This window comes from Dendrobates tinctorius, unplaced genomic scaffold (assembly GCF_039654945.1).
Source record: "Dendrobates tinctorius isolate UK_male_01 unplaced genomic scaffold, ASM3965494v1 ptg000133l, whole genome shotgun sequence".
Lineage (NCBI taxonomy): Eukaryota > Metazoa > Chordata > Amphibia > Anura > Dendrobatidae > Dendrobates > Dendrobates tinctorius.
Window position 1 is genome coordinate 44,337,321 of NW_027361801.1, and position 72,089 is coordinate 44,409,409.

Genomic DNA, 72,089 nt, shown 5'->3' on the forward strand with positions numbered 1-72,089 from the left:
AGTGCAGAATACATTAAAATGAATGGGATGCTTCTTTTAAGCGATTTTTAAGCGTTTTTGCCGGTAGAAACGCTTAAAAAAACGCAAAAAAAAAACGCTTACGTGTGCACACAGCTGTAGGGCAGTGAGAATCTGGAAATCCTTGCCTGAGGAGGTGGTGATGGCAAACTCAGTCGAGGGGTTCAAGAGAAAAGAGGAAATCCTGGCACTCACATGTGTTGATTTAATTAACTTTATTCCACATCACAGCAAATTAAATCAAAACAGCATAAAGCAAATTAAATCAACACATGTGAGTGCCGGGACTTCCTCTTTTCTTGGATGAATCATTCCTTCCACGTGCACCACGATAACGACTGGAGTGCCAACTATTTTTCATTATCATAGGGGTTCAAGAAAGTCATGGATGTCTTCCTGGAGCATAACAATATTGTATCTAAGGCCTCTTTCACACTTCCGTTTTTGACAATCAGTCAAGATCCGCCAATTTTGAAAAAAAACGGATTCGCCATCCGTTTTTTTCCCCATTGACTTTCATTATTGGCGAATCCTGACTGATTGCCGTCCATTGCATCCGTTTTTTTGAGGATCCGCCACAATGTTAGTGTCCGTCAACATCCTCAAAGATTTCTAAACGGAGCTTGCAACGTTTTTTTTGCCAGCGGATCCTCCAGACACTGAATTAACCCCAAAATCTGTCTGAAAAAAAAATCTCTCTCTCCCCCTCCCCCTCCCCTTCCTGGCCAGTGGTTCCTTTAAATTTCCTCATTTTCAGGATCCGTCTAAAAACGGATCCTGTGCCATCCGTTCACATCAGTTGACAACGGATCCGCTTGTCTGCCTTTTTGGCGGATTGTAACTGATGCAAATAACTGAAGTGTGAAAGAGGCCTAACAGTTATTAGGTTCTTTAGAAGGACGCAGATGTGGGGATTTATTCTCACGGAATACAGGCTGAACTGGATGGACAAATGTCTTTTTTCGGTCTTGCTAACTATGATACAAAGTATTTATTTCTATGTAGCTACATAGTGGGCCTCAAGAATGATTTTCTCTGGTGGGCCCAAGGTGCTCCAGTCCGACACTGGGTGCCTGTCACTATAACACTAATATTATGTATTCCAAAGCATTATAGAAGCTGCTTGAGGTCCCTTAAGAGAACAAATGTAAATTAATTCCCCCAAAAAATATTTGTAAAGGCCGGTAAAATACAGTAAACTTTTCTTTTTTGCCAAACAGTAAAGATTAAAAAAAACCTATGAGGGGATCAGTGCTTTTTTCACATGATTATAGTGAAAGCTAAAGTGAATGTGACAGCAGATACATGCTCCCCAAATCGTGAGCAGCATGTATCAGGCATCGGCTGTATGAACAATGCTAGGTATGGTTGACTCTGAAACCCTGCAGCATTTCAGAGAAAACATACTTTAAAAGTCACTGGGGAACATGGCACACTGTAGACAAGTTGGACAGGTGAGTCCCTAGTGACAGCTCCCCGCCCTCTGCACTGGACTGACAGGTCTCTGCCTATGGCTGGGGTCACACTTGTGAGCGCAATGCGAGAAACTCGCATCAATACCCAGCACTGCCACGGCACTCGGGACCCGAGTGTGCGGCTGCTTGTCTTTCTATGCAGCTGAATGCTCCGGTCCGAACCGCCAGCGGCAGTGCTGGGTATTGAGGCGGAGACTCGCATTGCGCTCGCAAGTGAGACCCCGGCCTATGTGCGTGTATAGGCACAGACCTGTCAATGAAAGGCTGTGCTCAGGGAAAATCTGCCGGGTACCCATCTGTCTAACTAGTCTCCCGTGTGGCTCGGTTTCAGAATCAAACTGTCAGCCAGTGCCTAAGACATTCTATCCCTGGATCGGGCAGCATGTATCTGGTGTCAGGTTCACCTTAAAGGGAACCTGTCATGTCCGATAACGGTATTAACCTGCAGATACAATGTGAATCTGCAGGTTTATGGCATTATGGGAAAATGACACCTGGGAATAAATTCACTTTTTCCTCACGGGAGTCGCCTACTATAAGTCATGCAGGCACTGCATAGCAATAAACCACAGAAGAACATAACGCGCGATGAGGCGCCTGTGGAGGACCGCATTAGCAGACCACCATTTATATGTAAGTGCCCAGACTTAGCTTTGTTACCACAGTAGCCATTCTTAGGCAACATAATAGTACCTATTGTGTATTGACAGCCAATACTAAGGGAATGCTAATTAGTTTATGGTTACATCTGTGAATTACAATGTGCACTATGTTTACATAATAAGTAGGTCGGTCTTTTGGCGTTGTTTACTCCTATTACATGTTTGTAGTGACCTTGAAATTGTATTTTGTATATTAACTGTTCACTTTTATATACCAGTCTATTATCAATAAAGACTTATTAACTTTAATGGCATGATATACTTGTTTATGTTCTTCTGTGGTTTATCACTATAGTGAGTTGTGCCATTTTTTCACCTATGGGTTTTTGTGCTATATACTGCATAGCTATAGCAGCAACTGCTCACATCACTGAGAGCGTAAGCTGTAAGCACATCCGACACTGACTGAAAGCCGGCTCCACACTGATCTACTGCTGATCTGGCTGTCAGTCAGTGCCTAGCTGTGCTTGTAGCCACCTCTTGCAGTGCTGTGACTAGTGACTGTAGCCACAGGGGCATGCCTCTATGACTGAAAGCCAGCAGTTCCCGGGAGGAATAAAGCTCATTTTCTCCTGGCTGCTTCACTTTATAATGCTATTAATCTGCAGATGAACCCTATATCTTCAGTTTAATAGTGTTATGTGACGTGACAAGTTCCCTTTAAGGCCGGGTTCACAACTGCGAGTGTGATGCGAGAAACTTGAGCATCAATACCCAGCAATGCCGCCGGTACTCAGGACTGGAGTATGCGGCTGCATGTAATTCTATGCAGTCGCATGCTCCGGTCCTGAGTGCCGGCGGCAGTGCCGGGTAGAGTTGAGCGAAACGGGTCGGTCATATTCAAAAGTCGGCGACTTTCGCTGAAGTCGGCCGACTGCCATCTTACTTCTGCCGATATTAGCATTAGGGAGAGGTTGCTGCTGCTGATTCAGAATAAGGGAGAGCATTAGGCAGGGAAGAAGAACCAAAAAACTGCTTCTGCTGTTAGCAATTTCCACTTACAACACAACACTTTGTGTGCAGTGACCGGGGAGGCTATATTTTTGTGCATCAGCTCTGTTGGTTATTAGGCTGCCTAATAAGGCTCCCTGATAGCTGCATTGCTGTTTGCACACTGCTGTGCAAACTGCTTTTTTTAAAAGCAAAAATACTTTTCTTCCTCTTTTCTGCACAGTTACCAAGCGTTCATGTACAGCACCATGGAATCAATGGTGCTATATAAATAATAATAATAATAATTTTTCCACCCTTTTGTGTGTGCAGCAGTCCTGCTTATTAGGCTGCCTGCGTCCATACGTGGACTGAGAGCATCATTGTCAGCGTCCTCAAATCTCTAGTGAGATCCAAATTCTCACCAATTGTCACGCTCACCTGTTGTAGCTGTCAGGAGTGGCGTGACAGGCGAGCGTCAGCGGGCCCTGAAGATGCTGAGACTACAGGGGAAGTTAACTCTTGGTGGCCAGGCAGGAGCGCAATATCTGAGATCAGGAAAACGGTCACAGGACCTGCGGGAGGGGAGAAGCGATGGAGAGGCACTCAGTATCCGCAGGACCTTCCACCATGTGACCGCTTGTCAGAGGAGGGGGCGGGGCTTACCCCCGGGACGCAGCGGTGACAGGCAGGAGATTAAGTCACACAGGGGCTGAGCAGTGGGGATAGTCAGATAAAGCAGGGGGTCATACACAAATCTAGCAACGCAGTACAGACTCAGAATGGCAGAGGATCGCCAGGTGCAGCAGAGGGTCAGACACGGGTCGGGCAACGCAGTACAGAATCAGGATGATAGAGAGCAGTCAGGGGAAGCAGAGGGTCATACACGGGTCGAGCAGTACAGTACCAAATCAGAAACCAAGAGACGTAAACCAAGTCCAGAACAGATCATACACCAAACAACGTACGAGAACAGGTGAGAGGCACTAGCGATGCAGGGTCAGGAACACTCTAGTTAGGAGTATAAACGACAGGGAGGGGTGCTCACCTAAGGCTATAAAAACCATCCCTGGCGTCAAAGAGAGGCTCTCCCTATTAACCCCTGCACCATCTGTCCAGAATCCTGAATAACTCATGACACCAATCCTATAGACACCCTCCACCTTGTCATACACCATCCAATTTCAGCCTGTTACATTGAGGTGTAATCTCTCCTGGGCCTGAGACAATAGTTCAGCGTCTTCAAATCTATAGTGAGATTCAAATGCTAACCAATCCTATAGACACCTTTCCACCTTGTCATACACCATCCAATTTCAGCCTGTTACATTGAGGTGTAGTCTCTCTTGGGCCTGAGACAATAGTTCTGCTTCCTCAAATCTATAGTGAGATTCAAATTCTCACCAATAGTTGATACACCTTCTACCTTGTTTTACAGTACCATAAAGCTGATGTTATTTTGGGTACATTTTCACAAAAATGAGGAAGTATAGTGGAAGACGCCATGGAAGTGGGCGGGGGTTGCCAGCTGGTCCCGATGGTGGTGGTGGTGTTCCATCTGTTGGTAGTGGCAAAAGCACAATAGCACCTAAGGCAGGAGGTGTTGAGCCTGCGTCATCGTCTGGCTCCACAAGGCCTCGAAGGCTCTCTTTTCTGGGAGTAGGTAAACCACTTTTAAAGCCGGAGCTTCAGTAACAAGTTTTGGCTTACATTGCTGACACAGCCTCCAGCTCTCTCGCCTCCTCTTCTGAAGTTTCAAAAAATAAAAGCAGTTGTCAGTGGAGGCTTTTGGTCAGGAACAACACCTTTCCTTGTGTCCTTCACCCCTACCAAAAGTGAAGGATGTGGCAGGCCACACTGCCGATTACTCCATGGAGCTATTTTCACATACCATGCCTGGGTTAGCAAGTCAAATCGTGAATTCCCCAGTTCAAGATGAATCTGACATGGAGTGCAGTGATGCACAGCCACTGCTAGATTTTTCTGCTGGTACATTCACTACATTGTCCTCGCAGTGAACTGAGGCAGAAACAGACCCTGATGAAACTCAGGTGCCCCTTCCCGCATACTATACCACCTTACACGGTGACACAGAGGAAGGTGCACATGAAATTGAAGAGGAGGTGATGGATGACCCAGTTGTTGACCCAGATTGGCATCCATTGGTGGGAAGAGGGTGCCGCTGCCAATAGCTTAGTAGAGGAGGATACGCAGCAGGCAACGACATCTCAACAGCTGTTATCTTGCAGGACCGTAGCAGTCCAAAAATGTGTTACAAAAACCAAAAGGGTTGCAGGACAGCTTGGCCAGACGGTCAAATTAGCACAGCGTGCAAGGTCTCAAAATGTCTTCCATAGTAGGAAGAGTGCAGTGAGGCACTTTTTTGAACAAAATCCTAATGATCAGGCAAAAGTTATCTGTAAGAAGTGCGCAAAGACCTTTAGCCGAGGGAAAAATCTGAGAAATTTGAATACCAGTTGCATGCTTAGACATTTAACCACCATGCACTTTCAAGCGCGGACGGACTACCAAACCTCACGTACCACATGTGCACCTGCTCCGAATGAAGGTAGTCAGCAACGCTACATCGCTTCCCCCACTGTAAGCCCACCGGTTAGTACACCACCAGCAGCAAATGTCGAGGTGTCGTCGCAAGGGCAAAGCAGTCATGGAATCACAATGTTATTGCTACGAAAGACTGAATCTAGGCCATCAGCAACACCACCAACACCATCACCAACCCTCTCTCAGTCCGCCATGTCCACAGCTAGTTCCACCATATGCAGCTCTCAAGTCCAGCTCACCCTACCAGAGACTCTGAGTAGGACAAGAAAGTACTCATCCTCTCATCCGCGTACACTGGCTTTGAACGCCCACATCGCCAAACTAATCTCGTTAGAGATGATGTCCTACCGGTTGGTTGAAAGCAAAGCTTTCCGCGAGCTCATGGCCTACACAGTACCACGCTATGATCTACCCAGTCGGCACTTCTTTTCACGAAAAGCCATCCCAGCCCTCCACGTGCATGTGAAAGACCGCATTGTCCATGCACTCAAGCAATCAGTGAGTGGAAAGGTGCACCTCACAACAGATGCATGGTCCAGTAGGCATGGCCAGGGCCGTTACGTGTCCATAACTGCGCACTGGGTTAATGTGGTGGATGAAGGGTCCACAGGGGACAGCGGCAGTGGGACATTGCTGCCTAGCCCACGGTATAGGAAACAGTTGGCTGTAGGCGTTCAACCCTCCTCCTCTAGAAGCGAATGCTCGTCTACAGAGCGCAGTCGCACGAGCACTCCATCCGCAGCTGCCAGTGTTGCACACGAGGTGTCCCACTATCGAACAGCTAGTGGTAAGCGTCAGCAGGCTGTGTTGAAGATGATGTGTTTGGGCGACAACAGACACACCACGGAGGTACTGGCCGACTACTTGCAGCGACAAACTGAGTCAAGGCTGGGCAGTCTACATCTTGAGGCAGGCAAGGTAGTTAATGATAACGGCCGGAATTTTGTGGCAGCCATAGCCCTTTCAAAATTCAGACACATACTTTGCCAGGCTCATACCTTGAACCTGGTGGTGCAGTGCTTCCTCAATAATTATCCGGAGTTAACACCCCTGCTCCATAAGGTGCGAAGACTGTGCTCGCACATCCGCCGGTCGCCCGTACACTCCAGTCGTATGCAGAAGCTGCAGCGATTGCTCCACCTTCCCAAGCACCGCCTAATTATCGATGTTGCAACAAAGTGGAACTCCACCCTGCACATGGTTCAGAGGCTGTGCAAACAGAGGCAGACTGTAATTCAGACTGTAATTCATTTGTGGGAGGATACACGGGCAGGCAGTTTGCAGGCAGACATGGAGTTGTCTGGTGTGCAGTGGTTGAAACTGAAAGACCTCTGTAAAGTCCTTCAGTGTTTTGAGGAATGCACACGGCTGGTAAGCGCAGACTACACCATCATAAGCATGAGCATCCCACTTATGCGTCTGCTCATGCAAACTTTGACGCACATTAAGGAGCAGGCGTCTGCAGGCAAGGAGGAAGAGGAGGAGGGAAGCCTTGATGACAGTCAGCCATTGTCTGCTCAGGGAAGTCTCGTGGACGAGGTGGAGGAAGAAGAGGAAGAGGAGGATGATGGGAATGATTATTTTGGGGAGGAGGATGCTTCTCAGGGGGCAAGAAAAAATGTTGACGCGGCAAGGTCAGGTACAGAGTTTGTGCGTGACTGGAGGGATGTTGATTTGCCAGAAAGTGCTCCTCCACCCAGCACTTGCAGTGCATCATTGACACCTGGAACATTGGCCCACATGTCTGATTATGCCTTGCAGTTCCTAAAAAGGGACCCCCGCATTGCCAAAATGATGAACAATGATGACTACTGGTTGGCCAGCATCCTGGATCCACACTATAAAGGCAAATTCCAAAACATCATGCCACAGGAGAACCTAGAGCTAATATTGGCTAACAAGCAACTCTGGTAAGCCGTTTGTTTGAGGCATTCCCAGCACACAGCGGCGGTGATGTTTTTCCAATGAGCCGTAGGGGGCAACATGGAAGAGGTGTTCGTGGTGCACACAGCCAAGTGGCGTTGGACACAGGGGTTTCATGACCATGTTGTGGACTGATTTTTCAAGTACTACTCACACGACTGGTAATACTGCATTGATCAAAAGTGACAGGAGACAGCAGTTGTCAACTATGGTAACAAACTACTTCTCGTCCCATATCCATGTTCTCCCTCACCGGTCATTCCCCTTTGACTATTGGGCCAGTAAACTTGACACCTGGCCTGAATTGGCACAATATGCCTTACAGTAGCTCGCTTGCCCTGCTGCTAGTGTGTTATCTGAACGAGTCTTCAGTGGTGCTGGATCAATCCTGACAGAAAAAAGGACCCGTCTGTCGACCCAAAATGTTGATGATCTAACCTTCATTAAAATGAACCATGCATGGGTTTCAAAGGATTTTGTCCCACCCTCCCCTGCTGACACGTAGGTTGCCAGAAAAATGGCGTTCTTTTGTCCTCCTCTTCTGCGGACTTCTCCAATTACTCCATTTGCAGCTGCTGAATGTCCAACATCAACATATGCCATTTTTTCCACCTCCCTAACTGGGCTGCCTCCCCCCACAGGGCCGGGGTCACCACCTGGCGCACGCACCCGTGCGAGTGCCGTTGCCCTGGACAGGTGGGTGGGCACACTCTTTGGCAACGGCAGTGGCACAAGGTCCCTCATAGTAGAATCAAGTGTCTCTGATGGTGGGGGTGCACACCTGCTGTCAGACACACCGGCGTACTATGAGGGGCCCTGTGCTAGTACCGCCGCCCACAAGTGGGCCCCCCTGCTTGCTCAGGGCACCAGCACTTGCAATACTTACCTCTCCCTGCTCCACCACTGTGTAGTCTGGCCTGTTAAATACTTCACTGGGACTGCCAATACAAATTTGGTGAAATGATAGATGATGCTTAAGACGTACCTATGCCCTGTCCTGCTGGGCTCTATCTTCAGATGATCAATGGCTTCCATTTGTTATGGACGTCGACTCACAATGAGATGCAGTGGTGGTTTATCATCAGCTTTCACGGTTTTCCGACTCACAGATGTGTGACATTCCTGCCCACATTTTTAAATGTGTCCTCTCATGCCAATCTAATAGAATTGCTTACGGCCTGTGGCTTGTGTCTTTTGCACTCCAAAGTTACCTGACAGATCATGATAGGCAGTGAGGACAATGTCTACATCTGTCCCTGTGATCACAATTTGATGGAGATGAGTAACGGTGATGGGTTCCACGGGACTGCGATACAGCACACCTTTCTTCACAAGAACTGTTTTCGCTGTCTCCACAGACAAAGTAATTGAGGGTCAGCATCACCTCTGAGAATTCTCCCGGGAGTTTTTACCGTGATTAGTAATTCTAAAATTTCTGCAATCAGTCGACTTTCCGTCTGTACTTGTATCCATCTTGTTTCCTCTTGCAGAGAGTCTGGACTGTCTTAATGAGACTGAAATATATGTTAAGATTGAAAAATACCCCAACAGTGTATACTGGTGTACGCTTCGAATACATAACCCTTTTTCTGCTTTTTAGATTCTTGTCTAATCCATACTGAGGCTGTGAGTGTCTTTGTCGGACTCCGGAAATATACACGCAGATTTTTAATGTTTAAACTATGCTATATATACCTGCTATCCAGTGATACTGTACCCTTTCTCAACTTTCTACAATCACGTCGAATCCATACTGGGCCTGAGACCATTTGAGTCTGCCTCCTGATATATAGACATAGGTTTTTAATGTTTAAACTATGCTATATATACCTGTTATCCGGTGATACTGTAGCCTTTCTCAACTTTGCACAATCACGTCAAATCCATACTGGGCCTGAGACCCTCTGAGTCTGCCTCCTGATATATATGCAAATAAAGTCCGTGGAGCCTCATTTAAGAGTCTCAAACACGGGACTAGCCAGATCTTCCTCCAGGGAAGGACCCAGCCAAGGAGTGGCTCCTTTCGGAAACCACCATTACCACCATATTAAGTGGCCCTTTAAGTCAATTTCCAGCTCTTTACGAGTTTAAAGATATGACAAGGGAAATACCAAGGCCAGTCCGTCTGGCCAGTCCCGTGTTTGAGACTCTTAAATGAGGCTCCACGGACTTTATTTGCATATTTGTATTTCCCTGGGAGCAATGCACCTAGGATTTCACTGATTGATTGCCTTTAACGGCTGCCGTAGTGTTTTCTTTGACTGGTCTCCCTGAGGTCAGTGATTGTTTCATGATGTTGGTCTACTAGGCATTGCTCCCACCTAGCCAGAATCCTACTCCACACTGATGAGGGGCAACACCCCGAAACAGCAGTCTGTGGATGGATACCTGGCCTTGGTATTTCCCTTGTCATATCTTTAAACTCGGAAAGAGCAGGATATTGACTTAAAGGGCCACTTAATATGGTGGTAATGGTGGTTTCCGAAAGGAGCCACTCCTTGGCTGGGTCCTTCCCTGGAGGAAGATCTGGCTTGTCCCGTGTTTGAGACTCTTAAATGAGGCTCCACGGACTTTATTTGCATATTCGAATTTTCCTGGGAGAAATGCACCTAGGATTTCACTGATTGAGCGCCTTTGCCGGCTGCCACAGTGTTTTCTTTGACTGGTCTCCCTGAGGTCAGTGATTGTTTCGTGATCCTAATATATAGACATAGGTTTTTAATGTTTAAACTATGCTATATATACCTGTTATCGGGTGATACTGTACCCTTTCTCAACTTTCTACAATCTTGTCGAATCCATACTGGGCCTGAGAACGTCTGAGTCTGCCTCCTGATTAGAGATGAGCTGTGTTCGAGTCGACCTGTTCGCCAAGTTAAAATTCCAGCTGTTTTGGGCGGTGTTCGAGCCGTTCGTCGAACTCGAACACTTTGCTTAAAATTCGGCTGTTCGAGAACGGTTCGTTCACCAAAAGCGTAACTTCATTTTCACATTAATAATGGTTTTCAATGTCAATAGACTGTTTCATGGCATAGTAGTGGTGTGTGGTAGCAAGCGGTGTAGTACACCTGTCATGGAGCTACACCGTATGTGTTTCTAATTATTTTTTACCGCATTTTGTCCAGAAAATCCTTTTGGGCCTTGTAGCACTGTCTGCTACTCAGCAGAGGAGCCCACGAGTGAACCAAGCTATGCCGCCTGTTTAAGTAAGAACTGCGTGCTACTCAGCAGAGGAGCCCAGCTGTTAAGCAAGCTACAGCATCTGTGGTTTGGACACTTAATTTTTTCATTTTTTCTGGAATGCCGGTTAGGCCTAATTCCAGAATTCCGGTTGACCTGCACTTACTGGGAAATCCTCGTTCGCGGGGAAGAATTGTAATCCCAGATCCCCATCACTAATGGGGTTCAGCGGGTTATCTGCACCTGTAAGCGACACACGCTGGACCTTTCAGTGTAGCGTGCATGCAGCCCTGGACATGTAAGGGCATGACAGACCTGTTATTGATCGATCTCGCGTGCCAGAGCCTTGCGTGTCCCTCTAGTAAGCTTGACGCGTACCGCGGGGGCATGCCGGAGTCTCATTCGTTAACGGAATTAAGCTGACAAATCGCTAGCACAACTAAAAACGGACATCCACCACCGCCCACAGAATCAACAAAGCTTGCAATCTGTCAATCTTTTCTGTAGCTGGCATGTTTGAGGTTTCCCGGGTGGAGTCGAATTAAGCCGCAGGCTCCACTCCTTGTGGTGCCCTTCTGGACATTTCTTTAAGGTTCAGCTTTGCAACCATACTTCCCCAGAAACCAAACACTTTGCCTTCATGGATGCTGTTCGGAGGTTCGTGGGAATAACGCCGTCTGATAAGCAGTTGGTCTAATTTATGGTGGGAAGTCCGACAGTATATGATAGTCTTCTATTTCAGATTTTTACTGTTTTTTGGTATTTAGCATTTTTATTCCAGCCTTTCTTGACTTCAAAAGGGCATGACATGCCTATATCTGTGTCTCCTCCTCCTCCTTTTACTCCGCCACCTCTTTTCTATATGTAGTTGCCGTTTTCCATATGTTATTTTTGTATTCTGAGCATTTTGTCTGCTTTGGGACACCTTTTAAGGTGTTTTGTAATTGTTTTCTATGTGTTTGTATGTGTTTGTGTTTGCCTGCCATTGTTTTCAATGGTGTTCGACGTTGTTCGTCGAACATTCAACAAACATTCGACGAACTTGCCTTGTGTTCGACGAACCAAAATGAACTGGAACACTAGCGGGGTGGCTCAACACTACTCCTGAATATATAGACATACATTTTTAATGTTTAAACTATGCTATATATACACCTGGTATCTGGTGATACTGTACCCTTTCTGCCAGGAAGTCCTCCTCCACCCACCACTTTAAAGCGGGAGTCACACATAGCAATCTCGCTAGCGATATCACTGCTGAGTCACAACTTTTGTGACGTAACAGCGATCTCACCAGCGAGATCTCTATGTGTGACAGCGATCAGCGAGCGGCCCCCCTGCCGGTATCGCTGATCGCTGTAAGAAACCTCTGGACATTTTTTTGGTCGCCTGTCTCCCGCTGGCCAGCACGCATCGCTGCGTGACAGGCGGGAGACCAGCGATCAGCTGTAAAAAATAGAATTAAAATAAAAAATATTGTTATTCTCACCTTCCGACGTCCCACGCAGCATTCCCGCCTCTCTCCGGTCCCAGTAATCCTTTGCATGAATGACCGCGAGACTTTGCGCTCCCGCGAGACCGTGACGTCTCGTGGTCATTCTCGCAAAGGATTACTGGGACTGGAGCGTGGAGAGAGGCGGGAATGCTGCGTGGGACGTCGGAAGAATAACATCCTGAGCGTGTGACAGTCTGTGGGTTACTCCTGCAATTTAGATGTACATTTAAAAATTACCCCAACACTAGTGTATACAGCTCTACGCTTGTGATACATTACCCATTTACTGCTTTTTATATTCTTGTCTAATCCATACTGAGCCTGTGTGCGTCTCTGTGTGACTGATGGTATATATAGGAAGATTGACAATCATCCTTTGACTGTACTTTATAAAGCTGTACGCTTCTGATACAGTACCATACTGTATATCTGATGTTATTTTGGGTTCATGTTCTGCAACATTTTTACATTTTTAAGTTTGGTGGAAGAGGCCGCGGACGTGGGCGTGTTGGGGGCCAGCTGGTGCTGATGGTGGTGGTGCATCTGCTGGTAGTGGCAAAAGCACAATAGCAGCTAAGGCAGGAGGTGTTGAGCCTGCGTCATGGTCTGGCTCTGGAACGCCTGTAAAGCTACCTTTTCTGGGAGTAGGTTAACCACTTTTAAAGCCGGAGTATCAGGAACTGGTTTTGGCTTACATTGCTGAAACAGACTTCAGCAAATATGCCCTCCTCTTCTGAAGTTTCAAAAAAATGCAAGCACTGAGTCATCAAGTGCTGGCTCCTGGTCAGGAAGAACCCCTTTCCTTGTGTCCTTCACCCCCACCAAAAGTGAATGATGCAGCAGGCCACACTTCACATTAGTCCATGTAGCTCTTTCTATCATACCATGCCTGGGTTATCAAGTCAAATCGTGAATTCCCCAGTCCAAGTTGAATCTGACATGGAGTGTGGGTGGCTAGCCAGGGCAGTGGGGTTAATCGGTACCGGGCCGGTGTCTCAGAGGGATGTGTCACGTTGGTGGTGATGACCTGTTCCATGGCCCTGGGCGTCCATGCAAAGGGGTGAATAACGTTTATAGGTGAATGATACGTGACGCCACCTGTGGTTTCTGATCACATTGACCCACGCTGCAGTGTCGCTTCTCTGGGACAGATGTTGTGGTGCAGCTAAGATGTAGAAGCCCTGCACAGGTAGGGCCATAGTCACAGGGCAGATGAAAGAGTTGGTAGATGGTGTGCAGTGCAGGATGTAGCAGAGCCGTGCGCCAGGCGCAGAGCTGTGCGCCAGGCGCAGGAGAAAGATGACAGACACAGTCGTGCAGTTCCTTTACCTGTACTTGGTAAGTGCCGTCCAGGACCCAGAGTATAGATGGAGAAGGAGTTGGTCAGCCTGGAAGCAAATTTGGAATTCTCTCTCTGCAGATAGGTAGTGTGGCCTCCGTTCTAGCGCTTATCTGAGGTACTCGCAGTACTTAGTTCACTGAAGTTCCCCCTGTTGACTCTCTTTTGGAACTTTCTCATATGGCAGGCAGCCATAGCCTTTTCCTTCTGGCTCACACACGTCGATGCTGGGGCCTCTGAGCCTTAGTTGGGAACAGAGCATTTACAGCTGCTACTTCCTCCGGTTTCTGCTGCAAGACCGTCGATGTCCCTACAAACTCGGAGACTGGAATCCCGACCATGCGCTCCAGCTAGGAGTGAGCCTTAACTCTGCTCATCCTCCAGCTCCCCTTCTCATGTCCCCACACTTCCCCTTCCCTTCACAGACTGGCCTAACTTACCTCCTCCCGATCACAGAAAGCAGCTCCTCAGCAGTCAGGTTCAGAGGTCTCCCTGCTGGCCTGGAGTGGGAACTGTGTTGTGTGTTGGTTTAACTGCTAGAGAGATCCTTCGTTGCTCCCAAGCATGACATCACACTCCCTAGGAGGATTGTAATACCACTGTGGCGACCGTACTCCTGGGGGCGACCGTACTCCTGCCACAAGTGCACTGATGCCCAGCCACTGCTAGATGATTCTGCTGGTACATTGACCCAGAACACTACATTCCCCTCGCACTCTACACAGCCAGAATCTGACCCTGATGAAACTCAGGTTCCCCTTCCCGCATACTATACCACCTTACACGGTGACAAAGAGGAAGGTGCAGATGAAAGTGCAGGTTCCTTGAGCAGGTGGGGGGAGCATACTCATGGGCGACAGCACTGGCACAGGGCCCCTCATAGTACCCAAAAGTGTCTCTGCAGGTGGGAGGGGAGGGCCCGGGCCCACCCGTAGTCAGACACACCGCCCGCCGTCAGACACACCGCCGTACTATGAGGGGCCCTGTGCCAGTGCCGTCGCCAACGAGTGGGCCCCCCTGCTTGCTCAGGATCACAGCACTTGCAAAGTTGAAATACTTACCTCTCCCTGCTCCACCGCCGTGACGTCTTCCGCATTTCCTGACAGTGACATTCTGGTCAGAGAGCACGATGACATCACATCTGTACGCCCTCTGCCTAAACAGTCCAAGTGCAGAGAGATGGAAGATGGGGACGACGAGAAGTCCAGACTAGTTCAGGGATTCCCTAGCGAGGAGACTTATTTAATTGATTTCAATGTTGGGACAGCTATTTTTGGGGAGCACTAATGTTAGGGACGGCGGAACGCACTAAATATAAAATAATAGAAAATGCGTTCGCCGCCCAGGGTCCACTGTACAGAGGTGTTAAACTGCTGCTATATAATGGCAGACGCACAATATGGCGGTATATCGCACACGGGTTGAACGTCACCCGGTGTGCACTGGGCGTACTCTGTTATATTCACAGAGTCGCCTTAAGGCATAAACATAAATGCCGAACCTGTTGACTTCACAGGTCTCAGCGGTGTGCACGCGGACGCCCACAAGTGCTGCTGACCGCAGCGCGGCAACTGACTCAGCCGCTATACGACAATGCCCAGGAGGGGTGCACTGTCGGACGCTAGCTCTGTGGAGATGAGCACTGTGGCTTGTAGCATGCCACTGACTGGCGCTGACTCTAAGGCTAAGTCCCTATCCACACACGTAATATCAGAGGGAGGGGATCTTAATGAGTCATTCGCAGGTTCATGCATCCATCATCATTCACACAGTAGCAATTAGAGACTACACTAGCGCATGGCCGAGGGGCCATGCAGACCTTTTATAGCCGTGCGGGACCTTCCAGATCTCTGGAATGAACCAAACAGATCAGGAGAAGGACCTGAGTACGTGACTCCCGATCTTCAATGGGAGATCGTCTCGTGAGCATGCCCAGTAGCATGACGAGAGGACTTAGCCACTGGAGTGGCTTGCTGCAGGGCAGCCTGCACTGCTATTGCCGACCCAGAGGTGGCAGCAACAACCAGTCCCACAGAGCTGGTCTGAGCAGAGCGCCTGTGAGGACGAGATTGCTGTGCAGGCTCCTGAGCGGTCGGAGAGGAATGGGAGACTGCAGGATGCAAAGCTCTGGATTCCTGCTGTGCAGCTGCAGGAACCCGACGCCTAACAACTATACTCTCGAGAATGATATATGAGGCCCACCATACACTGGAGCATTCCAAAGGTGGACATCAGACACTGGAGCAGCATTTACAGGGCCCATTATGCACTGGAGCATTAGAAATGGGGCCCATTATATATGGAGCATTATTTGGGCCCATAACACAGTGGAGCTTCATCCATGGGGACCAACATATACTGTAGCATTATGTGGAGCTCATCATATACTGTTTCAAACATTATATGGGACTGATGATTCTGTATGGAGAAATATATGGGCCTCATTACTCTGTATGGTGCACTATGCGGTGGCCATAATACTGTATGGAGTAATATACTGTCTGTTATTGGAGAATTTAAAATGGATATCAGTCATGAGATGTAAGAAGTGAAGTATTTTTCATTGTACTTTACCGCTAATTCTCTGCTATATCAGAGGATCGTGAATTGTGGCATGTGTTAAAAGAGCCCAGTGACACTCTTTGGCCCAGGGCCCACGAAAATCTGGAGCCAGCCCTACCCCCCCCCACAACTCTAGCCAAATAACCCCCAGTTTTCAATGCCTAACTATTATTATAAAGTAAATTAAGGTTGACAAGCTTAAGTAATAAGAATTGATGTTTTTGGCATTAAAATGGGCACTGTAGGTGTGTTTCCTGTCCTCCACTCACTGCCGACCTTGGTTCCCCATTGACTTGCATTGGGTTTCGTGTTTCAGTCGGCCTTCGATTTTTCACGATAATTGGCCGATTTCTTTCGACCCGACTTTTGAGAAAGTCGGGTTTCATGAAACCCGACTCGACACGAAAAAAGGCAAAGTCGCTCATCTCTAGTGCCGGGTATTGATGCGCGAGTCTCTCGCATCACACTCGCAAATGTGACCCCGGCCTAAGGGTTATTGTTTTTTTTTTACAATTTACTTCATTTTTGCTATTACAGTGTATCATCCACTTTTGTTTCTATATATTGTCCTAAATTGTTTAGATTTCCTCCATAGTTTTTCAGCTTGATTTTCAAGGATTAATCTTTATTTTTGTTGCTTTTTTTGTAATGTTCAAGTAATACAAAAGATAAAAAATTATGCACAAATATACATATGCAGACTACGTGTATATGAACATGCTTTCTAAACTCTAGCGACTGACTGCTATGGGCTACAAATGGTATTGATACTGTGTATTAAAGCACGGTGTGTATAAAAAGTGTGAATAAAACCATTCACATGTATTGGCAACATTTGTTTTCAATTAAAAATAGAAAGGGAATTAATACAGTGACATAATCTGAAAATGTGAATGAGCTTTCAATTTACCATTTTATGTGCCTGATTTGTAACAATGGCTGATATTATATTTAGACAGATACTCATACAAAATATTTCAGTGTCTTAACTTATCTTACACAGCTTGGTTTTTCTCAAGTACAGTCTGTAACCCTCCATGTATTTTCTATTTACATTTCTATTCATTGTCTGGGAGTGGAAAACATGTTTTGTCTGGCAGCAATCTGCAGATGAATGCTTTTCAGGCTCCTATTGTCCAGCCGCTCTGCTCCTTTTCACACCTTGAACACTTCTTCTATATGTAAGTTAGCCTACATAGCATAACAATGCATCAACCTTCCCCACTGAAATGTGTGGCTCTGCAATAGCAGAGGATATAAAGGGAAAGTAGGCTACACATAGTGAATAAGCTAATACTTGCCAATGAGGACAATGTTTTGAAAACTTTTTCTATTCAAGCTTCTAAATTCAAGCAAAATGTGAGGAAAATGGTAATTCTACAATGTATTCCTGGCTGTACAATCCTGGAAACCTGCAAAACTAGATAGACAGAGATAGCAAGATTGAGAAAGATATGATAATACATGGGATATAGCACCAGAGAATATATAGACAGTGATCAATTAGATAGATATTAGATGGATAGATAATAGATGGATGGATAGATAGATAGATAGATAGATAGATAATGGATGGATAGATAATAGATGGATAGATAGATGATAGATAGATAGATAGATAGATAGATAGATAGATATTGGATGGATAGATAGATATGAGATAGATAGATGATTTTTTGACAGTGATCAATTAGATAGATATTAGATGGATAGATAATAGATGGATGGATAGATAGATAATAGATGGATAGATAGATGATAGATAGATAGATAGATATTGGATGGATAGATAGATATGAGAGATAGATAGATAGATATATAGATAGATAGATAGATAGATGATTTTTTGCCAGACCTATAAATCAGAGGTGGAGTTGTGGATTTCAGCTTGTAGAGGGAGTTTTCCGTTCAGCAGCCACAGATTACCAGCTTGGCCCATGGACAAGGTGCCTATAAATGTATTCACTACTCTCTAACACCTATATTAGATGGGATACAGAGTTAGATACATTGATATAGATAGATGATAGGAAGATAGTTAAAAGACATAATACAGAGATTGATAATAGATTAGATGTAGAGATGGCTATAGATGTAGATAGACAGATAGATAGATAGATAGATAATATATAGATAGAAGATAGATAAATAATAGATAGATAACAGACGATAGATAGATAAATAGATAGATAATACATAGATAATAGAAGATAGATAGATAATAGATAGATAGATAATAGACAGACAGATAGATAGATAGATGATAGATAGATAATAGACAGACAGATAGATAGATAATAGATAGATAATAGAAGATAGATAGATAAATAGATAGAGAGATGATAGATAAATTAAATAGATAAATTCAGAAAAAGCTGAGGCAGCACACAATGTCCAAAGTTACAAAGTGTTCTTTAATAGCCCATCTGGTGACGGTTCGGTCCTGGGTACAGACCTTTCTCAAGCTAAGAAAGCTTCGCCGAACCGTCACCACACGGGCTATTAAAGAGCACTTTGTAACTTTGGACATGGTGTGCTGCCTCGACTTTTTCTGAATTTATTCATAAGGACTGGTATGTGCCTGTGAGGTGTCTGCACCCTATTTTTAACTGTGCTGTTTTTTCTTCACTTTTTTTTAGATAGATAGAAAGCAGCACAGATCCCTATGGATGGTGGGTGCAGGTCTCCAGGCTTTTTACCATGAAACCTTCACAATCGAGTAAAAATAAGACAGCAGTCCAGTCTTGCAGTTCTGAAGGGCTAAATAAATACATACTTTTTGTTTTCTTTACCTTAGTCTGGATTGATTCTTTTTTAGATTTCTGGTTGGGTCCACAAGTTGCAAGCGCAGTGCATTTTCTTGGCACGGTTTTCTGAAATAACATAAAAAATTGTGCCATTTTGTGACATTATTTGCAAATGGCATCAGTGGAAAAGGGCAATTAAAAAAATACATGAGAAGGGTTCTGGAATTGTTTTTGCAGAGAGTGCCTTATGTGTGGTTGTCCTAGAAATGTTTCTAGGAACAGTTTCCTTCTGTCTCGTAAAATGTCAAAGAAAAATTATATTTTTACCAGTATTTTGGAATGATGGTGTTACGGTCCTGCCCCTGTGTTTTGGAGGTCTACATGGTTCAGCACATTGCTGGCACTAGAGAATTATCTAACAGGCGGCAGTTCTGTGAACTGATATAATAACACTACTCGAAGGAAGCATAGAAAAATGGTCTTGGTGACTGCATCAGAACGGATTCCCAAATGGTTTCAAACCAGTTTTCTACACGGATTGGTGAGTTAATAATGTATAAGGTAATGGTAAAAGGTGAGTATTAGAATCCCCCTGTACAAAGCCCAGAGAAAGATGAGGCCTATTGATGACACATAAAACTCTTGCTTGTTCACATGTTCAGTATTTGGTGAGTATTTTACCTCAGTATTTGGTCAGTGGTTTACCTCAGTATTTGGTCAATATTTTACCACAGTGTTTAGTCGGTATTTTACCTCAGTGTTTGGTCGGTATTTTACCTCAGTATTTGGTCAGTATTTTACCTCAGTATCTGTAAGCCAAAACCAGGAGTGGGTGATAAATACAGAAGTGGTGACGTGTTTCTATCATACTTTTCCTCTGAGGCTATACATATACCATGTGGGACTGCTGGGCTATATATACCATGTGGGACTGCTGGGCTGTATAAATACCATGTGGGGCTGCTGGGCTATATATATATATATATATATACCATGTGGGGCTGGGCTATATACCATGTGGGGCTGCTGGGCTGTATATATACCATGTGGGGCTGCTGGGCTGTATATATACCATGTGGGGCTGCATATACCATGTGGGGCTGCTGGGCTGTATATATACCATGTGGGGCTGCTGGGCTGTATATATACCATGTGGGGCTGCATATACCATGTGGGGCTGCTGGGCTGTATATATACCATGTGGGGCTGCTGGGCTGTATATATACCATGTGGGGCTGCATATACCATGTGGGGATGCTGGGCTGTATAAATACCATGTGGGGCTGCTGGGCTGTATATACACCATATGGGGGCTGCTGGGCTGTATATACACCATGCGGGGCTGATGGGCTGTATATATACCATGTGGGGCTTCTGGGCTGTATATATACCATGTGGGGCTGCATATATACCATGTGGGGCTGCATATACCATGTGGGGCTGCTGGGCTGTATAAATACCATGTGGGGCTGCTGGGCTGTATATACACCATATGGGGGCTGCTGGGCTGTATATACACCATGCGGGGCTGCTGGGCTGTATATATACCATGTGGGGCTGCTGGGCTGTATATACACCATATGGGGGCTGCTGGGCTGTATATACACCATGCGGGGCTGCTGGGCTGTATATATACCATGCGGGGCTGCTGGGCTGTATATATACCATGTGGGGCTGCTGGGCTGTATATATACCATGTGGGGCTGCTGGGCTGTATATATACCATGTGGGGCTCCTGGGCTGTATATATACCATGTGGGGCTGCTGGGCTGTGTATACACCATGTGGGGCTGCTGGGCTGTATATATACCATGTGGGGCTGCTGGGCTGTATATATACCATGTGGGACTGCTGGGCTATATATACCATGTGGGACTGCTGGGCTGTATAAATACCATGTGGGGCTGCTGGGCTATATATATATATACCATGTGGGGCTGGGCTATATACCATGTGGGGCTGCTGGGCTGTATATACCATGTGGGGCTGCTGGGCTGTATATATACCATGTGGGGCTGCTGGGCTGTATATATACCATGTGGGGCTGCATATACCATGTGGGGCTGCTGGGCTGTATATATACCATGTGGGGCTGCATATACCATGTGGGGCTGCTGGGCTGTATATATACCATGTGGGGCTGCTGGGCTGTATATATACCATGTGGGGCTGCATATACCATGTGGGGCTGCTGGGCTGTATAAATACCATGTGGAGCTGCTGGGCTGTATATACACCATATGGGGGCTGCTGGGCTGTATATACACCATGCGGGGCTGCTGGGCTGTATATATACCATGTGGGGCTGCTGGGCTGTATATATACCATGTGGGGCTGCATATATACCATGTGGGGCTGCATATACCATGTGGGGCTGCTGGGCTGTATAAATACCATGTGGGGCTGCTGGGCTGTATATACACCATATGGGGGCTGCTGGGCTGTATATACACCATGCGGGGCTGCTGGGCTGTATATACACCATATGGGGGCTGCTGGGCTGTATATACACCATGCGGGGCTGCTGGGCTGTATATATACCATGTGGAGCTGCTGGGCTGTATATATACCATGTGGGGCTGCTGGGCTGTATATATACCATGTGGGACTGCTGGGCTGTATATATACCATGTGGGGCTCCTGGGCTGTGTATATACCATGTGGGGCTGCTGGGCTGTGTATACACCATGTGGGGCTGCTGGGCTGTATATATACCATGTGGGGCTGCTGTGCTGTATAAATACCATGTGGGGCTGCTGGGCTGTATATACCATGTGGGGCTGCTGGGCTGTATATATACCATGTGGGGCTGCTGGGCTGTATATATACCATGTGGGGGCTGCTGGGCTGTATATACACCATGTGGGGGCTGCTGGGCTGTATATACACCATGTGGGGCTGCTGGGCTGTATATACACCATGTGGGGCTGCTGGGCTGTATATACACCATGTGGGGCTGCTGGACTGTATATACACCATGTGGGGCTGCTGGGCTGTATATACACCATATGGGGCTGCTGGGCTGTATATACACCATGTGGGACTGCTGGGCTGTATATATACCATGTGGGGCTGCTGGGCTGTATATATACCATGTGGGGCTGCTGGGCTGTATATATACCATGTGGGGCTGCTGGGCTGTGTTTATGCCATGTGGGACTGCTGGACTGTATATATACCATGTGGGGCTGCTGGGCTGTATATATACCATGTGGGGCGGCTGGGCTGTATATATACCATGTGGGGTGGCTGGGCTGTATACTATGTGGCTGTGTTATATAAGGGGTACATTTTACATTATATTCTATGGGGGAGGCTGTGTTATATAATATGGGGAGCTGCATTATATTCTATGGGGAGGTGGGCTGTATTATATTCTATTTAGGGCTACATTATATTCTATGGGGGAGCTGTATTATATTTATCATATTCAATGGGGGAGTGAATGCATCATACTGTGAGGGGGCTGCATTATACTATATGAGGAGGCTACATTGTATTCTATGGGGGGCTGCATTATATTGTATGGTGGAGTATTGTATTCTATTATTCTATTCTATGGAGGAGGGGCTACATTATACTATATAAGGGGCTGCATTCTATTCTATGGAGGGCTGCAATATACTCTGAGAGGGCTGCCATATATTCTATGGAGGGGTTGCATTATACTATGAGGGGGGCGGCATTATATTCTATGTGGGGTTACATTATATTCTGTGGAGTGGCTGCATTATACTCTGTGGGGTAGTTGCATTATGCTTTAAGGGGTGGCTGCATTATACTATAAGAGGGGGGCTGCATTATATTCTATGGGGGGTTACATTGTATTGTATGACGAGGCTGCATTATACTCTGTGGGGTGGCTGCATTATGCTCTATGGGGTGGCTGCATTATACTGTATGTGGCTGCATTATACTGTATCGAGGACTATGGGGAATACATTATATGAAGATGTATGGGGTGCATTATACTATGAGAAGTGAATTGTACTACATGGATGACTGGAGGTGCATTATACTATATGGAGCACTATGAGGAATGTATTATACTATATGGAGGACTGAGCAGTGTATTTTACTGCTACTCCTCTTTGGTCAGACCTCATCTGGAATATTGTGTCCAGTTTTGGGCACCACATTTTAAAAAAGACATCAACAAACTGGAGCAAGTTCAGAAAAGAGCGACCAGAATGGTGACCGGTCTGCAAACCCTGTCTTTTGAGGAAAGGTTGCAGGATTTGGGAATGTTTAGTTTGCAAAAGAGAAGACTGAGAGGAGACTTAATAGCTGTCTACAAATATCTAAAGGGCTGTCACATTGTAGAAGGATCAACTTTATTCTCATTTGCACAAGGAAAGACTAGAAGCAATGGGATGAAACTGAATGGGAAGAGACACAGATTAGATATTAGAAAAAACTTTTTGACAGTTAGAGTGATCAATGAGTGGAACAGGCTGCCACGAGAAGTGGTGAGTTCTCCTTCAATGGAAGTCTTCAAACAGAGGCTGGACAGACATCTGACTGGGATGATTTAGCGAATCCTGCTTTGAGCAGGGGGTTGGACCAGATGGCCCAGGAGGTCCCTTCCAACTCTACGATTCTATGATTCTAAGGACTATGAGGTGTCTATTATACAATATGGAGGACTATGGGGGACATTATATTATATGGAGGGCTATGGGGTGTAAACTGTAGATGTGCTGCTGATAACATGATACTGTATGGTGATCTGTTAGTGATCCAATAGTGATTGTTCTGTCCCCATCATTTTTTCTCAGATGGTGGAAAGAGGCCAGGAAACAAGTGTTGAACGACTTCAATATTGTTGATCACACTCGTTTAGTGCAGTGGCGTAGCGTGAGGTGGGCGGGGGGGTGGTCCGCCCCAGGCGGCACATGTATGGGGGCGGCGCAGCAATTTCTCTCTGTGGGAGAAGTGCGGAGGCAGTGAGGCACAGTGCAGTGCAGCGGCGGGCAGGGAGCAATCACAGCAGCTCCGCTGCCTTCAAGCGGGAATAGCAGGAGCAGAGCTGCAAGGGTCCGTCCTGCTTCCTGCCCGGTGGCCGCGCTTCCTGTTTGACACAGAAGCGCCGCTGAATGACGTCATCATTCAGCGGCCCCTGCTGTGTGAGCGAGGAAGCGTGGGCGATGCTGCGGACAGGTGAGAGGAGAGAGGTGGTGTCTGTGTGTATGTCTGTCTGTGTGTATGTGTGTGTGTGTGTGTCTGTATGTATGTCTGTGTGTGTGTATGTGTGTGTGTGTGTCTGTGTGTGTGTAGGTTAGCCTGGCCCTGGAGGAGATGGGGACAGGAGAAAACTGTGATGAGGAGAGAGAAGGCCATAATGCCTGGGCCTGGGGTGATGGGAGAAGGCCATGAGGGGGTAATGGGAGAAGACAATGATGGGGTAATGGAGCAAGCAATGATGGGAGTGATGGGAGAAGGCAGTGATGGGGTGAAGGAGAAGGCAATGATGGGAGTGATGGAGCAGGCAATGATGGGGGTGATGGAGCAGACAATGATGGGAGTGATGGGGTGATGGAGCAGGCAATGATGGGAGTGATGGGGTGATGGAGAAGGCAAGGATGGGAGTGATGGGGAGAAGACAATGATGGGGTGATGGAGCAGGCAATGATGGGAGTGATGGGGAGAAGACAATGATTGGGTGATGGAGCAGGCAATGATGGGAGTGATGGGGAGAAGGCAGTGATAGGGTGAAGGAGAAGGCAATGATGGGGAGAAGGCAAGGGTGGGGGTGATGGGGAGAAGGCAATGATGGGGGTGATGGAGAGGGCAATGATGGGGTGGTGGGGGAAAAATAAATGATGATGGGGTGGTGGGGGAGAATGCAATGACGGTGGTGGTGGAAAGGGCAATAAATGGGGGTGGTGGAGGAGGAGGAAACAATGGAGGTGGTGGAATGGGCAATGATGGGAGTGGTGGGGGAGAAAGCAAAGATAGTGGTGGGGAGAAGAAAATGATGGAGGTGGTGAAGAGGGCAATGATGGGGTGGGGGAGAGGACAATAATGGGATGTGAGGGGAGGAGGACAATGAGGGGTGTTGGGGATTGGGATGGGAGGAAGGGGGACTTATAATGGCCTTAGGAACAGGAGGAGGTGGAGGAAGACATTATCGTTTATTATGTCTGACACAGTCCCTTAGTATATAGTGTACTCACTAATTCTGTATAACACAATCCTTAGTTACATAGTTTCCTCTTTTATTATGTATAACACCATCCCTTATTACGTACCATCCTCTCTAGTTATATATGATGCCGTCCTTTATTATATAGCTTCCTCTGCTGTTATGTATAGTGCTGTCTCTTACATAGTGTATTCTTGTTAATTTTGTTATTTACAGCGCCCTCTTTTATTACATAGTCCCCTCTCTTTTTAGATATAAAATGACTGCTGATCGAGGAGCCGGTGACCAAACTACCAGTCCATCAGCTCCTCCATTAGAAAGGAAGCTTTCCCATGCTCCATCAGCCATCATTGCATTATACAGCTAACAAGACAGGACGGTATGTAATAAAAAACAGGGCTCTATATAATCCAATATGTAAGGTCTGTCACATTATTAAAAATTATTATTAAAAAGCCATTAGGTCTTCATCCAGCATCATCAAGCTAATACATACATATATATAGAGAACTGCAAGAAGATGAAAGTCTAGAAGTAATAACAGCAGAGTTAGTAGCAGACTAAAAATTAGATCTTTGAGTGTAGTGTGGGCTCTTTGGATGCTTCCGGATTATCAACGACCAAAGGGGCGGCAAATTTTTCGACCGCCCGGGGCGCCACAAACAGTAGCTACGCCACTGGTTTAGTGGCCTGAACTCAGCGCATGTAAATACAACCGAAATCTTTCTGTGTGATGTGCAATATGTTAGCATTTGGGGCCCCATTTAAAACTTTGCCTAGGGCCCCACTTTGCCTAAATCCGGCCCTGGCGTCATGTATCCTCAGTAATGGTTGGCGGTGGGAGATCAATTCTCAAAGGCGTGCTAAAAAATTATCTTTAAACCAAAATGGCAAGAAAATTGTGCCTGAGTAATCTATAAAGATCTCATGAAGGAAGGGGAACGTATGAAAACTACATCATGGCAGAATTAGAAGACTTGGATACTTTTGGCTACGAATCGTATAAATTGATGATAGGGTGTACCAAATATACTGTGTCTGTTAACAGTTTTGAAATTGTGAGAAAGATCCAAATGAGGTGGCATTATTTACCCAGAAAATTATCATTACTCTGAGGGGCTGCAGATAGGACTGGATGCAACTACCTATATATGTGGTGAGACAATGTTTCCGTCTGTAACTTGTAGAAGAAAGTGTTCAAGTCTGTCTCCATTGTAATGGCAAATAGCTTCCCCAAAAAGACTAAATGTGTAAAGCTTTGTCTGAAATATGTTTATAAATTACATAGAATTAAAAAAAGCAGGACTATTATTTTAAATTAGGAGAAAATTATGAAAGATATATACAGTATATATATTAGGAGAAAAATATGGTCTCTTACTAATTATCATTGATTTCAGTGGCATTGTCTGAAAGAATAATTATGCCTTCATAATGTATCTTCAGATTTCATTGTGTCTATAATTTCGAGATCACTGAGGGTCTGGGTTCACAAATTGCTCATAGCCTCCACCTCCCGAGAGGTGCACAGTTCAGTAGACAGGGGTGCACGGCTCCTGTCTCAGCACCATGGGTTCGGATTCAGAAGTAAACATAGGCTACTATTCGTATGCTTTTTAAAGGGAATCTGACAGCTGATCTATACTGTTCGATCCACAGGCAGTAGGTATCAGACGCTGGCTGTATGATCTCAGCCAGGTACAGTATGTTTGGCTCTCAAATGCTGCAGTTTAATAGCAACCAGGGACTGAGATGCATGGGAGACTAGTCGGACAGCTTCTCCCTGCCAACTGCCCTGGAGTGACATGTCTCTCCATGTGTACATGTATAGGAAGAAACCTATCACTCAAGGGAAGCGGGCAGGGAGAAGCCGCCTGGTACCCCTCTGTCTGGCTAGTCTCCCATGAAGCTTGATCCCCAGCAGCTATAAAACTATGTTTTTCTCTGAAACACTGCTGTGTCTCAGAGTTAAATATCTACAGCCATGATCGGGCAGCATGTATCAGTGATTAGGTTACCTTTAAGGCATTTTTTCAATGATTCATCTAATTGTTCAACCTCATGACCACACCAATGTATTTTCTGGCATTTCTCCATGACTTGCTCAAAGATAAACAAATGCAATGTTCCCACTTAATTACAGAAATCATTATCACTATTTCTCTATGTGATCCGTTATTTTAGATAAAGATTAGATGTTGGAAAAAACGCATTGACAGTTAGAGTGATCAATGAGTGGAACAGGCTGCCACGAAAGGTGGTGAGTTCTCCTTCAATGGAAGTCTTCAAACATAGGCTGGACAGAAATCTGTCAGATGAAATTCTACTTTTCTGTATTGAACATACAATCGCAGGTTGCAGGGTATGTGCACATATGTTGCAGATTCTGCTGCATTACCATTTTATCCAATGTTAAACAAAAAAACGCTGTGCACGTGCTGTGGATTTTTCTGCGCAGATTTGCTGTATGTCAATTCTTTGTGCGGATTCCGCTGCGTTTTTACACCTCTTCCAATATAGGAATCTGAAGGTGTAAAAACGCAGGGGAGAGATAAATGAGATGTCATGTATTACACTCCAGCCTGACTCAACAATACCTTTTTCCAGGCCCAGCTTGTATTGCACCGCTGAGATGGATGCTGTCACCACGCTTATTCTATGCATAGTGAAACAAATCGAGATTCCAGCTCTTAATCATCCCTTTAGGCCATGTGCACACGATGCAGATTTGCAGCGTTTCCGCAGCGGATTTTACAGCGCAGAAACGTTTCATATCCGCATTGTGATGTACAGTACTTTTAAAATGAATGAAAAAAAAAAAACGCTGTGCAGACGCTGCAGATTTTTCCGCGCGGTTTTCCTGCGGTACAAAATCCGCAGCATGTTACTTCTTTTGTGCGCTTTTCTATCTCCCCTGTTACCAAATCCGCAGGGGGAAGACCGCAATGGAAAACCGCACAAAAACCGCATGAAAACCGCGTGAAAAATGGAATAAATCCGCAGGAAAAATGCAGGTCATTTGACCTGCGGTTTTCTTCCATTCTGCACGGAAAAATCTGCAGGGCTCAAAACTCCGTCTGCACTCAGCCTAAAAGTTGCCACCTCTCTGCAGTACACTGTACAGCAACGAGACCTAAATCAGATCTGCTCTTCTCTCTTGTCGGGAAATAAATTTAGAAATAGCGGGAAAGTGCTGAGCAAGCAGCCTGAGCATGTGGGAGTAATATTTCATCATATATGTCTGTGTCGTGGGATGAAATCGGGGCGCTACACAGCAAACACTATATAATGTGTAGAGTATACTCGATTAATCTTACAGATACACAGTGAACACTTTGTAAGGTAGAGTATACCTGATTAATCCTACAGATACACCTCGAGAGCAGAGAACAATAAACAATTCTTCACTTCATCTGTATTCTCCTTCTGCACTTGAGATTACAACTTGAAAAGTGCATCCGCGACAAGTGCAAAATACGGAAACCAGCTTCTTGTTGACAAATCTCAAAGCTCTGGGTGCTACAAATTGTAATGGTTTGCACTACAGGTACTGCTGTGTAACCCAGCCCATAGGTTGAGAGGATTTGCTTACGGAAATTTCTACGTGGTTTCTGCATCTCTTGGCAGAAAACACAGTCGAAATTCCGCTCGTTTTTCATGCGGATTTTTGCGTTTTTATGAGGATTTACATGCAGATTTATGTGAGGCTTTGTATGCAGATTTGTTAGCTAAATAAAGATATAATATTTAAAATAAAGTGATGTCATTTCCTTGTCCAACCTCCATTGTTGATGTGCTTCCACCAAGATGGGCTCTATTCTAGATTCTCGGCTCGCACACTCTTCCTCCTTCTGACATAATTTCCTTTAACAAATCTGCTGCGTTTTTGGCAGCAAATACACAATCCTTTTTACACTTGCGTTTTTGCTGCAGATTTGAGTGACTCGATGGAAGTCAAAGGGTGAGAAATGCTGCAGATCCGCAAGAAGAATTGACATGCTGTGGAAAATAAAACGCTGCAAATAAGGATAGAAATTTCTGCATCATGTGCATATTAATTCTACATTGTCATTGATTAACCTCGCTTTAGTCATCATTTGCATTTTTGTTGCATTTCTGTGTAGAAAAAAAGCTGCGGAAATGCTACAAATCCGCATTGTGTGCACATAGCCTTAGGGTACCGTTACACCTAGCGATGTACCAGCGATCCCGACTAGCGATATGACGCGGTCAGGATCGCTGGTGCATCGCTAAGTGGTCGCTAGTGAGCTGCCACACAGGCAAATCTCACCAGCGACATCGCTGGGGTCGGGGGTCGCTACTTACCTGTCAGACGCGGCGATCCTGCGTCCTCCCGCCCGGCTCCACGCGTCGCTCGTCAGTGCCACAGGAAGCGCCGCAGGAAGTGGCCGACGAGGAATGGTCCAGGAGCTTCTCGCGCAATCAGCGATAACCAGCGGGGGAGCCGGTCGGAGGTAAGTATCAGACATAGCGATATCGCTAGCAATATCGCTGCAACGTCACAAAATCGGTGACTTTACAGCGATATTGCTAGCGATATCGCAGTGTGTAACGGGGGCTTTAGGCCTCATTTGTGATTTTTTTTTAATGCACAAAACTGACTAATTTCCATTGGTGCGCTGGGTCAGATTTTCATCAGAGTTTGGTCATTGTCAATATTTATCCCCCCCAAAAAACTAATAGAGGTTTCTCAGGTTTCTCCTACCAAACAGTCCGTGAAAAAGGACTAGCGCATGCATGATTATTTTTGACTGACCCACAGACTTGAATTGGGGAGTTTGAGCCGTGATAAAAATCAGACATGTCTCTGTGTCATGGTACAGACCACACTGTGCGATTATAATAGGTACAAGTTCTATTCCTGAAAAACACAGATTGAACTTGTCCAAGAGAAACTGATGTCTGAATGACGTTTGGAAATACAAGAGCAAATCAAATTCCTTCTAAGGGTATGGTCACATGTCGCATTTGTGCCACATTTTTTTTCGGTATGAAAAAACAAATATGCTACTCTCGTATATGCAGCAAAATTGCTGGAGAAACACCATGTGCGAACATAGCCTGAGTGCATTTGTTAGATTTTGTTAGACCATTTTGTTAGGTCCACCCTGCATGCAATCACTCCATTCACTGCTAGTAAGCAGCCTGAATGGTACAACTCCCCACCTCTGCTGGCTCTATTTTCTGCTGCAATATATCCAAATGGTACAACTCCATACTTCTGCTTGCTGTCTGTCTTCTGCTGCTTTACCATTTTGCTGCATATTTTAATGTGCCTGCTAAAGCTTTGGTATAATTCATTTGTTGCACTGTATCTGCTTTAGATCCGTGACTGGGGCCTCTCTAGATGTTATCAGGTGGAAGGTGCTATAGCATATTGATGCAGCCTGGTCTAGTGCCTTTGATCATCTAACCACCCCCTGGTGTGCTGGTCTCAGCTGCCAAATTATCCCCAACCAGCTCCCACAATCCCTCTCTCCTGACCCTGTAGTGTGGCCTATATATGTAGTAGTTCCTAAGGGGAAGCACACAGTGTGGGGTGCAGCACGCAAGCATCCCATAAGCAAAGCATCAAGAAAACAGCAGTTATACATGGCCATTAGTCAGGGCAGGAGTCAGGTAACCCACACTTTGCTTTCCCCTTTAACCATGTGCTTTATTTCTATCCTCCTGTGCTGTCTTGCCATCCACATTCACCACCTCATCCCCCCCATCACGACTCATACACATCAGACCCTCTATACTTCCCTCTCGCATGTACAGCACCCATGCACTCCTCACCTTCCTGAGAAACCTCAGCCCATCTTGCCCAAACACATCGCAGAAAAAAAACTACTTACAATTCCAACAACTATTTGCTCTTTATCTTCCCACTCCTACTGATTTCAGGTGACATCTCCCCCAACCCTGGTCCACCATCCCCCAACCTCAACCCCTACCCTACCTCATATCGAAACCATAATAATCTTATTAATATTACTTGCACTCCCTCATCTCCATCTTTTAATTGTGCGCTCTGGAATCCACGGTCTGTTTGTAACAAGCTTCCTTTCCTGCACAACTACTTTCTGAACAACTGTCTTAGGCCGGTTTCACATTTGCGCTTTATGGCGCTGCGACGGCCTGCGCATGGCCGCCGCTAAGCCCCGCCCCCTGCCGGCTCCCTGCCCACCCCATCCGGTCATCGCCGCCTACTAGCGCACATGGACGCTTGAGATCTGCGCACCCTATCTTTAGCATAGGGTGCGCAGATCGTGCGCTGGCTGTGCGCTGGCAGGATTTTGCCGTGCGCTGCACACTTTTGAAGGTGCGCGCGTGTGCGCCGAACGCAGCATGTTGCATTTTGTCGCGCACCTTCAAAAGTGCGCAGCGCACGGCAAAATCCTGCTAGCGTACGATCTGCGCACCCTATGCTAAAGATAGGGTGCGCAGATCGCAAGCGTCCATGTGCGCTAGTAGGTGGTGATGACCGAATGGGGCGGGCAGGGAGCCGGCAGGGGGCGGGGCTTAGCGGCGGCCGTGCGCAGGCCGTCGCAGCGCCATAAAGCGCAAATGTGAAACCGGCCTTAATCTGTTGGCCCTCACTGAAACCTGGATTCTGGATTCTGACACTGTCTCTCCTGCTGCCATTTCCTATGGTGGCTTACAATTCTTTAATTCCCCGAGACACACAAACAGACATGGTGGTGGAGTCGGCATACTCCTGTGCCCGAAAATTCACTTTCCAGGTCGTTCCCCCAGTTCCATCACTCTCATTCCCTTCTTTTGAGGTCCACACCATCAGGCTCTTCTGTCCCCTCTCCCTCAGAGTAGCGGTCATATACCGGCTCCCAGGCTCACCCACCCACTTCCTCGACCACTTTTCAGCCTGGCTGCCGCACTTCATGTCCTCACAATTTCCAACCCTCATCCTGGGAGACTTCAACATCCCCATTAACAGCCCTACTTCCACAGCTGCATCCCAGCTTCTATCACTAACCACCTCTCTAGGCCTCTCGTAGCTTTCAACCTCTGAGACACAAAAGGACGGTAATACCCTTGATCTGGTCTTCATCCAGCTCTGTTCAATCTCCCACCTAAATAACTCACCGCTTCCACTCTCTGACCACAACATTCTCTCCTTCACGCTCACAAATCTTCGCCCACCCCAGCTCACTCCTACCTACCACACATTCAGAAATCTACAAGCCATTAACCCTCAGACACTTTCAGATTCCCTACACTCATCACTGTCCCCAATCTCCTCTTTTTCCTGTCCTGATCTGGCTGTTCATCACTACGACACTCTTAGAAGCACCCTTGACCAAGTAGCTCCCCTCACCCTCAGAACCTCCAAGCACAGAGTAAAACAGCCTTGGCTCACATCGCAAACTCAACTTCTCCAGCGATGCTCTAGGAGTGCTGAACACCTATGGAGAAAAACCTGCACACCAGAAGACTTCATCCACCTCAAATTTATGTTAAGAACCTATAACGCTGCCCTTCACCTCGCCAAACAGACCTACTTCACCACCCTGATCTCCTCACTAGCCAACAACCCCAAGAAACTTTTTGACACTTTTCACTCCCTCCTCAGGCCAAAAGCACAAGCTCCTATCACAGACATTTGTGCTGATGACCTGGCCTCCCACTTTACAGAAAAAATAGATAATATCCGTCAGGAAATCTGCTCCCAACCACCAAGTGTTGTGACTCCCATCCCTTCCTGCATCTCCCCTGGCTCACTTTCCACATTTGATCCCATCACAGAAGAAGACGTCTCCATACTCCTCTCTTCTTCTCGTCCGACTACATGCACTACCGACCCCATTCCCTCACATCTCCAGTCTCTCTCTCCAGTCGTCACAACTCACCTAACTACAATCTTTAATCTCTCCCTCTCCTCGGGCATTTACCCATCCTCCTTCAAACACGCCATCGTTACTCCATTACTAAAGAAACCCGCTCTCGACCCATCCTGCACAAACAACTACAGACCAGTCTCCCCTTCATCTCTATACTCTTGAAGTGCCTAGTTTACTCCCGCCTTACCAGTTACCTCTCCACTCTCTTCTAGACCCTTCACAGTCCAGCTTCCGCCCCCTACATTCGACTGAAACTGCACTCATCAAAGTGACCAATGACCTTCTGACAGCAAAACGTAATGGTGACCACTCTCTGCTCATTCTTCTCGACCTTTCTGCAGCTTTCGACACTGTTGACCATCCTCTCCTACTCTCTAGGCTCCAGTCACTAGGCATTAAGGACACTGCTCTCTCCTGGTTCTCTATCTATCTCTCTGACCGCTCCTTCAGTGTTTTGTTCCCTGGCTCCACATCATCTCCTCTTCCTCTTGCTGTCGGGGTACCTCAGGGCTCAGTCCTTGGCCCCCTTCTTCTCTCTCTCTCTACACGGCCCCAATTGGACAGACCATCAGCAGATTTGGCTTTCAGTACCATCTTTATGCTGATGACGCACAACTATATACGTCTTGTCATGGTTTACTGAGACGTCAGGTTAGGTGGTGTAAGAGTTAACATGGAAAGCCTCTCTGTGATTCCAGGGAGGGTTCTTATAGCCTCATGGTAGAGCCGTCCCCTGTCGTTTATACTCTTAGCTGAGTGTGCCTGACCCTGCTTTGTCTGTGCTTCATGCCAATCATTGTTTGTCTGTTTGGTGCTTGACTCGGTCCTGTCACAGTTAACGTCTCTTGTCTGCTGATTGTGTACCACGCTGCCGGTCCTGTGTATGACCCTTGGCTACGTTCTTGACCTTCTTTGAATATCCCTCCTGTACTTCGCCACCCGCCCCGCGTATGACCTTATTGCTTGCCTGACTAATGTTATTTTCTCTGAGCCGCTTTTATACCAGTATTACTCTCGGCGCTGTGGGAGCTCGGCTCAGTTCTCTGACGTGCGGTCACGTGATCGCAGGTCCTGCGGGCATCGGGCGCTTCACTATCGCTCCGCCCTCCCCGCAGGTCCTGGAGCTGGTCTAGCCATACCCGCGCCATACTCCTGACTCTCACCAAGGTGGGTAAGAATCCTGCACATACTTGTAGTTGGTGTCCTTGCCTCCTGGGGGGGGGGGGCAGTGCTATCTGCCCTTGACACGTCTTCCCCCGACCTTACCCCCGCTGTACAAAAGAACGCCAGTGACTGTCTGTCCGCAGTGTCCAACATCATGTCCGCTCTCTATCTGAAACTCAACCTCTCCAAAACTGAACTTCTTCTGTTCCCGCCGTCTACTAACCTCCCAAAATCTGACATTTCCCTCTCTGTGGGTGGCACCACAATAACACCCTGGCAGCAGGCGCGCTGTCTGGGTGTTATGTTTGACACCAATCTCTCCTTCACATCCCATATACAATCTCTTGCCGCTTACACCTAAAGAACATCTCTAGAATCCGCCCTTTTCTCACCATGGAAACAACAAAAACCCTCACTGTAGCATTGATCCACTCCCGCCTGGATTACTGTAACGCTCTATTGATTGGCCTCCTCGTCACTCGACTATCCCCTCTCCAGTCCATACTTAATGCAGCAGCCAGTGTCATCTATCTGACTAATCGGTACTCGGACACGTCCGCTCTTCGCCAGTCCTTACATTGGCTGCCCATTCATTATAGGATCCAATTCAAAGTACTTGTTCTCACCCACAAAGCTCTCCACAGGGCAGCACCCCCCTACATCTCCTCCTTCATTTCTGTCCATCGGCCTAACCGACCTCTGCGCTCTGCAAACAACTTTCGACTAACCTCTGCACTAATCCGTACCTCCCACTCCCGACTCCAAGACTTCTCCCGTGCTGCTCCTATCCTCTGGAATGCTCTACCCCAAGAAATCAGGACTATCTACAATTTGCATAGTTTCAGGTGCTCCCTCAAAACACATTTGTTCAGAGCAGCCTATCACGTTCACTAATCAAAGTCATTCTTTGTGTAAGTGTGCGTGTGTAGCCCATTCACTATCTCCATCTATCCCTCACTCCCTCAAGATGGCTGGACCTTCATTGTAAATACATCACTGTAAATACACACCTGTACTTTGTATCTCCCCCACCTCATTGTAGATTGGAAGCTTTCACGAGCAGGGTCGTCTTATTTTGCTTTAATTATTGTATTGTTAACGTTGTTACTTATGACTTGTGTTTTGAAACTGTTAAACTGTAAAGCGCTGCGGAATATGTTGGCACAATATAAATAAAGATTATAATAATAAAGTTAGACAATTAGGCTCTCAGGCTTTTGAAGATTTTAATTAATGAAAAAGAAAAATCTTAAAATATTTTTGGGGGATTGTGAAGGTGTAAATAAAAAAGTGCTTGTTACTTATCTAAAGCAGATCTTCTAACTGTCAGACCATATTCAGACCTCTTTCACATGTCCGTTTATTTCCAGTACCGGAGATATCCATGTACGTGTGTGTACTACTTGTGGCACACATGTGCAGCATTAGTACCACAAGGACAGTTGCCGGGGAAGAAGCGCTACAGTAAGCGCTGTTCCTCGGTGTCAGGTGCTGAAACCGGCTGTCATCATTCTCCCCTGCTCTGCCAGCGAGCAGAGGAGAATGATGCGCGTTAAAGTCCGAACGACAGCAGGTGGGGACTGTGGAATACCCCGATCATCCGCACCTACTGTCACTGTTATTAGCGGCAGCAGGTGTTGGATGATGGGGGGTAAGAGTCCCAAAAGCCTCACCTGCTGTCGTTCGAACTTTAATATAACGCTCATCATTCTCCGCTTGCTGGCAGAGTAGGCAGGAGAGAATGACAGCCGGCATCACCACCTGCCGCTGGGGAACAGCGCTTACTGTAGCGTTTATTCCCTGGTGCCGAAGCATGTCACATGGAGGACACGAATGTGTTCTCCGTGTGCTCGTGTGCGGGACGTTTTGCCGTACGTGCTGACAGCAAAAAATGGACATGTCAGCGTGCTTTGCCCACGGACACACGGTCCATGGAAACACACTGATGTGCACAGACCCATTCATTTGAATGGGTCTACGTGTGTACGTGTCTCGGGTACAGGGCCGGACTGGGACTAAAATTCAGCCCTGGCATTTGAAGTTACACAGGCCCACTAGTCACATGGTGACTATATAATATCTTTGTACACTTGTAGGTTACAAGAAGTGAGAGGAGATTAACACGACTATATAACATGTAGTCACAGCTGTGCCCAGTATTTCAGCTCAGTCCTATTTATTGCTTTTAGGTACAGTACTCCTCCCAAATCTCTGTCCCCTTTTGTACGCATGGTAACAGAATTCCTGGCAGAACTGCTCTCTATTGGGCAACCAGACCCCCTGGTCATAGCCGCCCCTATCATACCTCACAACTTTTGAAGAAGGGAAAGATGGACAAAGACTGCGGCGCGCATAGCGCGCCGCAGCAAATTTTGCCCACGCCCAGCCACACCCATTTCACAACTAGTCACACCCATGTACACACCTAATCGCACCCATTTAGCACTGCTGATCACACTGACTGGTACTGAGGGCACAGTGGCTGGCATTATGGGCACACTGACTGGCACTAAGGAAGAGAGAAAACAGAGAGAGAGAGAAAAAAGAAAACCGAGAGAGAAAGAAAGGGGAAAGAAAGAAAGAACAGTGAGAGATAGAGAAAGAACAGAGAGAGAAAGAAAGAGGGGAAAGAAAGAAAGAACAGTAAGAGACAAAGAAAGAACAGTGAGAGACAGAGAAAGAACAGAGAGAGAAAGAAAGAGGGGAAAGAAAGAAAGAACAGAGAGAGAAAGAAAGAAGTAAAGAAAAGAAAGAAAGAACAGAGAGAAAGAGAGGAAAGAAAAAGAAAGAAAGAGGGGAAGAAAGAACAGAGAGAAAAAAGAAAGAACAGAGAGAGAAAGAAAGAACAGAGAGAGAAAGAAAGAACAGAGAGAGAAAGAAAATGAGGGAAAGACAGAACAGAGAATGAAAGAACAGAGAAAGAGAGAAAGAAATAAAGAAAGATTCTACAAAGATACTATAGCAGCCCGGCTCCCATTGTAGTGCCCACCTGAGCCTCCCGGTGCAGGACGTATCATGATCCGCTCACATGGCCGGCATCCCCGATTCCAAGGCGATCCTGCTGTCTGCGCTGTCGGAGGAGGACACGGTGATGGATCTGAAGCATTCCTGGTTCCGTGACAATCTCCTCAAGAAATTCTCATTTCCGGTCAGCTTCCAGCACATCACTTCAGGTGGAACGTCATGTGTGTGTTTTAAAATGCTCCTCGGGGCTCCGCCGTGTACTCCTGTGTCCGTGGGAAAAGCCCGCTTTGTATGCTTTGTACACACTTGGCTCCTCTCCGTACATCCCGTACACATATGGCTCCACTCCATACACACGGCTCCACTCCGACTACCTCGTACACGCGTGGCTCCTCTCCGTACACCTCGTACACGCGCGGCTCCGCTCCGTACACCTCGTACACGCGCGGCTCCGCTCCGTACACCTCGTACACGCGCGGCTCCGCTCCGTACACGTGCGGCTCCTCTCCGTACACCTCGTACACACGGCTCCTCTCCGTACACCTCGTACACACGGCTCCTCTCCGTACACCTCGTACACACGGCTCCTCTCCGTACACCTCGTACACACGGCTCCTCTCCGCACACCTCGTACACACGGCTCCTCTCCGTACACCTCATACACACGGCTCCTCTCCGTACACCTCGTACACACACACGGCTCCGCTCCGTACATCTCGTACACACGGCTCCTCTCCGTACACCTCGTACACACGGCTCCTCTCCGTACACTTCGTACACGCGCGGCTCCTCTCCGTACACGCGCGGCTCCTCTTCGTACACGCGCGGCTCCTCTCCGTACACCTCGTACACGCGCGGCTCTTCTCCGTACACCTCGTACACGCGCGGCTCCTCTCCGTACACCTCGTACACGCGCGGCTCCTCTTCGTACACGCGCGGCTCCTCTCCGTACACCTCGTACACACAGGGCTCCACTCCGTACACCTCGTACACTCACGGCTCCGCTCCGTACACCTCGTACACACGGCTCCGCTCCGTACACCTCGTACACACACGGCTCCGCTCCGTACACCTCGTACACGCTCGGCTCCGCTCCGTACACCTCGTACACGCTCGGCTCCGCTCCGTACACCTCGTACACGCGCGGCTCCGCTCCGTACACCTCGTACACGCGCGGCTCCTCTCCGTACACCTCGTACACACGGCTCCTCTCCGTACACCTCGTACACACGGCTCCTCTCCGTACACCTCGTACACACGGCTCCTCTCCGTACACCTCGTACACGCGCGGCTCCTCTCCGTACACCTCGTACACGCGCGGCTCCTCTCCGTACACCTCGTACACGCGCGGCTCCTCTCCGTACACCTCGTACACGCGCGGCTCCTCTCCGTACACCTCGTACACGCGCGGCTCCTCTCCGTACACCTCGTACACGCGCGGCTCCTCTCCGTACACCTCGTACACGCGCGGCTCCTCTCCGTACACCTCGTACACACGGCTCCTCTCCGTACACCTCGTACACACGGCTCCTCTCCGTACACCTCATACACACGGCTCCTCTCCGTACACCTCGTACACACACACGGCTCCGCTCCGTACATCTCGTACACACGGCTCCTCTCCGTACACCTGGCTCCTCTCCGTACACCTCGTACACGCGCGGCTCCTCTCCGTACACCTCGTACACGCGCGGCTCCTCTCCGTACACCTCGTACACGCGCGGCTCCTCTCCGTACACCTCGTACACGCGCGGCTCCTCTCCGTACACCTCGTACACGCGCGGCTCCGCTCCGTACACCTCGTACACACGGCTCCTCTCCGTACACCTCGTACACACGGCTCCTCTCCGTACACCTCGTACACGTGCGGCTCCTCTCTGTACACCTCGTACACGTGCGGCTCCTCTCTGTACACCTCGTACACGTGCGGCTCCTCTCCGTACACCTCGTACACACACGGCTCCGCTCCGTACATGCGTGGCTCCGCTCCGTACACCTCATACACACGGCTCCGCTCCGTACACCTCATACACACGGCTCCGCTCCGTACACCTCATACACACGGCTCCACCTCGTACACACACACGGCTCCGCTCCGTACACCTCATACACACGGCTCCTCTAAGTACACCTCGTACACACACGGCTCCACCTCGTACACACACACGGCTCCGCTCCGTACATCTCGTACACACGGCTCCTCTCCGTACACCTCGTACACACGGCTCCTCTCTGTACACCTCGTACACACACGGCTCCGCTCCGTACATCTTGTACACACGGCTCCTCTCCGTACACCTCGTACACACACACGGCTCCGCTCCGTACATCTCGTACACACGGCTCCTCTCCGTACACCTCGTACACACGGCTCCTCTCCGTACACCTCGTACACGCGCGGCTCCTCTCCGTACACCTCGTACACGCGCGGCTCCTCTCCGTACACCTCGTACACGCGCGGCTCCTCTTCGTACACGCGCGGCTCCTCTCCGTACACCTCGTACACGCGCGGCTCCGCTCCGTACACCTCGTACACACGGCTCCTCTCCGTACACCTCGTACACACGGCTCCTCTCCATACACCTCGTACACGTGCGGCTCCTCTCCGTACACCTCGTACACGTGCGGCTCCTCTCCGTACACCTCGTACACACACGGCTCCGCTCCGTACACCTCATACACACGGCTCCGCTCCGTACACCTCATACACACGGCTCCTCTAAGTACACCTCGTACACACACGGCTCCACCTCGTACACACACACGGCTCCGCTCCGTACATCTCGTACACACGGCTCCTCTCCGTACACCTCGTACACGCGCGGCTCCTCTCCGTACACCTCGTACACACGGCTCCTCTCTGTACACCTCGTACACACACGGCTCCGCTCCGTACATCTTGTACACATGGCTCCTCTCCGTACACCTCGTACACACACACGGCTCCGCTCCGTACACCTCGTACACACGGCTCCTCTCCGTACACCTCGTACACGCGCGGCTCCTCTCCGTACACCTCGTACACGCGCGGCTCCTCTCCGTACACCTCGTACACGCGCGGCTCCTCTCCGTACACCTCGTACACGCGCGGCTCCGCTCCGTACACCTCGTACACACGGCTCCTCTCCGTACACCTCGTACACACGGCTCCTCTCCGTACACCTCGTACACGTGCGGCTCCTCTCCGTACACCTCGTACACGTGCGGCTCCTCTCCGTACACCTCGTACACACACGGCTCCGCTCCGTACATGCGTGGCTCCGCTCCGTACACCTCATACACACGGCTCCGCTCCGTACACCTCATACACACGGCTCCGCTCCGTACACCTCATACACACGGCTCCACCTCGTACACACACACGGCTCCGCTCCGTACACCTCATACACACGGCTCCTCTAAGTACACCTCGTACACACACGGCTCCACCTCGTACACACACACGGCTCCGCTCCGTACATCTCGTACACACGGCTCCTCTCCGTACACCTCGTACACATGGCTCCTCTCTGTACACCTCGTACACACACGGCTCCGCTCCGTACATCTTGTACACACGGCTCCTCTCCGTACACCTCGTACACACGGCTCCGCTCCGTACACCTCGTACACACGGCTCCGCTCCGTACACCTCGTACACACACGGCTCCGCTCCGTACACCTCGTACACACAGGGCTCCGCTCCGTACACCTCGTACACTCACGGCTCCGCTCCGTACACCTCGTACACACAGGGCTCCGCTCCGTACACCTCGTACACTCACGGCTCCGCTCCGTACACCTCGTACACTCACGGCTCCGCTCCGTACACCTCGTACACTCACGGCTCCGCTCCGTACACCTCGTACACACAGGGCTCCGCTCCGTACACCTCGTACACTCACGGCTCCGCTCCGTACACCTCGTACACTCACGGCTCCGCTCCGTACACCTCGTACACACGGCTCCGCTCCGTACACCTCGTACACACACGGCTCCGCTCCGTACACCTCGTACACACAGGGCTCTGCTCCGTACACCTCGTACACTCACAGCTCCGCTCCGTACACCTCGTACACACAGGGCTCCGCTCCGTACACCTCGTACACACACGGTTCCGCTCCGTACACCTCGTACACACACAGCTCTGCTACATCCACACTGTAAATCCTGACCCAACACATACATACCTCAACCAGTACCATGACAACAGCAAAGCAGAGTCTTGCAGATGGTAGAGGCAAGGCTGAGCGCACAGGACCTGTGATGAGGTCACAGGAGGGGCGGAGTCAGGGGTGACATGATCGGGGGTCTGGACAAAGGCTCCTGCTGATCATGTGACCCCCTGACTCCTCCCCTCCTGTGACCTCATCACAGGTCCTGCGAACAGAGCGAGCAGGCAAGCGAGTGCGACGCTGTGAGTGGCTGCGGAGGGGAGGGGGTCTCATGCTAAGGCGAGGATGGGGTGCGTGGGGGGGAGACGTGGCGGCTTATCTCCCAGCAGTGCGGGAGGAACTTGAAACTATCACCGCCGTGCCCGCAGAGGGCCAGCGGCAGGAGCAACAGTGGCTGCAGCAGCTGGCAAGCGGCCACCCGCGGCCCACGTGACAGCGGCCCAGCGGGAAAATGCCCGGTTGGTTATATTGCCAATCCGGGCCTGGATGACGTGTTTAGTGCGCGCCCTCTACCTGAACAGTCACTGCAGAGAGCCAGCAACTCTGAGGAGCAGCGGGCAGCGAGAGGTGAGTATGTCTTTTTTTTTAAATCGCAGCAGCAGCAGGAGCATTATTATATGGGGCATATATTAATATGGAGCATCTTATGGGGCCATCATTAACCTTTGTGCAGCATTATATGGGGCATATATTAATATGGAGCATCTTATGGGGCCACCATTAACCTTTCTGCAGCATTATATGGGGCATATTTTTGTATGGAGCATCTTTTGGGGCCCACCATGAACTGTATGGAGCATTATATGGGGCTCCTGATTCAATATGGATATTCAAAAAAATTCAACCTACTGATGTCTCAATTAATTTTAATTTTATTGCTATCTACTTTTATTTTTGAAATTTACCAGTAGTTACTGCATTTTCCACCCTAGGCTCATACTCGAGTCAATAAGTTTTCCCAGTTTTTTGTGGCAAAATTAGGGGCCTCGGCTTATACTCGGGTCGGCTTATACTCGAGTATATACAGTATATTATATTTTCTGTATCCTTCCTTACTTAGTCCTATGTTGTAACCACCACAAAGCACAACATTTCAGGTACTTCCCTCAACCCTAACAAAGGTATTACAGTCAGTAAGTGAGAGTCCTGTACTTCAACCTGCAGTTCTGCATTCTAAACCCCTTAGCAGAGCTACGTGGAAACTATGGCCTTTACTCAGCTTCTCTACAGACTGACGCCTTGGAACTACTGCCCGGGGCACTCTCTTTGTCTCACATTCCCTGCTCTGATCTGTCCCGTTACCTCCTGGACTTGCAAGCTTGGTATTGCGTTGCTAGGTTTCCTGCCCCAGGTCCCATCTTTTGAGAACCACTCACACTTTCTGTCACTTTCTCTTGCCTCTTTCCTAGCTCTCGCTATCTGTTCCCTCAGTCTCCACTCACTCCAGGGACACCCACATCATGCGGCTCTATTTACTTAACAGACCATTGGTCTGCTTCTGCTGCATCTGGCCCCTATGTAACTTCCTGGTAGGAAAATGTCTCTGTCACTTCACTTTAGCCCCTCTCACTATGGACTAGTCACAATTATTAACCCTAACTGTCCCTACTCTTGGGCAACCTACAGCACCGTCACTAGTAACACATGTCACAATACGCATTACACATTACAACAACCCATGTGTCTTCAAGGGGAATGTGGGCAGCATGTCCATCTCCTTACATATATATGTCCCCAGCCACTTCTGTGATGTACATGCCACCATCCCCTCATGTGAGGTATATACCCCATGTTTCCTGTGATATATATGCCCCCAGGCCCTCCTGTGATGTATATACCTCAAGCCCCTCCTGTGATGTAGACTTCCAAAGCCCCTTCTATGATGAATTTGCTGCATGTCTCCTGTGATATATATTCCACCAGCCCCTCCTGTGCTGTATATGCCCCACGTCTCCTGTGATGTATATGCCCCCAGCCCATCCTGTGATGTATATGCTCTAGGTCTCCTGTGATGTATAAGTCCCCAGCCCCTCCTGTGATGTATATGCCCCCAGTCCCTCATGTGATGTATATTCCCAAAGCCCCTCCTGTTATGTATAGATGCCCCAGCCCCTCCTAAGATGTATATGCCATCTAGCCTCTTCTGTGACGTATATGCCTCCAACCCCTCCTGTGATGTATATACCCCCAGCCTCTCTTGTAATGTATATTCCCAAAGCCCCTCCTGTAATGTATAGATGCCCCAGCCCCTCCTGTGATGTATATGCCTCCAGCCCCTCCTGTGATGTGTATGCCTCTGGCCACTCCTGTGATGTATACTCCCAAAGCACCTACTTAGGTTACTCGGTACAGGGATGGTCAGGTTCTTAAAGGGGATGTCACGGTGGCAGTGACCTGGTCCGTGGCCCTGGGCGTCCAGTAAAAGATGACAAATGAAGGATGATGATGTAATGGGGAAAATGATGGGCAAATGGTAGGGAAATAAAGTCGTGACGCCACCTGTGGTTTCTGGTCAGAGGTGACCAGCGCTGCAAAGCAGATCCTCCGGGACTGATGATAATGCAGCTGAGTTGTTATAGCTCTCCACAGGAAGAGCTTTTATCCCAGGCAGCCAAGATGGTAACGGTCGAGTCGGTGACGGTGATGGTGTGTGCGGTGTAGGGCAGGCGAGACGCAATTGACACGAGGGACATGGCTAGGTGCAGTTTCAAAGTTTTTACTCACTGTTAACCTGTATGCACAGGTGCCCCCTTGGTGCCATGATCTTCGGGTGAGGGGTCCAGCCAACTCCCAGGCAGATCGGGAGACACCTTTCCAGGACTCCCTTTTATGTTTGCCTTTCCTCTGGCCGTCTCACTGCGCTGATTGTCACTTCTTTTACTTTGCGCCTTCACAACCAGTGTCCATAAGCCAGCAGTCGCGGACCTTGTCGGGCGACGTGGGTCAGGCCCCGGGATCCTCTATGGCTACCTTTTCAAGGAAAAGTTCTGGATGTGGCTGAGGCACTTACAGTCAGCTCAGCCTCTGGCTTGCTAGGTGAGCCTTGCAGTTCTCCACTAGTCTCAGGACCGGCTCCCCCACTGCGACCTGGTCCCTCCAGTACTGCATACGGGCCCAAGAGTGGCTTCCGCACTTCCCGTTCCCCAAGGACCCCTTCTCCCTGTCTAGGAGCTTCCTTCAGATGTTCTTCACGCTTCTCGAACCCTCGATCTTCCTACGTCAGTCCTGCCTCTCCGCTGTTCCGCCACCGATTGACTGACTCTTTCTAGAACAGTCTTCTTACCTCAGCACTAACTCCTCCCACTAACTATCACTGATTGGATGCCCTCTCTCACACCACTCACTAAGCTCCGCCCCTTCTCTACCTTTCCCATTCACCTACCAACACCCTTTCTTAGCCAGCCTGGGATGAGGCCATCCTCCCGAAGGGTACACCCAGGTGCCCTGACTGAACTAGTGTGTGTTGCATGCATGTGTTGGCATCCTGGGTGGTGCTCCCTCCTTACCTGAGTGTGGGATACCACATCTCTGGATGAGGTGCAGTACCTCTGTGGCGACTTTACCCTCAGGGGCGCCACATATAGATGCCCCAGGTCCTCCTTTAATGTATAGATGCCCCAGCCGCTCTTGTGATGTATATGCCTCCAGCCCCTTCTGTGATGTATGTCGGGTATGTGTGAAAACTGTCACCACATGTACCGGAGATACAGACGTGAGAAAGAGGCCTCAGACAGTATTTTCTGGCATTCAAAAACAACCAAATGTTTCAAGTGGAAAACATCATCAGAAAATGATTTTCCTTTTCTAAGGATTTTATTCCGTTGTTAATTCCTGGAAACATTTTTTTTTTAAAGCAGTATTTTTTTTCCTGTTGCTCTTGTTTTTTTGCAGCCTTTCTCGTCATACATCAAATTTAAGGATTAATCTGCCTCAAAGAATCTAAATGCACAGTTTTTCTCCACCAGGTTTTCCAAAACATAAAGAAGAAAATGCTAAAAAAAAACCTGAACGATAAAGTGGATGGCTGCAAAAATAGGAGACTGTGAAAAATGCATCAGGACATTTTTTTTTTTCAAAGCTGCTTCTGGAAATGCAAATCTCCTTTGAAAACTCCCCCCCTCCTCAAAAAAGGTTGCATTTTCTGAAGTGGTTTCCATGTGAAAAAATTGCCGGTTTTCACCACTTCAAAATCTCGGTATGAGCATAGCATGAAAGGTAGTGAAGGACTTAATTCCGGCTTGCCAGTTACCTAGGGTTGTATAGGTGGTCTAAGGTACCAGATGGGTGAAAATATATGACATCCTTAGATCCTTAAGTGGCTTACATCTTTTTTTCCCAATTTACATAGTTACGTAGGTTGGAAAAAGACACAGGTTCATCACGTTCAACCTTTCGAGTCTGAGTTATAAGGCCATCTGACTCTTTCCTAACTGCTCTAAGGCTATGTGCACATGGTGCGGATTGTGCTGTGGATTTTTCCGCACGGATTTTGCAAAATCCGCAGGTCAAAAGACCTGCAGATTATCTGCGGATTATCCTGCGGTTTGACACCTGTACAATGGAGCAGGTGTAAAACCGCTGCGGAATCCGTACAAATAGACATGCTGCGGATTAGAAACCGCAGCAAATCCGTGCTGAAAAATCCGCAGCATGTGCACAGCGTTTTTTGTTTTTCATTGATTTTAATGGTACTGTACAATGCAGCAGAAACTGCTGCGGATCCGCAGGGCCAAAACCGCTGTGGATCCGCAGTAGAATCCGCAGCATGTGCACATACCCTTACTGTAAAGAACCTTTTCCTGCATAGCTGCTGGTCACCTTTCCTCCACACGTAATGAATGTACTTTAGCTGTGGAAGGAATACCGTATATACTCGAATATAAGCCGAGATTTTCAGCACGTTTTTTTGGGCTGAAAGTCCCCCTCTCGGCTTATACTCGAGTCATATACACGGGGGGTCGGAGGGGGAGGGGGGGCGGGGGTGTCAGGTCATACTTACCCGTCCTGACGCTTTCTCTTGAGCCCCCAGCTTCTCCACGCTCTCTCTTCCTGCCTTCAGCGGTCACGTGGTACCGCTCATTAAAACAATGAATATGCGCATATTCATGAGTTTTAATGAGCGGTATCACATGACCGCTGAACACAGGAAGAGAGCGCGGAGAAGCTGGGGGCTCAAGCGACAGCGTCAGGACGGGTAAGTATAGTGATACTCACCTGTCCTGCATCCATGGCTGCTTGCTGCTGTCTGTCATTGGTCAGTGACTTCAGACAGCAGAGGGCGCGGTGACGTGATTAGTGCGCGCCGCGCCCCCTGCATTCTGAACGTCACTGACCGATGACGTGGCAGATAGCGGTGAGCAGCCATGGACGCAGGACAGGAGAGTATCTGACACCCAGCGACGGAGAGGTGAGTATGTCATTTTTTTTATTTTTACATGCAGCAGCAGCGGCAGCACATGGGGGAACAATCTAAGGAGCTTCTTATGGGGGCAGTATATGGGGGAACAATCTATGGAGCTTCTTATGGGAGCAGCATATGGGGGAACAATATGGAGCTTCTTATGGGGGCAGCATATGGGGGAACAATCTAAGGAGCTTCTTATGGGGGCAGTATATGGGGGAACAATCTATGGAGCTTCTTATGGGGGCAGCATATGGGGGAACAATATGGAGCTTCTTATGGGGGCAGCATAAGGGGGAATAATCTATGGAGCTTCTTATGGGGGCAGTATATGGGGGAACAATCTATGGAGCTTCTTGTGGGGGCAGTATATGGGGGAACAATCTATGGAGCTTCTTATGGGGGCAGTATATGGGGGAACAATCTATGGAGCTTCTTATGGGGGCAGCATATGGGGGAATAATCTATGGAGCTTCTTCTGGGTACACCATATGGGGGAATTATCTATGGAGCATTCCCACCCTAGGCTTATACTCGAGTCAATAAGTTTTCCCAGTTTTTTGTGGCAAAATTAGGGGGGTCGGCTTATACTCGGGTCGGCTTATACTCGAGTATATACGGTAAGTCATGTGCCAGTCCTTTGTATTTATTGTCTTTTTTTTCTAAGCTAAACAAGCCCAACTTTTCCAACCTCGCCTCATATGCCACCTTTGACTGACTCTAACTTCTAAATATCCTTTTGAAATGTGTCACCCAAAACTGGATCCCATATTCTAGATGTGGCCTCACAGAGAGCTAACAATTCCTTGGGATCGCAGGATTTTATCTTTCTTTTTATACACCCTAAAATCTTGTTTGCTTTTGCAGCTGCTGCCTGACACTGAATACCTAGTAGGAATCAACTATTTTATTTGGTCCAGCTCCTGTTCTTTTTATCAGGCAGCTGGATTTTCTTTAGACTTGAGTTTGTTTGTTGATCTCTTTGAAGAAAGAAGACAAAAACACACCTCCTGGTGCAGAAGTGGCTGAGCCATATTACTTGTGTTGCATTGTTTTATTCATGTGGTAACAGTCAGAAAATACATGTGAATCATGAATTCTATTGCCCACGGTGCCCTAGGCTTCACTCTTTTCTTTTTCTTTCCATTCTATGGTATTTATCTCTGCTTTTCCTGAAAGGTTCATACTATGTCCGAATACAGCGTACAAACAAATAGGCACTACTTGTGGTTCTGGATACATTCCTCCTGGCCAATAATTATATATACAGCTCTGGCAAAAATTAAGAGACCACTTCCAAATGTTCAGTTTGTCTGATTTTTCTCTTTATAGGTATATTTTTGAGTAAAATGTAAATTGTTCTTTTATTCTATAAACTTCGGACAACATGTCTCCAAATTTCCAAGCAATAAATTTTTTTTTTTTTTCCTGAAAAGGAGAAATGGTCAAAATTAAAAAAAGAACCAGTGCTTTCAGACCTCAAATAATGCAAAGAAAACAAGTTCATAATCATTTAGAAATAACAATACTAATGTTTTAACTCAGGAAGAGTTCAGAAATCAATATTTTGTGGAATAACCATGATTTTTAATCAGCTTTCATGCGTCTCGGCATGCTTTCCACCAGTCTTTCACACTGCTCCTGGCGCAAAAAATTAAGCAGTTCTTCTTTGTTTGATGGCTTGTGACTATCCATCATTGTCAGAGACACCGCACTGAACTTGCTCACTGAGCCAGTGCGCGTGTCCTGAGTAAAGCGAACAGTGCTCAAAGCTACCTGTGGAGCGGGCAGCAACTGAGTAGATGTGTACTTCACACCCGCAGGACCTGAAGCACGTGACTGCTAGAGGCGTGGCCTAAACTCCACAGAGCTAGGAGCTGCAAGACAATTCCTAGCAGAGTAACTGCGAGACAAAGTTACCAAGGGGCATAGACAGTGAGAATAGTCAGGACGTAGCCAATGAGTCACACACAGATAGCTGCAAGGTACAAGAGGGGCGAGCAGAGAGTAATCAGGTCACAGGCAATGGGTCATACACAGATAATAACGCAGTACAAAATCAACAGGCAAACTCACAACGGGAAACAGAATCGGGTCAGAACCATATAAACAAGCTATAGCAACAAACAGGCACACGGGGGACAGTACACTCGGCCAAAGGCAAAAGTATAACTGGCAGGGATTGAAGCTACCCAGGGATTTATGAAGCTCTCCCAGAACCAGAAAGAGGCCACAATCATTAACCCCAAGTGTGCAGGTCAAACACTGCACAGAGCTCCAGACATTAACCCCCGGTGTGCAGCTCAAAAACCTGCACTGGGATCATGACAGTACCCCCTCTCAACGGGGGGCCTCTGGACCCCCAGGCTTCCCCGGGTACTTGGCATGGAACGCCTGAACCAGACGATCTGCATGTACCGAGCGAGCAGGGACCCATGAGCGCTCTTCTGGTCCATATCCCTTCCAGTGGACTAGGTACTGCAAAGAGCGGCGCACCCGCCGAGAGTCCACAATATGTCCGACCTCATACTCCAATTGACCCTCCACCAGCACTGGAGGTACAACAGTCTCAGAGTTCTCTTTGACAGATCCTGCTGGTTTCAACAGAGACTTATGGAACACATTAGATATTTTTAAGGAGGCGGGGAGACGCAACCTATAAGCCACAGGGTTGACTATCTCCATAATCTCGTACGGACCAATGAACTTTGGTCCCAACTTAACTGATGGTACCTTTAAGTTGATGTTACGCGTGGAGAGCCAAACCTTCTCTCCCACCTGAAACATGTCTCCCGAGGCTCTCTTTTTGTCCGCAAAATATTTGTATCTCCCCTGGGACCGAGAGATATAACGCCGGACTTCAGCCCAGAGGTTTTTTAACCGTTGAACGGACCCCTCTGCTCCTGGACAACCGGAATCCACCCGAGAAAACTCCCCAAAATGCGGATTAAAGCCATAGTTAATCAGGAATGGGGACATGTTGGTGGACTGACTCACCCGGTTGTTAAAAGCGAATTCAGCCAACGGTAAAGCATCACACCAATCCTCCTGTCTGGCGGAGGTCAGACACCTGAGAATTTGTTCCAGGGATTGATTGGTGCGTTCTGTCTGACCATTACTCTCCGGGTGATATGCCGACGAGAAGGAGAGTGAGATGCCCAATTTCATACAGAACGCCCTCCAAAATTTGGCCACAAACTGCACACCTCTGTCAGACACAACATTCAGGGGTACCCCATGCAATCGGACCACATGCTGCACAAACAATCTTGACAACGTTTCTGCTGAAGGTAATGCTGCCAAGGGAATGAAATGGGCCTGTTTAGAAAACCTATCCACCACCACCCAGATCACGGTATTGCCCCTGGAAGGTGGAAGGCCGGTAATAAAATCCATGGAAAGATGAGTCCATGGCCTATCAGGAACCGGTAAAGGTATGAGTTCCCCAGCCGGTCGGTTATGCGAGCTTTTGGAACGGGCACATATGTCACAAGCAGAAACAAATTCCTTGACATCGGACCTTAATGAAGGCCACCAAAAACCCCTGGCTACTGCCTCTCTAGTGGCCGTGATACCTGGATGAGCACTCAGCCTAGAATCATGAAACTCCTGCAGAAGTCTAGGCCGCAATGAATCTGGAACAAACAGTTTATCGTTTGGCCTGGTTGCCGGAGCTAGGGCTTGAGCCCTTAGGATTTCTTGTTCCAACTCAGTTGAGACCCCCGCCACTACCACCCCTGGGGGAAGAATGGAGGACGGCGGCTCAGGGGGAGACACTGGATCAAAACTTCTGGATAGGGCATCCGCTTTAACATTTTTGGACCCCGGTCGAAAAGTAATTGAGAACTGAAATCGTGAAAAAAAAAGTGACCAACGGGCCTGTCTAGGAGTAAGCCTCTTAGCAGATTCAAGGTATGCCAAATTTTTGTGATCCGTGACAACCGTGATAGGGTGAGCCGCCCCTTCCAAAAAGTGCATCCATTCCTCAAACGCCAGCTTGACCGCAAGAAGTTCTCTATTGCCTACATCATAGTTTTTCTCAGCTGAAGAGAACTTCTTGGAGAAGAAGGCACAGGGTTTGAGATTGGTAAGGGTGGCCGGACCCCGGGACAGCACAGCCCCCACCCCCACTTCAGAAGCATCCACCTCCACAATGAATGGTTTGGACGGGTCAGGTTGCACCAACACCGGGGCAGACATAAAACATTTCTTAATCGCTGAGAAGGATTCCTTAGCGAGTACAGACCAATTTTTTACATCAGCTCCCTTCTGGGTAAGATCCGTGAGTGGTTTCACCACTTGTGAGAAACCTTTAATGAATCTCCGGTAATAGTTCGCAAATCCTAAGAAGCGCTGGAGCCCCTTGAGATCTCGAGGCTGAACCCAGTCAGCGATCGCCAGCACCTTCTTAGGATCCATACGAAACCCCTCACAGGACACAATCAACCCCAAAAAAGACAGCTCCTGTACAAAAAACGAACATTTTTCCAATTTGGCGAACAATTGGTTCTCCCTGAGTCTCTGGAGAACTGTCTTTAGATGTTGCAAGTGAGATTGACTGTCCGGGGAATACACCAAAAAAACATCAAAATAAATAATAACAAAACGGCCTATCAGATCAGAAAACACAACATTGATGAAATTTTGGAAAATAGCGGGTGCATTAGTTAACCCAAATGGCATTACCAGGTTCTCAAAGAGTCCTTCTGATGTGAGGAATGCCGTTTTCCACTCGTCCCCTTCCCGAACCCTTATCAGATTGTAGGCCCCCCACAGATCTAACTTGGAGAACCATTGGGCCCCAGCTAACTGGTTACATAAGTCTGGGATGAGGGGAAGCGGGTAGAGTTCCTAACCGTTATCTTGTTCAGTTCCCGAAAGTCGAGGCACGGCCGCAAACCACCATCTTTTTTCTTCACAAAGAAGAACCCTGCTGCCACAGGTGACACAGAAGGCCTGATATGCCCTTTGCGGAGACTCTCAGCTATGTACTCCTTCATGGCTTGGCGCTCAGGCCCAGACAAATTGAACAATCGAGCCTTAGGTAACTTGGCTCCGGGTACTAAATCAATGGCACAATCATAGGGTCTATGTGGTGGCAGCGCATCAGCCTCACTTTCGGAAAAAACGTCTTCGAAATCTTTCAGGTACTCCGGAATACCTTCCAGATCGACAGACGACACAGACACGGATTTAACAGCGTTAACAAGATGTCCCCGGTTACCACATTTATTATTGCATCCCCATTGAGTGATTTCCCCTGTAACCCAATCAATGGTAGGATTATGGCGTTGAAGCCAAGGCATCCCCAGTACCAGTCCTGCAGGCAAATTATCTAGCACCAGACAACTTAGTTTCTCCACATGAGTGGAACCCACTTTTAGAGAAAAAAGTTCAGACCTGCAACAGATACCATCTTGGGTAAGAGGAGATGAGTCAATTGCCACAAGTTTAACAGGATCATGAAGCCTGACTGTCCCTATCTTATTAAGAGTCATAACCTTGGTATCAATCAGGTTCACAGCCGAACCGCAGTCAATAAAAGCAGTAGTCTGAACAGGACCATAACCAAGTTCCAGTTCCACCTGCAGCACCATCTTTGCACATGAGGAAAATTGTACCTGAAGGTCTGGGTAGCCTCCTCGATTACTACCCAGACCTAGTCGTTTCCCGCCATCTTGGAGGATGACGGACAGGAGGGGCAGTCCTTCTTCCAATGTCCAGATTTCCCACAATAGAAGCACAACTGCTTTTCCCGGCGGCGTCTTCTTTCCTTTCCCTCACAGGTGACAGCGCTCACCTCCATAGCCATAGGAAGAGTCTGGGTCTCATCTCCACTGAAGAATAAGGGCGATTCCCGTTGCATAATGCCTCTAGCCCGCAGCCTGCGATCCATGCGAACCGCTTGGACCATGGCATCCTCCAGGGAGTTAGGCGGAGGATGGAGTGCCAAAGCATCCTTCAGACGTTCACACAGGCCTCTGTGGAACAGCCCCCGAAGGGCGGCATCACTCCAGGAAATCTCCGCTGCCCAACGTCTGAATTCACTACAGAACCATTCGGCCGAGTGCTCCCCCTGACAGACACTCATTACTTTGTCCTCAGCCAACCGCACTCTATCAGGCTCATCATAAATAAGCCCTAAGGCTTCAAAAAATGCATCCACAGACATTCTCTCAGGGGCAGAAGAGGAAAGTGAGAATGCCCAGGCTTGTGGGGACCCCCTAAGCAGGGACATCACCACCCCCACCCTCTGTTTCTCATCCCCAGAGGAGCGGGGTCTCAAAGAAAAAAAAAGCTTACAGCCCTCCTTAAATGCCCTGAAATCATCCTTGTTACCAGAAAATATATCTGGCAATTTAACCGGGGATTCAGGTGGGACTAAAATGACATCTCTATTCCCCACCTGCTGGAAGCCTGCGGAAAGTACCTGTAACAACCTTGCTGGCGTCACTGCATGGCCTCCCATCCCCCGCACACCAACTTACTTTCTGCTTCAAGCCATGCTGTGAAATCTGTCTGTTGCCAGCCCTGAGCTCCATGTGCTATGCCTCTTGTTCTCCTGCTTGCTCTCCATGTTTCCTTCCTGACTGTGTGTATAGGGGGGCGGCGCCTGAACTCTCTGGTTCTTATGCAGTCTGGGTGCACCTGGGTAATCTGTCCCTGACCAATCACCTGGAGCCCTTGACTATTTAGTTTCACCACTCCCACTGAAACATTGCCTGTGCAATGTCTAAACTCAGTTAGCTCTTTGCTGCTGAACTAGCCAGGCCCTGTTCTGTGTATCTCCTTCTCTGTAGGAATACTCTGTCTCGCTTTGTACCTTGTCCGCCTGCCAGGAGGCAGAATATCCTGGCCCTTGAGTCTTGTTCCCTGTACCTTGTCCGTGCTCTGTCTCAGAATATCCTGGTCCTTGTGTCTTTGCCCCTGTGTCTCTGTCTGAACTCAGTCTTACCTCTGTCTGTCAGTCTCCTTGTTTGTGGTTCCTTCTCTGCCGTATCTTTCCTTGTGTCCTCCCTGTGTGTGCATCTGCACCCTCGCAGCTTTATCTGTGCTCCGCACTCCTGCGGCTCTGCCTGCTCCGCACTCCTGCGGCTCTGCCTGCTCCGCACTCCTGCGGCTCTGCCTGCTCCGCACTCCTGCGGCTCTGCCTACCTATATCTCCTGTATGAACAGGTCCAAACCTGTTCTCTCATATACCACTCCTTCCTGCCTATATCCATACCGGCATCTCCTGTGTGAACAGGTCCAAACCTGTTCTCTCATATACCACACCTTCCTGCCTATATCCATACCTGCATCTCCTGTGTGAACAGGTCCAAACCTGTTCTCTCTTATACCACTCCTGCTTGCCCTGTGTCTCCAAGCCGTGTCCGCTTGCCCTGTGTCTCCAAGCCGTGTCCGCTTGCCCAGTGTCTCCAAGCCGTGTCCAGTGTCTCCAAGCCATGTCCGCTTGCCCAGTGTCTCCAAGCCGTGTCCGCTTGCCCAGTGTCTCCAAGCCGTGTCCAGTGTCTCCAAGCCGTGCCCGCTTGCCCAGTGTCTCCAAGCCGTGCCCGCTTGCCCAGTGTCTCCAAGCCGTGTTTCCAAGCCGTGCCTGCCAGTGTACCAAGCCGTGCCTGCTTGCCCAGTGTCTCAGCCTGCTTGTCACTCGCACCTGTCCAGGTGTCCTGTTCCAGAGTGGGATCAGCAGCCACAGCCAGACACCACCCTGGAGTGGCACCCGGCAGCTACCTGCCGCACAAGCCTGACCTCACCATCAGAGGCTCCAGTGAAGACCAAGGTAGCTGTCGCAGTCACGCCCCTTCCAGGGTAATCTGGTCTGTGGCACAGTGGGGCCACAACCCCCGGCTCGCGCCATTCAGCCAGGGCGCGAGCGTGACAGTACCCCCTGAACTGAGTCCTCAACCCGCCGTTGGGACTGGGCCAGAGCTTGGTGTTCCAAGCTAAGCTTCTGCAGCGACTGAGTCAAGCATTTCACCTGCTCAGATAAAGCACACATTGGGTCCATGCTGCAGAAGTGAGGAGAGAAAAAAAAATTGTAGGCCAGTTATAATGTCAGAGACACCGCACTGAACTTGCTCACTGAGCCAGTGCGCGTGTCCTGAGTAAAGCGAACAGTGCTCAAAGCTACCTGTGGAGCGGGCAGCAACCGAGTAGATGTGTACTTCACACCCGCAGGACCTGAAGCACGTGACTGCTAGAGGTGTGGCCTAAACTCCACAGAGCTAGGAGCTGCAAGACAATTCCTAGCAGAGTAACTGCGAGACAAAGTTACCAAGGGGCATAGACAGTGAGAATAGTCAGGACGTAGCCAATGAGTCACACACAGATAGCTGCAAGGTACAAGAGGGGCGAGCAGAGAGTAATCAGGTCACAGGCAATGGGTCATACACAGATAATAACGCAGTACAAAATCAACAGGCAAACTCACAACGGGAAACAGAATCGGGTCAGAACCATATAAACAAGCTATAGCAACAAACAGGCACACGGGGGTCAGTACACTCAGCCAAAGGCAAAAGTATAACTGGCAGGGATTGAAGCTACCCAGGGGTTTATGAAGCTCTCCCAGAACCAGAAAGAGGCCACAATCATTAACCCCAAGTGTGCAGGTCAAAACCTGCACAGAGCTCCAGACATTAACCCCCGGTGTGCAGCTCAAAAACCTGCACTGGGATCATGACAATCATCCTCTTGATTACATTCCAGAGGTTTTCAATTGGGTTCAGGTCTGGAGAATGGGCTGCCCATGACAGGATTGTGATGTGGTGGTCTCTTCATTTTTTCCACCCTACATGGACAAGTCAGAAGTAAATAATCACTGCCCCCTGCTGGATCCATCCGCAGGAAAAAGTTTTTGGGACTTTAATAGAAATTCATCTGACTGTAGTTTTTATATGGAAAATGGCAGAAGGGGAATCCCGTCGCTTCCACTACTTTTTTTTTTAAAACTTCTCATTTTATTCCACAATTCATTAGGCTTTATTCCGTGTGGAACACAATTTTTTTTCAATTAACTTTTTAGTGAATTTTTGGATAAAAGAAGAAGTTTTAACGAAATAGTGAAAGCGCTGTGATTACCCTTCTGCAATTTTTGGTATAGGTGCCAGTGGTCTTCGCTGTGATTGGCACTCCCAGATCCTACACTGGGGCGCAAGAAGTTATATGCCAAAGTGGTAAGCTCTAGAACTGTGACTGGTGTAATTTTTATATGATTTTTATTATTTTGAGGATTCAAAATAGGGAGAAGACACACAGACCACAGGGAATGAAGATATTTGGGACTTATTTAATAGAAGAAGCCACATATTTAGGCCGGGTACTGACGTGTATGGCCTCCCGTCTGATGGTCTATGATGGGGGAGATCATGGACAATTAATTTAGATTCAATTGTGAACATTAGGACATCTTAAAGTAGTTGTCTCCTGACATGTTCATGTAATCGCCAACCATCTGCCCTTTTAAAAAAGAAACACAGGGGTGCCCGGACATAAAGTGCTATGTACTTTACTAGAGTAACCGCCACTGTCCTACAGACAGAGATCATAACAATGGAACCCCTATAAATCGGACACTACAGGTATATCCTAATCATTTGTCATCATTGCTTGGCATTATAAAACTCGTTTAATTAGTAATAATGATATTATATAAGGCCACTTTTTGATACAATGATGTGTGGAGCATCACAGTGGGAATTCCAGTGGCCATTTGCTAAACAGTGTCTGAGATGGCAGTCATAATAAGACAAAGCAGCGTTACGTTACTAAAGGTATTCGCATTGCTTCTGAGATATAGGCAGCCTACAGATTAACAGAAGTTCCTTGTAGACCATTCTTATCTCTCTCAGTCACTTTCTGTACAGGAAAGGCCCTGTCCTACTACAGACTGAGAAAACCACTCAAAGAAAATATAGCAAAGCCAAAGGAATAACAAACAAAAACACAAACCTACACCAGACACAATGCTGGAGCCACGTGGCATCGTATGGAGAGTTACATACACACTACCGAAATACAAAGTCATAAAACTCATGTCGTATCTATACAGAAAGGTGGAACACTAGAAACCTTCAGGGAAGCCTCTTATAAGAACGTATCCAATAAAAAAAGATGAAGATTCAGTACAGAATCCAAAATGGAAACAAATGGGTGTAAATACGTGAGCATAGGCTTGTGGTACCAGGTCAATGAAAGCCACAGTGAAGCAAAATCAGCTACTTAAGCCTGTCTTAAATAAGGTTCCTTCACAGTGACCCATTTATTTCAGTGAAATGTTTTCTATCTTAGGCCTCATTTACCGTAGATGTCTGATTTTCAAGGACTATTGCTATCACTGGTTTTCATGGATAGCCCTCGTACTTGTGCCAGTCACATGTATGTGATTTTCCGGAAAATCATAGAAACATATCTGATTTTTGACTTGACTCTCAGATCATAATCGTCTATGGGTCCGTGAAATAATCAGAACCTATGCGGATGACATCCCAGTGTGGTCCCATATTTTCACAGACTGTCACATAGGAGAAGGTGGAGAAACTTTTTTTCTCTCCGTGTACGGGAAAAACTGATGACACTCAGTCCACATTCTGATCAAAATAATGGGTCCGTTTTTCTCGGGAGGAATCAAACATCTGAATGAGGCATTGGGGGTTCATTTACAGCAACATATATATGATGAAAGATGTCATCGTCCAGCAAGACGAGCAAGCGATGTCAGACAAATGTTTCCTCGTTGAGAATCGTGAATGAAATGGTTGAATAGTGATCGATCAACTCCTCCTTCTTGCCGGTCTAATCGATGAACGGTCAAACAATCTCCATTTTTATTACACAAGCTTCAACACATGAATAACAATTACGATATTTAGTTCACCTTAAAAGTTTCATGCACAATGAACGAGCATCTTTGGACACATCGTTCCGTGGCTCAACCATTCACATGACGCAATTATTGTGAACGATGGCTCGTTGCCATTAGAATCTGACACGTTATCGGAGGGTGTAAATGCGCCTTTACCTGTAATACACAGTGGACAGGGCTCACATGTGCTATGGAGGGTCCTTGTCTTAGATTCCTTTATATTTACACAGAATAAATGAGTCTAATTAATTGTTGGAGGCCATGATCGATCCAACAGACCTCATCATAGTCAGTGGTGTCATTGGTATACATGTCAGCGCCCTTCGTGACATGGATTCAGTACTGCCATCAATGTTATTGTTCTGCTCCTCTGACAGAACAGAATTGAGACACAGATGTATAAGGAGAGCGTCTTCCCTGCAGACGCCATAGTTGGCTCATAACTGACCATTACTTGCTGTGTTCTCGTTGTGGGGAGCCTGAGTCTGACTTGGACTGAATGTTCTCATAGTCACACATTATTTTAGCAGTGCAGGTATGACATGAACGACAAGCAGTCAACCTAACCAGAAGTCATAAGGTAAAAAAAAGTGTTGCAAAGAAACACGAGGTCAGAGATTTTTTTTATGTAGCAGATGAATTTATAGAATTAGTCAATTTACAGAGAAAGATCACAACTCTTACATTTACAAAATATGATATCAGTGAAGGACGTGCTGATATTGTGCAACCTGAGAATACACAGGACATTTCCTGTGAAGTCTATGTTGCAGCCCCATATCTCCTGTGATGCATATAGTTCAGCCCCATGTCTCCTGTGATGTATATACTGCATACCCCATGTCTCCTGTGATGTATATAGTGCAGCCCCATGTCTTATTTGATGTATAAACAACAGCCCCGGCATCTCCTATGTGTTGTATATAGAACAATCTCAGTGTCTCCTATGTAATATATATACAACATCCCTGGTGTCTCCAATGTGATGTATATATAGCAGTCTCTGTGTCTACTATGCGATGTATATACAACACTTTTATTGTATCCTTAATGATGTATATACAGCAGTCTCGGTGTCCCCTATGTGATGTATACACTGCAGACCCCCCCCACTGCTTGGGTTATATGTTACATGAGCAGTGATTAATTTCCCGTGAGAACTGCAGTGTAATATTCATGTGTGTTCGGTACGACTTACTGCTGCGAGTTCTTTACAAAACTTATTATCGCAAAGAATAGCCTGCGCTCCAGACTGACGCAAATCTGGAAAAGCAGGTATGAGTAGCAACATAATCCATACCACCTAACATCACAGCCGCATTGAAGAGAAGCAGCTCCGGCCATGACATTAGGGGGGAGTTAATTAAATGTTTGACCAAATATAGCAGGGTAATTTTCAAGTTGATAATTTTGTATGGTCTCGATAGATGGTATAAATATCCAAATGGCCCTTGACAGAAAAAAGTTTCCTCGCTCCTGACCTAGACAATGAGAATTTGTGTGAACTGAGAGAGTTTTTAATAAAATTAAAATTGCAAAGTGCTTATTTTTACATGCACTTTTACACATTCAAAATAGTAAGGGAACCCCTTCAATAGAACAAGCATGTGCCTTAAAAATAAAGCTAAAACGATTTACTATCCGAAGCTGACCGTAGCCATTGAGCCAAAAATTATTTTTCTCTATAATGCACAATTAAATAATCCCAGAAATTGTAACAAATAAACGCAGCATAATGACTGCACCATAAAATGAATTTTTTTTTTGGGATCCAATTGTGTTCCAAAGGCAGCAGTTATTGTGCTGAACACTTTACATCAATCACATTGGGTGAACAGGTCTGATTACATCTTCATTTTCATCTTCTGCAAATAAAATGTTCACAGTGTGATCATACCCATAGGATAAGTGCACACGGCCCCCAAAAGCTATAGATGGCGGTCTATTGATGGTAGGTCCGGCTGGCAGCCATTTTGGCCATCTCTCCCATTCGGAAGAACACTCACTCTACCTGTGCTCTCTAGTAAAGCCATTGCAGGACATCTCTGGCATCACATAAAGATCAGCAGTCCAAAATCGGACATATTGGATCCTTAACTTCCCCAATAATCACCTATTTGGGCCCCCGTGCCCATTATATTGCCGATTGAACCCATTGATATTGGCAGCGGACATTAGTCTAATGAGTATGGGGGCTTTATCCACTGTGAATTTCAGCTAGTGAAAAATCCACAGCTAAATTTCTGTAACTCTGAGGATTTTCCACACATTTCCTGCTCTGCAATATGCAGTATAAATGGACACGCCTGGGATTTTAAACTACCTGGCAAATTCTCTCCATATCATGTGGATGAAATTAATATCCCACTGATAATGCTGATACTGTAATACACTGTGGATATTCTGCCCAAAAACATGTACAGAAAAGCTACAGCCTGTGCGACCCCCTTGGCATGTACATTCGCACTCCTAGGGTCTTTTTACATGTGAAGTTTGTAAAACTGAGCGCTGATCAATAATATAGAGAGCTGTTAACAATTCAAAGTCATGTGTATTTAAATGTATATACGGTATATATGTATAGTTTGCCCCCTTCCTGCTTTCCTATTCTTTTGCATATTTGTCACACTTAAATGTTTCAGATCATCAAACAAATTGAAATATTAGACAAGGATAACACAAGTAACCACAAAATGCAGCTTTTAAATGAAGGTCTTTATTATTAAAGGAAAAAAGAAATCCAAACCTACAGGGCCCTGTGTAAAAAAGTGATTGCCCCTCTTAAAACATAAATTAACTGTGGTTTATCACATACTTATGAAGCTGAGTTCACATTCTCTAGCAACACGCAGGCCTGATTGCTGCCACACATGTTCTCAATCAAGAAATCACTTAAATAGGACCTACCTGACAGTGAGGTAGACCATAAATCCTCAAAAGCTAGACATCATGCCGCGATCCAAAGAAATTCTGGAACAAATATGAAACAAAGTAATTGAGATCTTTCATTCTGGAAAAGTTATAAATCTAGTTCTAAAGCTTTGGGACTCCATTATCCACAAATGGCAAAAACATGGGACAGTGGTAAACCTTCCCAGGACTGGCTGGCTGACAAAAATTACCCCAAGAGCACAGCAAAAACTTATCCAAGAGGTCACAAAAGACCCCACAACAAAATCCAAAGAACTGCAGGCCTCACTTGCCTCAGTCAAGGTCACTGACACTGGGCACTACATTGCAACACAAAATCCTTTGGTAATCTTCAGATTTCATGATGCCTTGCCCACAGTCAAGGCACCCATTGACAGCAAAACAACCCCAAAACATCTTTGACCTTCCACCACATTTGACAGTAGGTACTGTGTTTTCTTTGTAGGCCTCATTCCATTTTTGGTAAACAGTAGAATGATGTGCTTTACCATAAAGCTCTATCTTGGTCTCATCTGTCCACAAGATGCTTTTCCAGAAGCATTTTTGTTTACTCACATACATTTTGGCAAACTGCAGTCTAGCTTTTTAATGTCTCTGTGTCAGCAGTGGTGTCCTCCTGGGTCTCCTACCATAGTGATTCATTTCATTGTAACGTCGATAGATAGTTTGCCCCAAGACTGATGCACCCAGAGTCTGCAGGACAGCTTGAATTTCTTTGGAACTTGATTGGGGCTGCTTATCCTTCATCTAGACTAACCTGTGTTGCAACCTTTCATCAATTTTTCTCTGCCGTCCACATCCAGGGAGATTAGCTACATTGCCGTGGGTTGTAAAATTCTTGATTATGTTGCGCACTGAGCACAAAGGAACATCAAGATCTTTGTAGATGGACTTGTAACCTTGAAATTGTTGATAATTTTCAACACTTTTGGTTCTCAAGTCATCAGACTGTTCTCTACACTTTCTGTTCTCCATCCTTAGTGTGGTACACCCATACACACAATGCAAAGATTGAGTCAACTTCTCCCCTTTTTATCTGGTTTATGGTGTGATTTACATATTGCCCACACCTGTTACTTGCCACATGGGAGTTTGAACGAGCATCACATGCTTGAAACAAAGTTTTTTACCCACAATTTTGGAAAGGTGCCAACAATTTTCTCCGGACCATATTTAGAGTTTTGAGTGAAATTGTGTCCAATTTGCCATTTATCCCTGATTTGTTTGTGTTGTTCCAATTCACACAATGGAAATAAACATGTGTATAACTGCAATCATTTTCAGGGAGAAATACTTCATTTTATGGAACAATTTCAAGGGTGCCAGCACTTTATACCATGACTGTATGTATTTTTCGCTAATTTTCTCTGTATCTTTCCTCCTGTCTGTGACTAGAGGATGTGCTGCTGACAATAATTTTTGGCCATCATGAAAGATTCATCCAATGGCAACAAGTGAATTCTGGACAGTCTTTTATTTGCTGTATGGTTACACTGGACAATGTCAGGAAACGTATGAGAAAGGAGGTAAGGGGCTACTGACACCTCCAAGGCAGTGATCCACTTCTGGCACAAATCGTTATTGGACTCCAAAGTGCCCATATCCTGCTTGTGTACAAGGGCCTTTTCTGCCTGTATTTGCTCCAGGTATGAGATTGTGTGATATTGTTAGGTGTCAAGTTTCCCCCACTGCACAGGGGGAATCTCAAGCCATGTCCTCTGCAGCCGCAGTGATTCATGCTCAGCAGAGACATCGGTCCCAGCATCTTGCCCAGGCTGATGCTTGGCATCTGGTTGCTCCTTCAGGCTCTGCTATAGCACCATGCTTGAGTCAGTGGCAAGCAGACGATTCTGGGACTAAGTCCTGTCTTTTGCTTACTGAGCATGCCCGTGGGACAACCTCTCATTGGAGGTCGGAGGTCACATGCGCAGGTCCCGTTCCTGCTCAGATTGATCCACTGGAAAGGTCCCGGAATAACGCCGCTATAAAAGAGTTGCATGGCCGCTCGGCCACGCAGCTGCTGCTCCGAGTGCTGGTGAGTCTAGAGGGACTCCGACCCTGTGTCTTGGGGCAGAGTCCTGTGACTTTACACCAGCGCTCACTTTGCCAAGCTCTGTGAGCTTAACAGGCTTCGGCATTTATATTCAGCGGTATTGTGGCTCTGTGAAGCAACTGAGTCTGCCCCGTACACACCGGGTGATGTTAACCCACGTGTGTTCATTTATTTTACTGCCATATAGCATCCGCCATTACTGAGCAGCAGTTACCATCTCTGCACGGTGGACCCCGGGCTGCGAACGCACCTAAATACCTTCTATATTATTTGGTGCGTTCTGCCAGCCCCTAACAGATATTTCCATATTTTTCTATGGAGATCTGGTGTAAAAGGCTTTATAGGCCTCACTGACGTCCATCATTGATTTCACGGTTAGAACACGTACCCCTTAGGCCTCGTTCACACATTCAGTATTCGGTGAGTTTTTACATCAGTATCTGTAAGCCAAATCCAGGAGTGGGTGATAAATACAGAAGTGGTGACAGGTTTCTATTATACTTTTTCCTCTGACTGTTCCACTCCTGGCTTTGGCTTACAAATACTGAGGTAAAAACTCACCAAATGTTTAGGGTGTGAATGTGGCCTTATAGTTTATGGGGCTGTTCTCTTGTATGTGGACCAAGGGCTGGATGCATCAAGACAGGCGTTGTTCACACCGATTTTGATAAGGAGACGTGCAGAGTAAGACGCTCCTGAATCATGAGGACGTGCACGCCTGATGAATCAGGAGCACTGCAGGAGTGGCCTCGCCATAATTCCTACTCCAGTCACTACTGGATTGAGATTTGTGGCGTAATTAAGGCCTGGTTCATATTGCGTTAGAGCAATCTGTTCAACGTATGCATTAAATGGACTGCGCTAACGCTACTCTGTTTTCTGATCGCGCTATGCGACTGCGCTAGCGCAGATGCTTCATCTGTGTTAGCAATGACGGACCCTCGAACGCTGCAGACCGCGTCCGAGGGTCCGTCACAGAATGACGACACATCGGGGTGAGTATAATCTAACTCCTTATCTTTCAGGTTACATCGGGGGGCTTATCTACAGCATTACAGAATGCTGTAGATAAGCCCCTGATGTCGGTGCCGGCAGCTCATATTAGAAAAAAGGGAGACAGATTCCCTTTAACGCACCCGTCACATAGTGTTAAACGCAGCCCCCTAACGCAATATGAACCCAGCCTAAGGCCTCATGAATTTGATGAGCGGTGGACACCATGCCCCCATCCGGCTGCGCCTACCTTGCCGGAGCTGGGAGAAACTGGTGTGAGAACGACAAAAGGCACAAAATATGAGAGTTCTGCCTACATTTTCTATAAGGTAGAGACATGTCTGATTTTAATCTAAGTCACGGAGTGTAACGCGAAGCTTGTGGACCCCAATGTAAAATCCCCAATAGGGCCCCCACTAACAGAAGCCTTTAGAGAGAATCTGTCAGTAGGAGATGCAAGCATAGGAAGCTGAATAACATGACACCTTGATATCTGCGATTCCAGAGAAAGCTATTAATATGTAAATGAGCTGTTCAGATCTATGGGACGGACATAGATCTCCCCGAGAATCTGCCTCCGCAGGTGTGTAGGGGTCATTATTCAGCTTCCTATGGCCAAATGCCCATACAGGCGGCTTAGGAGGGTGGATCCTACTGACAGAGCTCTCCTTTGGGGCCCCTAGTCTGATTGCACCCCTGCCCCTATAGTACTGTGCCCTCCTCATTTTCCTGGTTATTAATCTGTGCTGTGAACATTATTTGTGGGACTCCAACTCCCAGCGTGCTGTCAGCTCTGTGGGCATGCTGGGGGTTGTGGCTCCACAATAGCGCCAACCACGTGGCTAATTACTTCCACAGTAAACAGCGTCCATCCCGGGTACAGCGGCAGAACACAGAGGCTCCGTAGGGGAGCCTGACCCTGGAACTGTACCGCCCGGACATAACGCGCTGCTCTGTGGACTCGGGCACGTGTGACCGTACAGTGCGACAAATGTCGCCGCTGCGGGAATGCGCCATGTTTACCGCTCGCACATACAATGGGCTGAGTGCACACGGCGTGACGTCACCGCCCCCATACCATAGCACACCGCTCCACTATAGCCTGCATCGTCCCCCGGGCGGGTATGGCTTTTTTTTTTTTTTTGAATGAATGACGTAGATGGTATTTCGTCCAATGGAAAGAGTGGGCGGAGTCGGTATTCATAAGTCTCCTGCCCAATCACAAGGCTGGGAGGTTGTTTTAAACGAGGGAGTGTGCTCCAGCCAATCAGAGCGCTCTCGTAGTAAGCTAGCGCGAGGCTGTGAAGCAGCATTAGTGAGCGGCGTGCACACGAAGGCTCACACTACAGCGAACAATACAGGTAGGTCCGGTGGCTGCGGGCCCGGCGCTCCTGCCCGCCTAGCTCCCCCGGGATCCGTGTACTTGTCACCCCGGGGTCCGTATTACCGGCGCGTTATTATTTCCATATATTATTCTTCGTCACTGACGGTTTTGCCGCGGTGCCAATTAACCGCTTGTTGCCCGCGCGCCATTGCTGGAGTCCGGCATTGTGCGCTGCCAGGAGCCGGCGCGGCGGGGGTTACTGAGCGGGGAGGCGGGCGGCATGGCTCCGCTCTCCGCAGAACATGGCTGTCCAGGGAGGGGGAGGTGACCCGGTGCCCGCGCTGCCGCAGCTCCCACATAAGCGGCTCTGCCTCCTCCCCGGACGGCGCCCTCTGCAGTCGTGTCGGTTTGGCGGTTGTTGTCCCCGGGGTCCCGCCGCCCGGTCACTTTTTCCGTGCCGCCCCCCTCTCCGCTGCCGCCAGTAATGGCTGATCATGGCTCTTTGTTATACAGGGGATTGCGCTAAGCCTCAGCGAGGAGGGAGGGGGGGCGCCCCGAAAACCGTGTGTCCCGCCCCTCCGCGGGCGCCCCGCGCTGCCCCGAGCCGCAGGTCTGGTAGCCCGCCGTCCGCTCTTTCCATCGCCGCCTCGCTCGGCCCGATCCTCGCCCGTCCCGCGGAGCTGTCCGCCGCTGAGTGTGGGGCGGCGCGCCGTGCAGGGAGCAGTGCGGCCAGCTGCTGTCTGCGCGCACAGAGAGAAGCCATCTTAGTGAATGGAGCGGGCGGCAGGCGGCTGAGTACACGGCTCTGGCACACGGCACCGCCACCCCGCCGGCCGCCCTCCCCGCGCGCACGGCGCCCCGCCGCCACCACCCTGCCGCTCGGGGGCGCTGCTCAGCCGCATTTCAGGGGCACTTTCTTTCATGAAGAAGCTTTTCACAAAATGGAAGATGAATTATTGGCGGCGGCGCTGGGGCTCCATACTGCTACCCCCACCGGGGAGGGAGTGCTATCTGCACGGTGACCTTGGGCGGGACAGGGGGCCTCGCCGCCGGTACCGCGGCTGGCTCCGCTCACACTGCGCTACTTGCGTTTTTATCTTTTTTACTTTTTTTTTTTTTTTTTTTTTTTCTCTATGTAGGCAAATGCTCATGTCACATTTGAATGTAATTATGTGTAAGGGCTTTAGTGTTGTGCCATTTTTTTTTCTATTTTTTTTTTTTTTTTTTTCCCCCCTCTTCCTCCCCCATTCTCGAATGCCTTGTCCACAAGCAAGCACTAGTGCCCCCTACAGTATAAAGTGGTACTGCACCCTTTGTAAAAAAAAAAAAAAAAAAAAAAAATTTGTCTTAAATTTTTTTTTTTTTCCCTTTTTAGATTCAACATGGCTAAAGGTGACCCTAAGAAGCCGAAAGGCAAGATGTCTGCTTATGCCTACTTTGTGCAGACGTGTCGTGAGGAACACAAGAAGAAGAATCCTGAAATACCAGTCAACTTTGCAGAGTTTTCAAAGAAGTGTTCCGAAAGATGGAAGGTATGTCTTGGTGTGATTAAAAAAAAATATATATAATTTATCCATTCAGACATTTTGTAGTTGTGAATGTTAAATTATTTACAAAAAAATCAAACACTTGCCCTCTGCTTTACAGATCATGTCTGCAAAAGAGAAGTCCAAATTTGATGACTTGGCAAAAGCAGACAAAGTAAGATATGACCGGGAAATGAAAGATTTTGGACCTGTTAAAGGAGGCAAGAGGAAGAAGGACCCCAATGCACCTAAGAGGCCCCCGTAAGTGCTGCTCTTGGCATGGCATAGAGGTATTTGGCTTGGCTAATTGGGAATTTGAGCATAACCTGGCTCCTCTTTATTTCCTAGTTCTGGATTCTTCTTGTTCTGCTCAGAATTCCGTCCCAAAATCAAATCCACTAATCCTGGGATCTCCATTGGTGACGTGGCAAAAAAGCTGGGCGAGATGTGGAACAACCTGAGCGATGGCGAGAAGCAGCCCTACAACAGCAAGGCCAGCAAGCTGAAGGAGAAGTACGAGAAGGTAAGTCTGTCCTTGGCTACTACGTCAGGCTGAAATGTCAGGGCTCCCCACTTACACTCTTTATCTTCTTGAAGGATGTCGCCGACTACAAGTCCAAAGGGAAGGTCGATGGCCCTAAAAGTGCTCCTAAAATGGCCCGGAAAAAAGAGGAGGATGAAGATGATGATGAAGATGAGGAGGAGGAAGAGGATGAAGAAGAGGAAGATGACGACGAATGAAGTTGTACATTCTATTGATGTGAATATCATAGAGTAGGGGAACCACCTCTGGCTGCCATCTTTAAGATGGCTGACTGCCCTTTATTAGGCCCAACTGAAAAAAAAAAAAAAAATCAGTTCTGACATAGTTTCTAAACAAACAAAAAAAGATGCTCTTGGAGTTGTAACTGGGTTTACATTATGTAGCTGTGTGTGTAAAATGAGCATTCAGAAACTGTATCAAAGTTGTACATATTTCCAAAACATTTTTAAACCAGACAGGCGCTCTAGTGTTCTCCTCACTCTGTGCACTTTGCTGTTGGTGTATCTAAGCATTTAAAAATGTTTCAAGCATTTTTCATATATTTTTCTTAATTTAAGGTGTTAATGGTTATTGATTAGATAAAAAAATCCTGGGTTGTGAACTGTACATATCTAATCTGTAAACTAGACAACTTCTTATGGTGCATATCATTTTTTTTTTTTTTTAAAAGCTGTTGGTACCTCCCCAGGGTTTAAGACCACCCTGGATTACAATCTCCCCCTTTCTAGGGTTTTAGCCCAAAGCATGCACACAAGACTTACACACTACACTGGGCATCAACTTGGCTTATATACACAACTTTATTTTTCTTAATTTCTCCCCTTTTATTTTTGTATATAGTGAAATAGCATTATGCCGTTTAGTTGTTGAGGAGTTCAGCTGGCATGAGAAGCATATGGGGTTTTTTTTGTTAAGTGCGATAGTTTTTAAACAAGTTGTAGTCACAACTTCACTGACTAAAGTGAGGGTCGAGTAAAGGTTTGCAGAGTTGAGAACCATTCTGCGTTTTCATGTTGAATTGTTTTTTTTTTTTTTTTTGTTTTTTTTATGTTTAGAATGCTGAAATGTTTTTGAAGCAAATAAAACAGTATTACATTTTTAAGACTGTTCTTGACAGTTCAGAAGTTTGTGCTCTTCATTCCATAGCATTCTGCGTTTGCAGTGCAGTGACACCTGGCAGGGTAATGATCGGGATGTTTCCTACGTGGTGTCGTGCTATCATCCTAATCTCTCCAGGTTCTAATGACACATTAAACTGAAGTGAAACTTTGAGTTCTTGCCATCTGACTAAGAAGTTTTGAGTAGGTTATTGTGCCTTACACCTCCCTGCATATGTAAAATTTGTTCCTGACTGTACGGTCACATGCAATGGTATAATGGACCAATGTAAAAGATGTAATTGTTAACATACAAATGTTCTAATATTTCCTAGTTAAAAATGGTATTAAAATGTAATGAGAAGTTTCCTTTACAAGTGGTCTTAAACTTGACGTGTATCACATCTATTATTCCAGACAATCAAATCTAAAATGTGGGTGGTAGAAAATGGCAGTTGGACAAGTTTATAAGCTAGTCAAGTATGATGGGGTGTTACACAGCTGTACCCAATGCCCTCCATCGGTGATATTCATTACTCACATGCAGGTGGTACATAGCTGCAGGTAACGCTAATGAGCAATCATCTGGCAGGCTTCGCAGATTTGCTTAGAATCACTTTGGAAGGGGATAATCCAACAAGTATGGGCATCTGCTGGATGTGGCAGTGTTCATGTGATAGACTTGGGGGATGCAGAGGCACTGAAGCGGGCCAGATACAGCCACGTTATTAGGAGCAACCAATATTCCTGTAGCCACAGTTCGTCTTTTACATCATTACTTGGAACAATTGGGGGGGATCTAATAGAAACATACCTCTGCGTTGTCACCCACTCCTGACTTTGGCTTAAGGTACTGTCACACTTAGCGATGTACCAGTGATATGACGCGGTCAGGATCGCTGGTGCATCGCTAAGTGGTTGTTAGTGAGCTGCCACACAGGCAGATCTCACCAGTGACATCGCAGGGGTCGGGGGTCGCTACTTACCTGTCACACCAGGTGATCCTGCGTCCTCCCGCCCGGCTCCACGCTCGTCTCTCCACAGGAAGCAGATGACGAGAAACAGTCCAGGACGTTCTCGCGCGATCAGCGGGGGAGCGGTCGTAGGTAAGTATCACACACAACGATATCGCTATAACGTCACAAGTTATAGCGATATCGCTTAGTGTGACAGTACCTTTACATTTGGTTAGGCCACTTAGTATTTGTGTCTGGCTGAAGAGAAGAGCGATGAACCTAAAAGACATGCTGCTATAAAGTATCTGATTTTGTTAAACAGGAGAGCTAACCGCAAACTTCTCAAGGCTATAAACAGTATATAGTTTGTAGACCCATCTAGTGCCGTCCATTCCCTACTGGATAATCTATACATAAAATTGAAGATTGTAGGATGTAAACTTGCATTGTATTGATGTGTAGCCCTGCGCCCCAATGTGCGTTTCATCCAGCTTCATCAGTGGGAATGTGCAACCTCTATAGCAAAGAGACTAAAATTCCTGCGTTTGCCTAGGAGACTCCACCAGCGATTGACTGCAGCGGTGTCGGCAACGATTCAACAGAGCCGTTAATTACAAAATTAAAAACCCTGTTGAGAAATTAGAGTTTTTAATAGGTACATTATAAAGTAGCTTGCTTTTACAGTCACATTGCAATTTTACCTTTTTGAAGAAGATGGGGCCCCCCCCTTTAAATGAAGTATAGGAGTGTAATCCTCTTTAAAGTCTTGTATTAAAATGAATGCCAGTGCTGTGACTTGAGTAGATGCATGTTCCGTGCACACGAGGCGTTCCAATTATAACCCCCGTTGCTGTCCTGCTGTAAAGTCCACTGCTATAATCTGTACGGCCATTAGCGCTGTCACTGGAATGGATTATACAGCGCCGGTCACTCGGGCTCATCTAGCAACTCTATCAATGAGCTCTCAGCAGCTGCACAGACGAGTGCATGAGCAGACTGCATAGCAAAACAATAATGGTATGCATCTGTGTATTAGCAGGACCCGTCTCTTGTCTGGGAGTAGTCATTTGCATAGAGACCATGCAGTAGAAAAAAAAATCAATAAAGCAGATGGTCCTGCAGAAGCGAGTGGGGGCATCTTCAGACAGCAATGGCTTCCATTGGCAAGACAACAGGGATAAAGGATTGCTGATTTGCAAGGACGTAATGCTTCAGCATTGATATGTGTAAGAATAGCACAAACACTAAATGTATATACAATCCCCTAAGATTGCTGTGTCATCACACATGATATTGCTGTGACATGCAGGGGATCAAAATTTAAGGTGACCAACGTGATCAGATCATCGGAGTGATGATACACAGATGAGTGCATACAGCTGCCATGGTGTCCGGCCTGATACCATCCGGTCCATATACTTCTGTAGAAGCTCATGACCTGTCGGATACCCAGATTGGATGAGATGTACCCAAAATCCTCATCAGGTCAGCAGCTCATATTCACTTGCAGCTTACAACAGTTTGGTTCTGATTATCAGCCAATCACAACACTGCTCTGCATGGAAGATGTATGTTTTGGGCTAAGAATATAATTTCTGATGAAATCATAAAACAACAACTCAATAGCTACATTTGGAAAAAAAATTTCTGGATTATCCAGCATTATATTTTTGCAAAACTATTTGACTTCGACACGGAATGCTATCTGTCACCAGTTTTCACTGGAACACAAAATGCCTACAATACGTAATATATCTCCAACCTGAGGAGGCTGTAGTATTTACTTTGAAAATCGTTGACAGAATGACTGTTCAAGCCTTTATGAATAAACCAAATTTACAAAGAAAAAAACGACCAGAAAGTCCCAGAAGGATAATATATTTTATTACGTCATTATAAAAAATAGTTAAAAACCATTACATAAGAATAGGTAATACATATACTGAACAAAAAAGGGGGTTATGCTACCCAGATATAAAGCATAAAAAAAGTAACAAAAATGTGTAAACAAATGGTGAATAAGCAAAATAGATATTGATATATATAATGAATAATAAACAATATAAAGTGCACAGACACCAAAAAATATATTATAAACCATAAACATAAGTGTAAACCACTACCACAGTAAACCTATATATATCAATATATCGAAATAGTGCATCTGTGTGATAAGGCTGAAAAAGGACACTGTATGTGTCACCGTGAATTAAGGTGTCTACCGACCAGGAAAGGAAAAATGATGCAAAAATAAAAATAAGTGAAAATACATACAACCTCTCCTGGTCTCCTGGGGAAGCAACCCGGTCCCGACGCGCGTTTCGGCGCTAAGCCTTCATCAGGGCTGATGAAGGCTTAGCGCCGAAACGCGCGTCGGGACCGGGTTGCTTCCCCAGGAGACCAGGAGAGGTTGTATGTATTTTCACTTATTTTTATTTTTATTTTTGCATCATTTTTCCTTTCCTGGTCGGTAGACACCTTAATTCACGGTGACACATACAGTGTCCTTTTTCAGCCTTATCACACAGATGCACTATTTCGATATATTGATATATATAGGTTTACTGTGGTAGTGGTTTACACTTATGTTTATGGTTTATAATATATTTTTTGGTGTCTGTGCACTTTATATTGTTTATTATTCATTATATATATCAATATCTATTTTGCTTATTCACCATTTGTTTACACATTTTTGTTACTTTTTTTATGCTTTATATCTGGGTAGCATAACCCCCTTTTTTGTTCAGTATATGTATTACCTATTCTTATGTAATGGTTTTTAACTATTTTTTATAATGACGTAATAAAATATATTATCCTTCTGGGACTTTCTGGTCGTTTTTTTCTTTGTAAATTTGGTGTTTTCAACACGACTGTCCTTTAAACAGTCCAACACTCTCCAGCGATATATTATTTTTTATTCATAGTATTATCTTAATATAATGTAAATCTCGCTGTTTCTCCTTATTTCGTGTTTTTTTCTTAAGCCTTTATGAATGTTTAGTTCAATCCTCTTACCTAACTTGTTAGCTCATCAGTGTCCCACCCCTTTGCTGAGATCTCACACTGCTCTGTACAAGATGCAGCTGTCTCGGAGGGTGGAGACTGGATACACCTGAACCCACGTGCGAGAGCTCTATTGCTGGACTCAAAATACACATTTAAATATTAAGGATACACCCATCTGATATGGAATTTTAGGGCTCATA

The 72,089-nt window shown here is 47.1% G+C and overlaps 1 protein-coding gene and 2 long non-coding RNA genes across 4 annotated transcripts in view; 1 reads left to right on the forward strand and 2 right to left on the reverse strand.

The window, feature by feature from the left end:
- LOC141048224 (uncharacterized) overlaps positions 1–3,660 on the reverse strand; it is a 91,034-nt gene extending 87,374 nt beyond the window's left edge. Inside the window, exon 1 of the long non-coding RNA XR_012219998.1 lies at positions 3,527–3,660. This is a non-coding gene — a long non-coding RNA (uncharacterized lncRNA). The remainder of the gene's footprint in view (positions 1–3,526) is intronic.
- A 13,233-nt stretch (positions 3,661–16,893) lies between these two features.
- Positions 16,894–53,580, reverse strand: LOC141048225 (uncharacterized). 2 transcript variants are annotated; one of them, XR_012220000.1, is made up of 4 exons: positions 53,078–53,580; positions 18,942–19,022; positions 18,005–18,128; positions 16,894–17,569 (listed from the first exon to the last, which is right to left on the reverse strand). It is a non-coding gene; the product is annotated as an uncharacterized lncRNA (long non-coding RNA). The 2 variants fall into 2 exon arrangements; XR_012219999.1 differs by lacking the exon at positions 53,078–53,580 and adding an exon at positions 30,229–30,439.
- Positions 53,581–64,673: 11,093 nt separating this feature from the next.
- HMGB3 (high mobility group box 3) lies at positions 64,674–68,298 on the forward strand. Its single transcript, XM_073543617.1, has 5 exons — positions 64,674–64,791; positions 66,130–66,286; positions 66,402–66,541; positions 66,629–66,803; positions 66,878–68,298. The coding sequence occupies exons 2-5, from the start codon at positions 66,137–66,139 to the stop codon at positions 67,019–67,021; spliced, it is 609 nt and encodes a 202-aa protein (XP_073399718.1). The 5' UTR covers positions 64,674–64,791; positions 66,130–66,136; the 3' UTR covers positions 67,022–68,298.
- The last annotated feature ends 3,791 nt before the right edge of the window (positions 68,299–72,089 follow it).

Excerpts from the sequence above, each read along its gene's own strand:
- HMGB3 (XM_073543617.1), top strand. The coding sequence starts at position 66,137 with ATGGCTAAAGGTGACCCTAAGAAGCCGAAAGGCAAGATGTCTGCTTAT. Across the intron at positions 66,287-66,401 it reads AGTGTTCCGAAAGATGGAAG|ATCATGTCTGCAAAAGAGAA; the intron begins GTATGTCTTGGT and ends TCTGCTTTACAG. Across the intron at positions 66,804-66,877 it reads TGAAGGAGAAGTACGAGAAG|GATGTCGCCGACTACAAGTC; the intron begins GTAAGTCTGTCC and ends ATCTTCTTGAAG.